Below are 72089 nucleotides of genomic sequence, written 5' to 3' on the forward strand. Positions count from 1 at the left end.
AAAAAAAAAAAGGAAAATTACGAAAATAAAGTCATAATAATATGAGAATAAAGTCGTAGAATTACCAGAATAAGGTCATAATGTTGTGAGAATAAAGTCGTAATATTACGAGAATAAAGTTGTAATATTACGATAATAAAGTCGTAATATATAATATATAAATATAACTTTACAAGATGCTCAATATTCCTCATTTTAACACAGGGAGAAGATGCTCTTCCTGTTAGAGTTCTCATAAATTACCACTTTGTTCTCGTAATATTACGACTTTATTCTCGTAATATTACGACTTTATTCTCATAAATTACCACTTTATTCTTGTAATAGGCTATTACGACTTTGTTCTCGTAATGTTACGACTTTATTCTCGTAATATTACGACTTTATTCTATTACGACTTTATTCTCACAACATTATGACTTTATTCACGTAACTTTACGACTTTATTCTCATTATATTATGACTTTACTCTCGTAATTTCAATTTTTTTTGTCTTAATTTGGCCCTAATACTCCGTCGTAGATCAGACTTTAAAATAAGAGACAGAAAAACATCTTTTAGATGGTTTTGGCAAAATTTGTTGCCAAAATTCCCAATTTTCAAGCTAAAATGGACAAATTTGACTTTTAACAGTTTGCTATTGATGAAAATGGCTGTTATGCAACAGATAAGTTATTTTTAAGGGAGTTTTCTCAAAATAAGCGGCTTCAGAGTTTCACCAGAGATGTTTCTCACACACAACTCCCTCTACAATCTTACATTTGTATACGTTTCGTGTATAAATTTATCAGACAAGGAACACTGTGGAGATGTTTGCAGACGAGCTGAACGTTGCCATGGAAACCGAGGCCTAAATGGGTTTTGTTAGTCTGCTTCTTGATTTTTTTTTATTGATGTATCGTTTTTTTAATAACTAACTAATAAACATCCCACAAAATTAGAAACCTTAATGGCAACATTATTTATTTATCAAACAAACTATGATTAGTTATTACGGTTCAAGATAATACACTGGACTCATGTGACAGGTTACAAAAAAACTCCAGATATTCAGATATCGGCACCATATTTGAGGCTAAATGTCTGACTATTCCTTTAACGTGAACCGTAACGTGAACGGGCCGACTCTTCCCAGAAACAAATCCCAAAATCGGACTCATTCCCTGTTCCGAGTTAAAACCGTATAAGGAGAGAAACATTAGAAATCCCGCGAGGGTTCACGACGCCGGCTGGCCTCTGGGTTTATGCACTACTCAACGCTTTTATCTGTTACTTGAGATCACAGCCTGAACAGAGGCACTGATTGTATTAAAAGCACCACACAGATGGCAGCTTTTTAGTTTATATTAAAACATTCAGAAAAAAAGAAAAAAAAAGAAAAAGAGAAGCTGCCGCTGACATCATTAGTGGATATGATGATGTGTCTGTCTGTGCTTGGACGAGCAGGGTAACCTGATATTTTGTTCTGACATCGTCTACATTTGAAGCTGCATTTGAGTCTGTTTTGTAGTCTGTGACCCCACGATGGCTGTGTCTTCTCTGTGCTTCTGTTTTTGATTGTTCTCTTTCTCTGGAAGTGAGATAATGTTTTATTTATATAGTTGGACACTGTGTCATTATTTAATGCCATTTTCTATTTACATCTTTTGTGTTAAGATTGTAGAGGTCAGCATTGGTGGTTTATTTTTCTTTTCTTTTTTTTTTAAATAAATGCCATTTTTGAACATCCTCTCCTTTTGAAGGACGTGATGTGTTTTCGTCTTTGCTGTGACTCTGTGTTTGACTGGTATTGATCATGGAAGAGTTGAAAGGAATATTTGTGAGATATCTACTGTGAAGGAGGCGTCTTATGAGACTCTGGAGAAAACAAACATCTGCAGGAAGAAAACAAACATCTGCAGGAAGAAAACTGTCTGAGAATTTAAAATGTTTTATTATTTTCTCATCTGTTTTGGCTTAAAAGTGACAGAACAAGAAAAAGTCTTTAAACACTTCAAAGCCTAAATATGCTCACTTTACTGTCAAAACTGTCCATTTAAATAGAGATATATGTATATATACATGACTGTCTACAATTAGAATATTGTGATAAAGTTCTTTATTTTCTGTAATGCAATTAAAAAAACAAAAATGTCATACATTCTGGATTCATTACAAATCAACTGAAATATTGCAAGCCTTTTATTATTTTAACATTGCTGATTATGGCTTACAGTTTAAGATTAAGATTCCCAGAACATTCTAATTTTTTGAGATAGGATATTTGAGTTTTCTTAAGCTGTAAGCCATGATCAGCAATATTAAAATAATAAAAGGCTTGCAATATTTCAGTTGATTTGTAATGAATCCAGAATGTATGACATTTTGTATTACAGAAAATAAAGGACTTTATACAATATTCAAATTTTCTGAGACAGTCCTGTATATATTATAGCTAGCAGATTTATTTGTTTATCTAATTGTTGACTAATTGCTATATTCTACAAGAATACCCCGTCTCAGATCTACAGGAACTATCACATGTAAAACTGGCTGTCCACGTTAAATAACACAAAAGATATCTACATTTAAACAAGCTACTCATTCATTTTGTAAGTAAATGTGTGCTTAAGTTTTTGATAATGTTGAAGGACAATTGTTTATGACCATTTATATAGTAATTTTTATTGTATTTATCTATTTTGCCTTAAAAAAATCCAATAATTTGACCCCAAACTAATCAATGTAGCAGAATAACCGGCATTAAAGAGGTTTGCCTCCCCCTTGTGGCAGAAAGTAGTAACTGCATCGGCAACTGCATCCAGTCAACATCCGCTTTTGCTTAACACATTTAAGTTGTACAAACAAGTTTGAGAAGCTTTTATACAGGGCTGTCTCAGAAAATTAGAATATTGTGATAAAGTCCTTTATTTTCTGTAATGCAAAAATGTCATACATTCTGGATTCATTACAAATCAACTGAAATATTACAAGCCTTTTATTATTTTAATATTGCTGATCATGGTTTACAGTTTAAGAAAACTCAAATATCCTATCTCAAAAAATTAGAATATTCTGGGAATCTTAATCTTAAACTGTAAACCATAATCAGCAATATTAAAATAATAAAAGGCTTGCAATATTTCAGTTGATTTGTAATGAATCAAGAATGTATGACATTTTTGTTTTTTTAATTGCATTACAGAAAATAAAGAACTTCATCACAATATTCTAATTTTCTGAGACAGTCCTGTGCATGATTTTTGTAAATATATTTAGCAAAAATGAGTTGCGTTTGGGATATTTAAACACATCAGTTGTGCCTCAGACCCAACCTGATCTCACAAAAATCCGTGAAATGCCCACGACCTCTCACCACTATTTTCCGTGGTACCAACACGGAAACTGGTAAAATTACGTGTGGGCACCACGGATATTGTACCATGCAAAGTCAATGGGATCCGTGGTCGTGATATATACACGGATTATGACATTATTATTATTTATATATTATTCTTTGTTATAGTGGCTAAATTATGCGTTTTTGTCGCGCAAGGTACGGTTTTTTACTGTCAGTTTGTAAAAACATGTTTTTAACGCTGTTTTAGCAGTGTTTTAATGAGGTTTTAATCTGAGCACCACGGATATAGTACTATGCAAAGTCAATGGGGGCGTGGTCGTGATATATACACGAATTATGACATTATTATTATTTATATATTATTCTTTGTTATAGTGGCTAAATTATGCGTTTTTGGCGCGCAACGTACTGTTTTTTAATGTCAGTTTGTAAAAGCCCGTTTTTAACGCTGTTTTAGCAGTGTTTTAATGAGGTTTTAATCTGAGCACCACGGATATAGTACTATGCAAAGTCAATGGGGGCGTGGTCGTGATATATACACGAATTATGACATTATTATTATTTATATATTATTCTTTGTTATAGTGGCTAAATTATGCGTTTTTGTCGCGCAACGTACTGTTTTTTAATGTCAGTTTGTAAAAGCCCGTTTTTAACGCTGTTTTAGCAGTGTTTTAATGAGGTTTTAATCTGAGCACCACGGATATAGTACTATGCAAAGTCAATGGGGGCGTGGTCGTGATATATACACGAATTATGACATTATTATTATTTATATATTATTCTTTGTTATAGTGGCTAAATTATGCGTTTTTGTCGCGCAACGTACTGTTTTTTAATGTCAGTTTGTAAAAGCCCGTTTTTAACGCTGTTTTAGCAGTGTTTTAATGAGGTTTTAATCTGACCAGCACGGATATAGTAGCCTACTATGCAAAGCAACCTGATCTCACAAAAGTCTGGGAAATGCCCACGACCTATTTCCGTGGTACCAACACGGAAAGTGGTATAATTCCGTGTGACCACCACGATATAGTACTATGCAAAGTCAATGGGATCCATGGTCGTGATATACACACGGATAATGCCCACGACCTATTTTCCGTGGTACCAACACGGAAAGTGCTATAATTCCGTGTGACCAACACGGATATAGTACTGTGCAAAGTCAATGGGATCCGTGGTCTTGATATATACACGTATTTTGACATTATTATTATTTATATATTATTCTTTGTTAAAGTGGCTAAATTATGCGTTTTTGTTGCGCAAGGTACGGTTTTTTACTGTCAGTTTGTAAAAACATGTTTTTAACGCTGTTTTAGCAGTGTTTTAATGAGGTTTTAATCTGACCACCACGGATATAGTACTATGCAAAGTCAATGGGAGGCGTGGTCGTGATATATACACGTTTTATGACATTATTATTATTTATATATTATTCTTTGTTATAGTGGCTAAATTATGCGTTTTTGGCGCGCAAGGTACGGTTTTTACTGCCAGTTTGTAAAAACATGTTTTTAACGCTGTTTTAAGAAGAGACAGGCGATATTTAAAGTTTCTCCCATTTCGGCAACCACAGGGGATTATCTGGGCGTCCCCTCTACGTCATAGAGTGACGAGGGGGGATCCTGATCACGTGACGGATCCCCCCGAATAATAATGATAATGCTAATGATAATAGTAATATTAATAATAATAATAATAAGAAGAAGAAGAAGAAGAAGAAGAAGAAGAAGAAGAAGAAGAAGAAGAAGAAGAAGAAGAAGAAGAAGAAGAAGAAGAAGAAGAAGAAGAAGAAGAAGAAGAAGAAGAAGAAGAAGAAGAAGAATGATAATAATAATAATAATAAGAATGATGATAATAATAATGATAATGATACTAATAATAATAATAACAATGATGATAATAATAATAATAATAATAATAATAATAATAATAATAATAATAATAATAATGCAGAAATTAATTAATTATTTATATTAATCATAATATTAATATTTAGTATAATAATAAATACACCTGTAGCACAAACCAGTGTTTATAGCAAACATTCAGAGACATTATCAGACAATGATTAATGACGCAACACAGTCTCACTCCGGAGGCATGTGCTTGTGCTCTTACAACGCCATATTAAAACAAATTATAAACCACATTAACACTTCATAAAAACAAAGATCGAGGGATGAGGTCTGAAAGATCTGTTTTAAAACGTGGCTTAATACGTTACGCCACTGAACGCAACCCTTCCTGTCGCCGAGATAGGCAGCAGGACAAAACGTTAAAATAGCACTAATAAATGCATATATTGATCTTGTCCATCACATACATCTACTCACGATATAAATATACATTTTATGGTCACACTTTGTCTGTTGAAAAATGAGCGGATATATTATTTCGGAACCCTAATGTCAACATCTGTTATGAGATTCTGTTATAGTGGGAGGCCCCGCCCCCTCCGGTGTTGTCATGGTAACGTTTTGCCCCGACTGTTAAACAGGAAGTGCTGTACAGCTGATGTCTCGAACGTTAACCGTTGAACGTTAATTAAAGCAGAGACGTTCAATAAACTGTATAGCGTATCTTTGATTAAAGTACTGCTGAAGTGATAGAAACGCTCCATGTCTCCTCTCCATTTATTGAACACAAACAACATCTTAACCCTAAACCGGAAGGAGGTTACCAGAACTTTTGAACTTTTTTTAAAAACATTTTTTAAGATGTGTTTGCATAACTAAAACACACAGAAATGTATTAGCACTATGATATATTATACATTTGATCATCCTTGATCATCCAGGATCATCCTGTCAGACTGGGGAAGCGGTTAAAGGGTCTCTAAATAGCCATGTTAAGTTAATGGGAAAATTTCAAAAGGTGAAACAATCAGTATTTAAAGGGGAAAATAAACTCAGAACTGGTCCAAATTGAATAGTATGACTGTGTATAATACTATCATCGATATCTTAAAGAAATCTGGCCACAAAATACTCGTTAAAAGATTTTGACTGATTGTTTCCAGCTCAGCCCCTTAAATAGGTCTCTGAATATACAAGTCAAACATCCATGATCTGTACCAACAAGAAAATCAAACTTTGTCGTAGGACAACAGTGAAGACATCGTTGGAAAGGTCTTAACCTCAGGAGCAACATATGTCAATATGAGATTTGTGGGCAATTCCTGCTCCCCAGGTGTGCCCTTTGAACCTTGTACCTGTGACACTTTTGAAGGCCTATAATTCAACAACAAAATATGCTAGAGACATGGGGTCAACAGTTTTGGAAAGCTCTGCACCTCTACTATCATGCCCGACAGTAGTCCAATAGGGGGCGCCACTGAATAGGGTCAAAACCTATAAAAAACATGATTTCACCCTCTTACCAATACAAAAGTCAAAATCAGACCGAAAAGGTGGCAGAATAATATATAAATAATAATAATGTCATAATTCGTGTATATATCACGACCACGCCCCCATTGACTTTGCATAGTACTATATCCGTGGTGCTCAGATTAAAACCTCATTAAAACACTGCTAAAACAGCATTAAAAACATGTTTTTACAAACTGACAGTAAAAAACCGTACCTTGCGCGACAAAAACGCATAATTTAGCCACTATAACAAAGAATAATATATAAATAATAATAATGTCATAATCCGTGTATATATCACGACCACGGATCCCATTGACTTTGCATGGTACAATATCCGTGGTGCCCACACGTAATTTTACCAGTTTCCGTGTTGGTACCACGGAAAATAGTGGTGAGAGGTCGTGGGCATTTCACGGATTTTTGTGAGATCAGGTTGCTCAGACCCCTGTGACTCTGCAAAAGGATAAAGCGCTACATTTTTTTCCCTTTTTTCTGACAGCTTGACAAAGAACTACACAAAGACACCTGATAAATGTACATATTTGCAGTCAGCTCACTCTTTAACAGAAGTATTCAGCTGGTCTGTGGCAGATTTTAGTTCCAGGAAGTGACTGATCAAAACAAAAAGCCCATTGTTGCTTTTTCAATTTATCCAGACGAGTCAAGTTAACTTCTAAACTTTCTAAACTGCTGGAAGGTTGACTTTTACCATGCATGTATTTGGTAAAGCTAAGTGGTAGATTAAAAAAAAACCAGATTATTTTATCAATTCATTTCAGTTCACCTTTATTTGTACTGTGCCAGTTCACGACAAAAGTTATCTTAAGGAATCTTGCACAGAAGACGAGTCCAATACTGTCCAGTTCAGTCCAATTAATATCAGTAGAGTCAGTACTCGAGTTGTAAAAATAAATCAGGGGGGGTGGTGGATTTTACCATATGGGGACAGATAATTTGTGCTGATTACAAATAATATAATATATTACAAATAATAGCAGTGACCAAAACACCTGCAGAAATCCTGCAGGAATGACATAGCAGTTAAATGCAGCCTTCTGTAAGCTTTAAATATCCACTGGGCTTACATCAAATACATCAAAACACAACAATAAAAAACACTTTTCTGAACTTATCAATATGATTCTGTCCTTCACAGGATAAGTAACATGGATCACTGCAAAAACTCAAAATCTTAACAAGAATATTTGTCTTATTTCTAGTTAAAATGTCTCATTTTAGTAAAAAAAATCTCATTACACTTAAAACAAGACTCATCACTGGAAAAAACAACAATTTTCACCTGTTTCAAGTAGATTTTCACTTGAAATAAGTAGAAAAATCTGCCAGTGGAACAAGATTTCTTTGCTTGTAATAAGAAGATAAATCTTGTCCCACTGGCAGATTTTCCTACTTATTTCAAGTGAAAATTTACTTGAAACAGGTGAAAATTGTCAAATAAGTTATTTTTCTGGTGTTATTTTTCTGGTGATGACTCTAAATGTTGAAATATCAGTAAATCCACATTCATTGATGAAATGACATAAGGGATGGAAAGGAGGGATGGCAGTTTTACAGGGGGGATGATTTTGGACTGTTTTTATTTCAGGGGAGATGCCATCCTCCCTCATCCCCCCTCAACTCTAGTACTGAGTAGAGTCCAGATTCAAAGTTCATGTGATACCCATTAATACAAAAAACAACTAAGTCTCAATTCAATTCAATTTTAATTATATAGCATTTATTACAATATAAATTGTCTCCAGGTGATTTCCAGAGCTTGACCCAGAGGATTGAATCAAATCCTCACCCCGGTGCAATCCTCCCTCCTGGGCAAGCACAATTAAAACAAACAGGGCTTAAAAAAAACCCAACAACAAAGAAAGAAAGAAAGAAAAACCTCCAGAAGAAAAAGACAGGAGTGGACAAGATATACAAGAACAAACAGAGACAGGTTAGTCCAGGGATATTCCTTATGGGACCCAAATGAGAACCATGTTCATTGAAGTAATAATGACATTTAATTAAAAACTGTATAACGAGAACAGAGTAAAGAAAAAGCCCAGAGAACCGTGGAAGGTCTAGAGCAGGGGTCGGCAACTCAAAATGTTTTAGAGCCATATTGGACCAAAAACACAAAAAACAAATATGTCTGGAGCCGCAAAAAATGAAAAATCTTGTATAAACCTTAGAATGAAGGCAACACATGCTGCATGTTTCTATATTAGTTATAACTGGGTCCTCGGCTGCAAATGTAGCTGATAATGTCTTTCTACATGACTCTTTTTGTTACGCAAATCTATGGAAGAGTGTTAGGGCCAGGCAGGAGAAAAATAAAAATAATATTTTAGAGGAGGACGTTTTTTTTTTTCATTATGCACTTTGAGAAAAAAGTCGAAATGTCGAGAAAAAAGTCAAAATTTCGAGAAAAAAGTTGAAATGTCAAGATTATTGTTGAAATACAATCTTGAGAAAAAAGTCAAAATTTCGAGAAAAAAGTGGAAATGTTGAGAAAAAAGTCAAAATTTCGAGAAAAAAGTGGAAATGTTGAGAAAAAAGTCAAAATTTCGAGAAAAAAGTCGAAATGTTGAGAAAAAAGTCAAAATTTCGAGAAAAAAGTCAAAATGTCGAGAAAAAAGTAAAAATTTCGAGAAAAAAGTCGAAATGTTGAGATTAAAAAGGAAAGGAAAAGGGAAGAAAAAAAGAGAAAAAAGAAGAAAATAAAGGAAAAAAAGAAGAAAAAATAAGAAAAAGGAAATGTTGAGAAAAAAGTCAAAATTTCGAGAAAAAAGTCAAAATTTCGAGAAAAAAAGTAAAAATGTCGAGATTAATGTTGAAGTAGAATCTGGAGAAAAAAGTCGAAATGTCGAGAAAAAAGTCAAAATGTTGAGATTAAAAAGGAAAGGAAAAAGGGAAGAAAAGAAAGGAAAAAAGAAGAAAAAAGAAAAAAAAAGGAAAAAAAAAGAGAAAAAAAGCCACGGGTTGCCGACCCCTGGTCTAGAAACCTACAGCAGCTTAAAATAATGGTTGAGTGCACCTGAGCCGGCTCTAACTACACGCTTTATTGTTTAAGAGGAAAGTTTTGAGTTTAATCATAAAAGGTGGAGACGTCTGTGTCCTGAGCTCTAACTGGGAACTGGTTGCACAAGAGAGGAGGCCGATAAATGAATCCCCTGCCTCCCATTTCACGTTTGGAAATATGATCTCTCTGGCTAATCCGGGTCGATACTCTGGCTGCAGCATTATTGATCAGCTCATGGCTGTGCAGAAGAGTTCTAGGCCTTCCTGTTATAAGGAACTGCATTAGTTTTGGTTTTACCTTTTATTTTTAATGTTACAAAAGTGGAAGAAGTAATTTAAAAGGTCTATGCCAAGCTGATAGTACCATATGGATTTATTTCATCACTCAAAAAGGAAAACTGAAAAACAGCTAATGCTGACTTTATCTCTGTTACCTGGTGCTACACAACAAAAAGGGAGGAAAAAAACACTGTTATTACTTTAATTAAGGTGGAAAATATCACACTTCTATCACTTTTTCTTGCAGAAAGACAGGATAGATAGATAGATAGATTTATTCCTTGGGTAAATTTGGTTTACAGTGAGTGCTTCCTCATACAATCTAAAACCATACACTCAACACAGGATAAGATAAAGTGACAACAGTGCTTTGGCTAAAAGAACAAAGAACAAGAAGGACGGGCCCAAGATAAGAAGCAAGATAAGTTAAAAACATCAGTAGATAAAAACAGTAAAATATTCAAACCAAGCCAAAGGATAAAAAAAGGGTCTATTCATAAAAACAAGATAAAGGAAACAATACAAAACATAAATACAAGGTTATGTTGCAGTTCTCTCACTTATTAATAGCACTGATGGCTGCTGGTACAAAGATGTTTTTGTAACGTTTGGTTTTACAAGCAGGAACCATGAACCTCCGACCTGATGGAGCAGCTGAAACTCACCTTTAAAGGAGCTTGAGGCAGGATTGAGGCAGGATTTATGAAAAAAATCTGTATACATTTTAAGTTTTCTAGTAATAATGTCAGATGAAGCGTTCCAAACCAAAAAGAATGATTCCTCTAGTGTATCTCTCCGTTGCCTTGAACAGGCTGTGTGCTGCAAAATGTGCTGCAATTCGGTCCCGAATTTCCCGCGCTGTCCTGCGGATGTGACGTCAAATGACGCTGCATGTGCATTCTCCCCGTTCTCCCGTGCCGGCTTCACTGTTGGCTGCAGTACCCCCAACGGCCGTTGTGGTGAAGGGTGGCGCTAGAGAGTCTCATTTCTTAAATGGAGCCTCATGCTCCTTTAAGAGAGTGGGAGTTGTCTTTTAAAATAGAGCCAGCTATAACTGTAACTGATTAGTATACAGCAGGGGTTGGCAACCCAAAATGTTGAAAGAGCCATATTGGACCAAAAACACAAAAAACAATTATGTCTGGAGCCGCAAAAAATGAAAAGTCTTGTATCAGCCTTTGAATGAAGACAACACATGCTGCATGTTTCTATATTAGTTATAACTGGGGGAAGATCTTTTTTTCATTATGCACTTCCAGAAAAAAGTCGTAATGTCGAGAAAAAAGTTGAAAATTCGAGAAAAAAGTCGAAATGTCAAGATTAATGTTGATGTACAATCTTGAGCAAAAAGTCGAAATGTCGAGAAAAAAGTTGAAATGTTGAGAAAAAAGTCAAAATTTTGAGAAAAAAGTAGAAATATCTAGATTAAAAAAGGAAAAAGGAAGAAAAAAAAGAAAAAAGAAGAAAAAAAGAAGGAAAAAAAGAAGGAAAAAAAGAAAAAAAGAAGAAAAAGGTTCAAACATTTTTGAAAAAGCTCCAGGAGCCACTAGGGCGGCGCTAAACAGCCGCATGCGGCTCTAGAGCCGCGGGTTGCCGACCCCTGGGGATTCTGGCTGAAGCTGAGACTCACCAATCAGTTTGCTCGACCATTTCACGATTTGGTTTAAAAAAAATTTGTTTTTAAGGGACTTTGGTTAATTTCCAAACCATGAAGCAAGACAGAAAGATAAAACTGATTCTATAAAAGCACGATAAAACCAGATCATGGTCCTGGAAATGTTAAAACTAGACAGTTTTCTCAGACAAAACAGCTTGACAGTTTGCCTCAAAGTTCAGTTTGTTGTCGATGACAGTTCCCAGATATTTATATGTGCTGATGCACTCCACTGTCTGACCCTTTAAAACTGTAACCTCTTGGTTGGGGGCACTGTTTTTGCGAAAGTCAATGATCATGTCTTTTGTTTTAGAAATATTCATTTCAAGAAAAGACTTATAGCTGGGAGGGAATTCATGAAAATTGTGCACTTGGTGACAAGTTTTTGATATTTGGCATGGTGTTCGTTATGGACATAAGGCTTTCAAAAACCACTGCAAACTAATTGGGACGCCCCCTAGTGGCCGGTTTGCAGAAAACTCAAAATGAATCAATAAGTGAGGCGATAGTGGAGGTATTGTCGGTGTTAAGTGAGTTTAAATATGCACAGCTGATGTTTTTTGTGTGTTATTTTAACAAAATCCTTTCACTGTGACTTAGTTCTGAGGTTCTGTTCATCTTAAGCCTGAACGATGGCCATAATGCTCACCCAATGAGATTATTGACACTACAGTGATAGTGATCTGTCCAATAAACAGAAAGTTGCATTCCTTGGGGGTGAAAATATGGGTCTAGAGCCCTCTATATTTTTTCTATGTGACTTCTTCTAGAGATATGGAGGCACAAAATGACTGTGGCCGGGTGGAGAGGTTGACGGGACACGCACCTGTGTCCCATCCACCTGAGTGGCTGCCACGCCTCCACCCGGCCTGCCTTTATAACGCAGAGCTGGAGAGCAGAAGGGGGTCGGAGGAGCTGCTGTCATGCTGGGTGTTTTGTGCACTGTGTGTGGGGTGCTTAATTGAATAAATAAAGGGTCTGCACAAGCTTCGTGTCTCTCCATCCTTCGGGCGGGCCCCCGTGGCACGCACCCTGCCACAATGACCTTGAAAATTAAATTTGACCTTCAACATGACCTTGAAATAGGCAATTTATCCCAGAATTGAATTCCTAGCAACAAAAAAGCAGAGAAAGTGACAATATACAACAATCTAGGTCTAAGAGAAGCTGAGATATGAACTTTGGTCTTTTCGGCGGGAGCCGTTTTGAATGTTCTGCAAACCGGCCACTAGGAGGCGTCACCATTTGTTTGCGGTGGTTTTTGAAAACCTTATGTCCACACCTAACACCATGCCAAATATGAAAAAACCTGTCACCTAGTGCACAATCTTTATGATTTTTGACATATTCCCTCCCAGCTATTACTGCACCAGTCAAGGAAATCATTAACAACTGGGAGTCTTTGAAGATTTTCCAAAATGACATCCCTCCTTCCACTTTCTATAACTGCCGTCCTGTGCAGGGTCCCAGGGCTCTGCTGGAGCTACGACAGACTTCACAGGGCGAGAGGTGGTGGACGCCCTGGACAACAACACTCACACCTAACGGGTCTCTTCACAACCGGTTCTGAGTTTTTTTCCCAGCCGGAGGACGAGGGCGCCCGTCAAGGTCGACCCATCTGCTTCCAGACTTTGGTTTTCATTTTTCTTTTCTCGCGCTCTTTTTTTCCCCTCCCTTTCTAACTCTAAAGTTACAGAAAATACTTGAAATGTCTGAACTGGGTCTGAACTCGAAGAGTTACCAATGGCCCCATCCTGAACTTCTCAGTAGGAATGATGAAAAATGTAAAAAGGTCTAAGTTTTAAACTAGACTCTGCACACAAAATGTAAAAACACATTGTTAAATCTAAACCATGGTAGTAGTAGTAGTTTATTTGATTGATCAGTTTCAATTGATACCATACATTGCATTTCATTTCCTTTTGTAAGAAAGAAATAATAAAAAAAGGAGTAGGGAATAAACCGACCAAAAGGTCTAGGCCAGGGGTGAGCAACCCAAAACGTTGAAAGAGCCATATTGGACCAAAAACACAAAAAACAAATATGTCTGGAGCCGCAAAAAATGAAGTCTTGTATAAGCCTTAGAATGAAAGCAAATGGCGAAAGGCGAAATGTCGAGAAAAAAGTCGAAATGTTGAGAAAAAAGTCGAAATGTCGAGAAAAAAGTCAAAATTTCGAGAAAAAAGTCAAAATTTCGAGAAAAAAGTCGAAATGTCGAGAAAAAAATCGAAATTTTGAGATTAATGTTGAAGTACAATCTCGAGAAAAAAGTCAAAATGTCGAGAAAAAAGTCAAAATATCGAGAAAAAAGTCGAAATGTCCAGATTAAAAAGAAAAGGAAAAAAAGAAAAAAAGAGAAAAAAAGAAAAAAAAGAAGAAAAAAAGAGAAAAATTCCACAAGGACAAACAATCAACAACAACAAAAAAAACAGCAAACTAAACACACATGCAAAACAAGAAGGAAGACAAACGTAAATATGACAGAAAAATCAAGTAAAAAACAAACAGAAGACGGATCTCAGAAAAACAACTACCAGAGAAAGTAAATAATCAATTCTTAGAGGAAACAGAAACAATCTCTAGAAGAGTGAAAACAAAAGGAACCATAGATAAAATAAAGAGTTTGTAGTATTTTCTTTCCCCTCTTTCCATAAGTCTTCTGCAGTACAATCAAGCTCTGACCTGAGGCTGCGGCTGTAAAACTGTAAAACTTCCTGCTAGATGCAACTTGCCCGACTCCTTCAGCTCCCTCTTCGCCTCCGGGAACAGTTTTACCGCAGATTTGCATACTACGTCAAATCGAGCTTATAGTTTGGGCATGAAACGTGTTCATTGAAGAAAGTAGGCCAAATGGCAACAGGAGAGAGAGAAACCCTCGCGCATGTCCAGTCACAGCAGCAGCCTCGCCTCACTGTTGTGATAACAGGAGCCTGGATTAATGCTTAAACCTGCCGGTGTAGGTGTGCTCCTGTCTGCATGTGTGGTGGGGTGGAAAGATCTGCAGGAAAAGTGCACATTGTGTCCTCTCTGACCACGAGGAACACATGGGACGGAGGTTTTTCTACCTGAGTGAGGAGATCAGACTCACATCAGCATGAAGAGGTTTTTCAAAGCGCAGCGGGACGAGGACAACAGTCAGATCCAGTACCTGACGGCCAAGTGCACCCGCCTGGCCCACGACAAAGGTAAGAGGTCGAGGAGGTCGAGCAGGGGCGTCAATTCAGTCACAGCTAAAGTATGGCAAGGTTAGGGGTCACAGAAGTCTGCTATGTAGCTTATCTGTGTTGTCAGGAAAATTTTAACTTTTTGGAATGCAGTCTGGCTCACATCCTGCTAACTATGAACACTACACTTTAACGTGTTGATCAATTCAGCCAATGCGCCTTTACACAATACGCATCCGTTTTCTGCACCATGGACAGCAAGTGGCAGAGTTAGAGAGCAGAAATAACTAGGGCTGGGGATCGATTCAAATGTCAAGAATCGATTCGATTCCGATTCTTAAGATTCAGAATCGATTATCAAGATTTGATTTGATCCGATTCGATTCGATTCCGATATTGATTTGGGTTAGTGTTATTAAAACTGTTTTTTGAGCTGTTGCATGAATTATATGACTGTAGTTATGCAAAATATTACTACTAGTATTATATTGAGATTAAACAGCAAGTATTGGCAGCTAATGATGCTGTAAGGACCAATCAGCTCCCAGAATGCTGATAGAACTGCTTTCAGAAACATCGTGGGTTCAGAATTACCAAACAGATCCAGGGAGGAAACAGAGACGGATGAAATCAGTTTTATTTTTTCCCACATTCGGTTTTTATTTGTTCCATTTTCAGTCTATTTTGGTTTTTAATTTTTGAGCATTTGGTTTTTAGCATTTTTTGCAAATGTAACCTCAAGACAGTATATAAAGTAATGAAATATAGACAATTTATGCAATTATAACCTAACACTTTAATGTTTTCATACCTTTAAACATATTTAAAGGCAAAAACATGGCACCAGTTATTCTCATGTCCAACAAAACATTCCTTTTTTGGGAATAAACAAAAAAATAACCAAAAGTTGTAATATTAAGATGAAAAAAAAATACATAAATAAAAAAAAGAAAGAAAAAAAAACAAAAAAAAAACCCAAAAAATAATTAAAAACTCGATCTTTAGACATATGAATCGATTTTTAGGAATTAATATGAGAATCGATTTAGAATTGGGAAATTGATTTTTTCAACACAGTCCTAGAAATAACACAATTTAACTCATTCTATCACTTCATTCACTATGTCAGTGCAACAATATCACGTGGACATCCCAGTTTAACTCAAAACAGTTAAAGTACAAATGCAAAAAGGAGAGGGAGGGAGCAGAAACGAGAAAGAGAGTAAAAAAAGTCAAATATTTCCCTTAAACAGATTTATATGAGGGTAGAGTGATTTGATATCTTAGCTTAAGATGAACTTGCATCATTAATCAGTGACTAATAGGCTTGTTAATAGCCGCTTTTCCTACCTGGTCCTTCTCCCTCCGCTGCCGGGGCAACATTGGACCATCACTTGCCTTCTTTTATTGAAAAAAAAATTGCGGGGTTGCCTGCTTCCTTTTCATTTTTGTAATTTAGTAACGCTGCAAAGCACGCTAAAAACGAGATTGCCATACCCAATTGACGCCCCTGAGGTCAAGGCTCTACACGGCAGCAGCGGTCCAAGTTTCTCTTTCACCTGCTGCTTTTTGCCTTTAAAAAGAGTCCCTTCATTTAAGTTTCCATGATTCAGAATGTGTCAAACATTTTAACTGAAGGAAAAAAAGATCAGGAGCAGCAACAGGGGAAAAAGGCAGTTATTTTAATTCAGTAAAAAAGTAAATTTGACCTTGTAATGTGACCTAGCAGCAGATTAAACTATTGTTTAATGAGTATTAAGAAAGGATGCAACAAGTCACTCTACCTGGGAGGCTGGACTCGAGACGCTGAGATTTTAAACACTAAACCTCAATCTCAATCCTGTTTGTCTCAAACTTTTAATCCACATAAAAAGTTCACTTCATATACGGCAACTGTCAGATAAATGTAGAAGTTTGAATCAAGTAGAAAAATGCAGTGCACTCAGTTACGCTCCATCGGTCTCCCTGACGACGGTTTTATTTTCTTGTTAAATGCTTTTAAAGTGGCACCTTTATTAAACTGACCATGGCATTTTTATTACATTTATTATCCATAAAAACTGCACAAAGCATCAACTTTGTTCTGTTTGATGTGTGTTTTAATATATATATATATATTTATATATATATATATATATATATATATATATATATATATATATATATATATATATATATATATATATATATATATATATATATATAAATAATATACATAAATTTAAATGTTCCTTAAGCAGAACTGATCATAATAATATTTGGCATTATGTTATTTGTCTTCATTTTCCTTTCAGTAGCCATTATATTATATATTATATTATATTGATATCATTTTTGATCATTTAGGAATTTTAGTTTTGGATGTTGCACAGTAACATTTGTCAGAGTTCTTTCTTCATTTATCTTATTTTTCTGCAACAGAAATAAGAATTGGCCCATAATGAAAATAAATCCAGACATTAAAGGAGCATGAGGCTCCTTTTAAGAAATGAGACTCTCTAGCGCCACCCTTCACCACGACGGCCGTCGGGGGTACTGCAGCCAACAGTGAAGCCGGCACGGGAGAACGGGGAGAACGCACATGCAGCGTCATGTGACGTCACATCCGCAGGACAGCGCGGGAAATTCGGAGTCCGAATTGCAGCACATTTTGCAGCACACAGCCTGTTCAAGGCAAAGGAGAGATACACTAGAGGATCATTCTTTTTGGTTTGGAACGCTTCATCTGACATTATTACTAGAAAACTTAAAATGTATACGAATTTCTTTTCATAAATCCTGCCTCAATCCTGCCTCAAGCTCCTTTAATCTGTAGATTTTGTTAACAAACTTTAAACACGTTTCCCTTGATGACAGTAAGTGGTTCAGAGCCTGAAGCAGCAAAAGCGAACCTAAATCCCAATGTTCCCTCCACCATAATTCATCTGCACACATATCTCTCGGTAAACAACGCAACTTTTCCTGTTTTAAGGTACTGCCGCGCTCTTCTGCAAACTTCAGGCATTTTCTGAGGTGTCCTGAGGTGTCGTACCGCAGCACTAAGGCCCAGTCCCAATCCCCCCCTAGTCCTACTTTTCAGCACTACTCCTAAATGTTGCGCGTTCCCGTGAGGGTAGTGGTGTCCCAATTCCTCTTTGCATGTAGGGCTAGTGGACATAACGAGGGCTAGTGGACATAACGAGGGCTAGTGGACATAACGAGGGCTAGTGTGTATGAATCTAGCCCTTCACAGCGAGGGATTTCAGATACTGACTCGCCGACCGAGGGCAAGAGAAATTTCCCAGAATGCTTTACGTCATCATTTTCAGACTGAATCAAACAAAAAACATGGCGGACATTTCTAATTTTTAGTAAATAAAATCAATATTTTGAGTTAGTTTCTGCATAAAAATGCGTTTTGATTACATTTCTAGCGAGAAATATATATTTTACTTTCATAATATTCACTCAGTGAATGTACATAATCACTCGCTTGCTCGTTCTTTCAGATCTCACCAGAATAAAGGCTGATTTATGGTTCCGCGTTACACTAACGCAGAGCCTACGGCGTAGGCTACACAGTAGGCTCTTCGTTGATTTAACGCGGAACCATAAATCGCCGGCGGCTGTTCTCATCTCCAAAAACATCGGAGCGAATTTCTTAACAGGCGTTATTTGGATAAACTGAGCCCAGGTTGGGGATCTTAACGGTTACTTTTACGCCTGAAAAAATATTAAAACTTAATAAAGTGGCATATTAACAGCGCTACAGCGGAAATTAAAACAGCTTTTATCTCTGGGCTTCCTGATATGGTGTGACGTATGTGCAAACGTAACTACGCAGTCACTTACGTACCCGAACGTAAACCACGCAGTGACGTAGCAAGTGGTGTCCCAATCCCTAGGGAACATTACAAGGGCCCTACGCCTGTGGCTTCATTTTTAGGGCTAGTGGTAGAAAGTAGGGGGGGGTTGGGATTGGCCCTAAACCGTCTCTGTTCAGGGACAGCAAGAGTCCTCGTGGATCTTTAAAGACCTAATTTTTGAGGAGGAAGTTTCACATCAGTTTCTAATGAACCACAAAGTTATAATGTTTGAGTGTGTTTTATTACTTAAACTAGCTGTAAACCACACCTTCAAATTATTTCACTAAATGGACTCCAGGTGTACAAACTACTGACTCCAGTTAGCTTTAGTTGTCGTGCTCAGGCTGTGGGTTCATTTACTTTTCCCTCGAGCAACGCGGATGACTGACGCAGACGTGTGCAGGTGTTGGCTCAACATCTGCTCAATTATCATAGTTTTCATGTTATCTGCTGAACTGTGTCGGTTTCTGGGACGCTGATGAGGATCAGTTGATTTATTGTGACAAATGAATGCAGAAAAAAATGGGGAAATATCTTATTACTCATATTAATCATATCATCATTTATCACTTTAACAGTATTTTTTCCATATTAGTTTAAGCACTTAAAGGTAGGGTAAGCAGGTCTGTGCTGTCTATAACCAGAACACTTTTTGCTGCATTCAGTACCGGTAATTATATCTCCTTACTATCCACCAACTCCTCTCAGAAAACGGGAGTTATGTGACGTATATTTTTATTTGGGGCAGAAATAAAAAGCTGGTTCCTGCAGTGTGAGGAGTTAAACGTGTAAAAGGTGGAGGTTTTGACGGCGGCGTGGTCTTGTGTGGCTGCAGTAGCGCTGGACAGAGAGTTCCTGGTGTCCAGGGAGAAGGAGAGGAGGCTGCAGAACGACCTGGAGGCCGTGACCTCCCGGCTCGTCCAGGAGGAGCAGATGAACGTGGCGCTGCGGATGAACCAGCAGCATCTGATCTGCAGGATCCGCGAGCAGCAGGTGAGCTGGATCTGCCAGAGCGGCTTTCAATTCTGCTTAAGTAGCTTCAGCTGACAAATTATTTAATATTAATATTTTCTCATTGAATTTACAAAAAAACAAGGCACATTGTACATTCCAGAAAAACATTTTCATCAAAGAGCACTGAGCGACCAATGAGTAAAACAAAACAAAGAAGATACACAGCGAAAAGAAAAAAAGGAATAAAAAACAAACCAAAAGAAAGAAAAAACGCAAGTGATCAGTCAGGAATTAGGGAACAAAGATACTTCTGAAGATGCTGGGCTTTTTGAATCGTGCAAGATTTTAAATATTTTTTGTACTGAATTATTTCGTTTAAATATTCAATAAAGATTGGATTAATTTTCAAAAAGCGACATTTATGAATAAAAAATGTAGCCAATATAATTAAATTATTAATCCCAAAGTTTATTTTTTTGTCCTCCACTTGTAAACCAACTTTAATAATTTCAAATGTAAGAATGGGAATGGTTTGATCATTATAAGTTATCCAGTATTAAAGCTTCCCAAAAGGTCCTGGTTAAGCTACAAGAGAAAAAAAGATGCTCTAAGGTTTCGATGTCTGTGTTACAAAAAGTACAATTATTCAAATCTAAATTAAACCTTTTATGTAAAAAATCAGTACATGGATAAACGTCATTCATTATTTTTCAGCTGACAAAAGGTATAAAGACATGATGATGGATAAGTACAGACTTGTTCCCGGGTAATGGAATGATGTCATAAAGAAAGGAAACAAAAGGATGGGAACATTGAGTATTATTTTGACAAACACTTAAGTAATCCTTTTTTCTAACATATGTGTGTGCAGATACATGCATGTATGTAAGTGTAAGCATGTGTAGTGTACATATGTATGTGGATATGTAATGTGCTTGTATATATGTATGTACATGTATGGATATATGTGTAGTTACATCATAAGTAGATAGGTATGCATGTATATGCTTTTTGTTGTCGTTATTAGGGCCCGAGCACTTACAGTGCGAAGGCCCTATTTCTTTCTTTCTTTCTTTCTTTCTTTCTTTCTTTCTTTCTTTCTTTCTTTCTTTCTTTCTTTCTTTCTTTCTTTCTTTCTTTCTTTCTTTCTTTCTTTCTTTCTTTCTTTCTTTCTTTCTTTCTTTATCCTTCTGATGAAATGAGGGCCTTTTTGCCCCCCTAAATGTGCCCCAAAAGTCACCAAATTTTGCATGCAAGTCAGGCCTGGCGAAAAATTTGATATTTAATGGTTTGCATTAATGGGCGTGGCAAAATGGCTCAACAGCGCCCCCTGGAAAACTTTGTGCCTCAAGCCCCACAATACGGTTAGACGTACATGCACGAAAATCGCTACACACCTGTATCATGGCACAACTTAAAGAAAAGTCTCTTGGAGCCATGGCCGAAACCGAACAGGAAGTCGGCCATTTTGAATTCATCGTGTAATGTTTGCGCAATTTATGCCATTCCTTCGGCAGTTAATACGGCCCGAACCGTAATGTGCACCCAGGTGTGTTATACATCAAAATGTGCGTCTCCATCCTCCGACTACGCGCATTACTTTTTCTCTTTCAAAAGCGTAGAAAACTTATCTCTGCCATAACTTTTGAATGGTTTGACATAAAGACTCGTGGGTGGCGTCATCGGACATTGAGTCCTTGACCATAATTGGTGCAAATTATCCCCGCCCCTTCTTCTGATTGGTTGTCCATTTTTTCTGCTATAACTTTTGAATGGTTTGACATAGGAAGTCGTGGGTGGTGTCATTTCTGATATGCTTATGGGGGCGGTGGCCGTGAGTGCGAGGGCCTGTTCATCGCTGCTTGCAGCTTTAATTCATTTGTGTTTATTTCATACAAGGAAAATGTCTCAAACATGTCAGACAAAAGACATTTTGAAATATAAGAAGGGGGGCATTCACAAGCCGAGGCTTCAGCCCTGACCCTTTGGTCGTGACCTAAGTGTTCATGCTTGGTGGTGACCAATACATTTTTTCATTCATTCATTCATTGTATATGAACAGTAAATAAGGAGCAATACAATTTCCATGTCAGGTATTCTGGAAATGACTAAATCAACCACTACACCAAAGCTTTTTATTTAAGGACGTGACATGTAAACTACTACTGAACAATTTTAGCAGCTCACAAACAAAAATAGCTTCTTTTTACCTGTTTCTTTTCTCGTTGAGAAGCATGTCACGGTGATGCTTCTTCGTGCGTTTACTTTCACCCGCAGCACACACTGTACTTTAACATGCAGATTCTTACCTGGAAGCTGCAGAGATACAGATGTTCTTTTGACTATCAAAGGTATTTGTTAGAGATGTGTGACTAAACCCTAACCTCACAATGATCTAAGTCTGTGTCAGGTTTGGGCTTGTCCTAAAAGGTTTGACCTTTAAGGAGTGTTTTTTATGTCACGTTTGCAATGTGTAAAAACAATTCTCTTACCATGGCATCTTCTAAGTGTTGAATGACAGTTGTAATTATGTGCATTTACGTAGGATTACCCTGTTGGGTACTACTCATGCTGCAGGCATGCGTGCTAATCACGTCTCGCATCTTCTCTGAAGGAGCTAGTGGACTTGTTGCAGCAGCGTGTGGGCCTCCTGGTGGAGGAGAGCTCCCGGGACACGGAGCTGCTGCAGCAGGTCAGCTCTGAGCTGCTCTGTCTGCAGAGCTCCGAGGTGAAGCTGGAGGGCCTGGTGGAGGAGCTGCACGCTGAGGCCCAGCGTCGGGCCGGAATGGCAGAGGGCCTGGAGAGAGAGCTGCGTGCTGAGGCCCATCGCAGAGCTGCGCTGACAGAGGGCCTGCACACGGAGCTGCGCAGGTAGGCCCAGTGTTTGTTTTTTTTGTTTTGTTAGTTTATTTTGGTCCAAAAAACAATGTTGTTACATCGGTGCAACCGTCATCATCCAGCACACATGGGGAAAACAGCAAAACCAGAGAGGAACTACAGAGATGGCTCAAAAAAAAGGTGTAGGTTGAAGCATGAGCTTGTGATGCCTTTAACCCTATTATCATACAATCAATATACACACACAGAGTTTATATATATAGAGTTAATGGGCTTGTTCTAGTTCTGCCTGCGGAGCCTGGTTAAAAAAGAAAAGTAAAAGTAAAGTAAAGTAAAAGCTTGAAATTTTGTGCTTAATTTATTTATTTTATTTATTTTTATGTTATTTTATTATTTATTAAAGTACTTGAATGTACTTTAAGATTATTTTAATTTAAGCAATTTTTTTTTTAAATTAATTTTGATGTATTTTATTGATTTAATTTGCCTGAAGATGATTATTTTGTACTTTTTTTCTGTTTGAATGGTTGTGTTAAAAACATAAATCAGGCGTTACTCAACAGTTACTCAGTACTTGAGTAGTTTTTTCACCAAGTACTTTTTTACTTTTACTCAAGTCATTATTTGGATGACTACTTTTTACTTCTACTTGAGTCATATTATTCCGAAGTAACAGTACTTTTACTTGAGTACAATTTTTGGCTCCTCTACCACCTCTTTTGGTTTTTGAACGAACCAGCATTTCTCAGTTCATATTTGTTTTCAGTGTGACCTGGATTTAGGCTTTACTGTATCTTTTCAGTATGATTTCTGTATATTATAGGCGTGTCACACTTTTGAATGCATTATATATGATCGTTTTAATCAAGATTATTCTGAGAGATCTTCGACTTAATTTAAACTTCCTGTCATAAGTTGGCCTGCATTATTGTACATTTTGTGTTTAAATCCATTAACTCCTAAATATTTCAGGGACTATCCATGGATGTTTGGATTAGACGTCTATTTTTTGCAACTTCTTTGCAGTTGTTTGGTTTTTTGAGGCTTAAGTCTAGAAGTTTTACGTCTCTTTGTGGCTATAATTTTCCTTTTTTTTTTTTTTTTAGGCTCGTTTTGTCACTCTTATTTTCTTAGTATCATACCTGAGTCAGTTTTGCATCTTTTCCCATTTTTTCCCTCTTTACTGCTGTAATGTGGTTTTTTTTTAGACGTCACTTTCACATTTCCTTGTGGTTGGTAAAGCAGCACAAAGTAGTTTTGTTCACGTAGAAAAAAAATCTGATTCAAATTCATTTGAGTGAACATTTGGTAACTTTCACTGCTTCAAAACTTTCTTCATACTCGTTTTATATTGTTAATGGCTGTTTGACAGCACTTTTATTTCAACGGTGGGTGTTTAACTTCTTTTTAATGTTAATTCTGCAGACTGTTTTCCTTGTAGCTGCTTTGCACAAGTGATTATTCTGCAGGTCTTTATGATTTAATCTATTTTTTTTTTTTTTTTTTTACATCGCTGCGTGTCTCTTTGGGGTCTTAAACAAAATAATCAACTCATCCAGGTGTGCTTTTCAGCTTTTCATGGGAACGTATCCCCAGCTGATATTCTAAATCAGGGTTTGTCAACCGGCGGTCCCCGGCCCTCTGGTGGTCCGTGTCGGTATTGCAGGTGGTCCGTGAAATTATAAATGGAAAACAATAATTTAGAAAATACATATTTATTTAGACTCAATTTATTTTCCATTTACATTCATTTTTGTGAATAATTTACCCATCCAAATGATGTCAAATGAGTGAGAGTGAACTTTGTAATATTATAAGCCCTCTTGGCTTCCTATTGTTCATTTTTCATTGACTGTTTTTTTTTTTTTTTATAGCAAAAGGTGCAAATAAAAATATAAACTGATGCTAATAAATAGCCTATATAGGCCCATACTTTTATTTAAAATCAAGGTGCAAAATAAAACAAACATCCCCAAAAGTAGTTGGTCCCCAAGTTACTTCTTGGTTATAATGGTGGGACTGGGACAAAACCAGTGGAAAACCTCTGTTCTAAATAGTTATTTTTTAATTAATAATATAGCTCAGGGGTCGGGAACCCAAAATGTTGAAAGAGCCATATTGGACCAAAAACACAAAAAAGAAATATGTCTGGAGCTGCAAAAAATGAAAAGTTTTGTATCAGCCTTAGAATGAAGACAACACATGCTGCATGTTTCTATATTAGTTAGAACTGGGGGGAGATTTTTTTTCATTATGCACTTCGAGAAAAAAGTCGAAATGTTGGGAAAAAAGTCAAAATGTGGAGAAAAAAGTAGGAATGTCGAGAAAAAAGTCGAAATGTCAAGAAAAAAGTCGAAATGTTGAGAAAAAAGTAAAAATCTCGAGAAAAAAAGTAAAAATCTTGAGAAAAAAGTAAAAATCTTGAGAAAAAGTCGAAATATCGAGAAAAAAGTCGAAATGTCGAGATTAAAAAGGAAAGGAAAAAGGAAGAAAAAAAGAGAAAAAAGAAGAAAAAAAAGAAAAAAAGAAGAAAGAAAAAAGAAAAAGAGAAGAAAAAAATGAAAAACATTTTTTTTTTGAAAAAGCTCCAGAAGCCACTAGGGCGGCGCTAAAGAGCCGCATGCAGCTCTAGAGCCGCGGGTTGCCCTGATATAGCTGAATGTGCTGTGGAGGTCAGTGTCGGAATCCATTAATGTGCGTATCTCTGGTAATGTTAATGCAGCGATTGTTCGCAGCTTTTCAGCCTCCAGTGGTCGGAGACGGAGAGCTGCCAGAGCTGCCCGGGTGCTGGTTTGTGGAGGAAATACCTCAGAATCAGCAGCAGAAACTCATCGACTCTCTTGCTGTTCTTGGGATGTTGATCCGTCGATGGTTTGGTTCAAAAACATTCCCACATTGTTCCTCCCAGCTGTTAAAACTGAACAAAAACCAGCATTGTGCCAGAAAAGGGCTGCAGACAGAAAAATAAATAAAACAACATTCACATGACAAACTTTTGACCGCCGCTGCCAGCGAGTGACGCTGAGAGAATCTGTCACCAGCTGCTTTTCAAACCCAGAGAGAAGTAAATAGTCATCAACTTGAGACTGAATTAAAAACACAAAGAAGCCGTTGTCTCTCCATCGTCTGGTCTTAATTCCCTGCAGAGACTTGGCTTCATGTCTGAATTTCTCATCATATCGTACCTGCAGGAATACCGAGAGCTCAAGTGTTCACATTTTTGAATTTGCATTTAGATTTAAAAGCTTAAACTTTCATCACCAGTTAAATATTACAAGCAGTGTAAATGTGCTACTACATCTGTTGCATAATGTTATTAGCCTGTTTTATTTTTATTGTTTATAAATGTAAGTGGACAGATGCAAATGGTTAACTGTACAGTTTATAAAGATGCTCAAATGTTAGCTCGGAAGCAGTAAAAGTTAATGAAAGATCCGTCCGATAGGCTCCATTTGTGTTATTCTGCTTGTGTGAAAACCGGTCTTTTTTTTCTGTTTGTCTTCAACAGCAAGACGATGGAGCTGGAGGAATTACAGAACACCAACCAGGACCTGACGAAGGAGCTGAGAGATCTGCACAGAGCTCATAAGAAGGAGGTGAGGGATCAGTTTCAGACAAAAGTTCAGTTTTTGTGTATAGTAAAAAGAAAAAAGTCCAAGATATTCTGTGTAAAACCTACGGAAGAGTATTAGGGTCATGCAGGAGAAAAAATATTTGAGAGGGGAAGATTTTGTTTTATTGTGCACTTCGAGAAAAAATTTAAAATTTCGAGAAAAAAGTCAAAATGTCGAGATTAATGTTGAAATACAATTTCAAGAATAAAGTAGAAATTTCGTGAATAAAGTCGACATTTCGAGAATAAAGTTGAAATACATTTCGACTTTATTCTCGAAATTGTACTTCAACATTAATCTCGACATTTTGACTTTTTTCTCGACATTTCGACTTTTTTCTCGACATTTCGACTTTTTACTCGAAATTGTACTTCAACATTAATCTCGACATTTTGACTTTTTTCCCGACATTTCGACGTTTTTCTCGACATTTAAACTTTATTCTCGAAATTGTACTTCAACATTAATCTCGACATTTCGACTTTTTTCTCGACATTTCGACTTTATTCTCGGCATTTCGACTTTTTTCTCGAAATTGTACTTCAACATTAATTTCGACATTTCGACTTTTTTCTCGACATTTCGACTTTTTTCTCGAAGTGCATGATGAAAAAAAAATCTTCCTCCTCTAAATTCTTATTTTTATTTTTCTCCTGCGTGGCCCTAATACTCTTAAAAACCTGACCCTGGACCATGTCCTACTGTCTGAAGTTTAAAAACATCCATAAACGCACATTAACCTCTTTGGTCAATCCATATATTCACGTAAGCTCTTTTAATGAGGGTTGGACATAAACAAATGTTTCTGCTCTCTGAGTTTTATGTACAGGATTTATTAGACTGGACAAAGTAAGGAGTGGATGTAAATCATAAACTGCCAACAGGAGTGTCGAGTTCTGCAGAAGAAGTTTCAAAGCAGCGCCGATCTTAAAAAAAAAATCCCAAGCAGCTCATTCAACTAAAACCGAAGCTGTCGAGCAAGAGCAGCAGAGATTAGTGGAGAGCTGCAGATGACAAGAATAAAAGAAATCCTGGAGAAATGATGCTGGTAAGGCTCATCTGTGGCCTCTTGCACTCTGTCAACATACGGGTGGGTTAAAAAGCTCTGCTCTGATCTGACATGGGTTTCTATGAGGCAGCTGAGCAAACTTCTTTTAATAGAAAAAACTAAAACTACAAGGCAACAAACTACAAAAAAGTGTGTTGCCTTCGAGAGGTAAATCACGAAGAATTTTCATCTACTTTGAAGCAATTTTAGAGAAAGAAACCCAAATATTTTTTAAATAAATAGGTGTGTTTCTTGTTATAACACATTAGCTATACAGGACTGTCTCAGAAAATTAGAATATTGTGATAAAGTCCTTTATTTTCTCTAATGCAAAAATGTCATACATTCTGGATTCATTACAAATCAACTGAAATATTGCAAGTCTTTTATTATTTTAATATTGCTGATCATGGCTTACAGTTTAAGAAAACTCAAATATCCTATCTCAAAAAATTAGAATATTCTGGGAATCTTAATCTTAAACTGTAAGCCATAATCAGCAATATTAAAATAATAAAAGGCTTGCAATATTTCAGTTGATTTGTAATGAATCCAGAATGTATGACTGGAATACTTGTTCAGGTGGACACAGTTAAAATACACTGAATGATATTGTTTTTATGATAGTTTGTTCTGATGTCACGCGAACCTTTAATGCTGCCGAATAGCAATACCAAGGAAAACCCTTTGGACTTTGAACGGCGCCTTTCGTTCTGACCTGGGCGTCTATAAACTGATATTATTCCAGAGAATGACGGCATGTGACCGACTTCACAGCTGATAACAGCTCAGGGCTTATCTGAAAAAGAAAAACAGGTGAAAACGTGGCTGGTGACATCGTCACTGAAATTCATCAATGAAAACAAAAAACAAAGACACGGTGATGATTCTTTTGGTTATCCAGATAGACATATAAACATTTATTCAGTCAATTTTCATTTTTCAAAAAAGAGCCATAAGAATAATCAGTAGAAAACGATATAGAGATCCAACAAATCCATTATTCCTTCAGTTACAATTGTTGAAATTTCATGAATTAGTAGACTATAGTATTCTGCAAATTATGTTTAAAGCTCATAAAAAAACTTTACCAATCAACATTCAGAAAAGATTTGAAAAAAAGAGAAAGCAAGTATAACTTAAAAGGAACAGAGATAAAAAAAAAAAAACAAGATTCAGGACTAAATTGATGGAATGTTGTGTTTCTGTGAAAGGAATCAGTTTATGGAACAATCTGAATAAAGAAAACAAAGAATCCAAATCAAACATTACATTCAAAAGAACAATTAAAGCCTGTATGTTAAGTAAATATAATGAAATATGTTAAACAGACCCATAGACGGCAGTCATTTTATTTTATTTTAGTTTTTTATTCACTTAGTTGTTGTTTTTTTTTTATTTTTATTTATGTTATTTGTGAATTTATTTCTTAGAAAAAGGGGCAGACTAGATAAGATTCTTCTTCTTTCTGCTCCCTTTTCATTCACAATTTATGAACATTTGTGTTTGTATTTGTATTGAATTGTTTGTTTTATTTTTTGAATGAAATAAAGAATAAAATGAAAAATGAAAAGAGATTTACACAACTGGAGAACCACTTCTTCCACTCGCTCCGTCCTTCACAACAAGCATCACAGTCGGTAAATCGTGGCACAACAGTGAGCTTCGTTAATCGTCCTGCAGTGATTCATTCAAATAATCTCTTCCCACTCATTTTAGTTCACTAAAAGGGAATTCCTATGAAGAGATGTGTCGCAGATCCAGAGATCACCGCGTCCACACCTTTCCCACCACTTGCCGTTCACTGTTGTTCCTTTGGTTTCAATAATGTAATAAGGTATTACATTATTGGTAAAAATGTTATTACAATATCTGTCAGGATATTTTATTACATTATTGGTGAAGTTATTACATTATTGGATTTACATTTTCGATTGAGTTAAGTGCAAATTTTATTACATTTTCATGAATTTATTACATTATAGGGAAATTATTACATTATAGGGTGCTACAAGGAGGTCTCCACATCTGCTGATGATCAGTTCATCAGCAGATTCAACACGTGGCTGCAAAACACCCTTTTATTTCCTTAAGAGGCTGTAAGGGGGTATTTAAATATTGCCCAAATGATATTTTCTGTATTTCTTGGTCTGGTGATGTATTTGCCTGCTGTTAAAGCCGAGTACAATCAGTGATTTATTTATTATTTATTTATTTATTTATTTTTATTATGGCTTACAAAAAAATAAGGATTAAGAGAGGCTACTACCTTGTGCACATTATTATCAAAGTCCTTGGGTGAAAGAAGAGCTTCTTCTTCTTCTTCTTTCGTCCACCAGATGTCGGGATTGGACGCTTTTCCAGCTCTCTCTGCAGCCAGTAAACAGATCTTTACTGGTTGTACAGTAAACATGGTTCCAGGCCTGCAGCTAAACCCCCCCCAGTCAGGAGTAACAGATTGTTATGTCCTTGTTGTTGTTGTTGCAGTAGTTTGTCTGTCTCAGGCAGGTTTAGGTCAAAGCTTTCAAACGAGTGAATAACAATCACGTGATAAATTTCATTAAACATGAAAGCATAAATTTACACATGGGCTAAACTAAACAAGTTTAAGCTCCCGAGAGAGCGCAGCAGTTGAGATTTTACTGGCTTTAGCTTTGTACTAGTGTGTAACAGATCTGGACTTCAGTGAGTCATTCGTCTGCGTTGTCAGGACTTTTTGTTTTTAACACATTTGGCTTCAAACTGCTGCCTCCCTCACTGGCCTGAGCTTCGACCAGTCTATCAAACGGCAAACAATCCAGTTCTACCATTATTTCCCCCCAGAGACGTCTGCAGAAAAGCCAAAGAGAGAAGATCAACAGACCGCAGCGTCAGTGAAAACTTAATGAGAGCTTTTATTTACAGCAGCATCAGGGTAGCAGACGATGGAGCTGAACTCCACTGCACTTGCTCATCTTTCCAGATGACAGCCCGTCCTCTTCTTCTTGTTTTCATAATCTATATTTGCACACACCGCCACCACAACTGTCTGATATCTGGCTGTCTTGATCACATCCTGGATTTCAGGGGGAAACAAAGTCGTGTCATCCTGCCTGTTGTTTTGTTCTGTTTGAGGTGAAGCAACTGCAGCAGGAGAACCAGGGGAGTCTGAGGAAACTGCAGGAGACGGCCGAGCAGTTCGAGTGGCTTTGTCAGCAGCAGCGCTACTGGATGTGCTGCGTCAAGAGGTGTGTGTGTGTTTTCCTATAAGACATGATCCACACACAAGATGTTTATACAAACAATTGCAGCAAATCAGAATCAAAAGTGAGAACAAGTAAATGCTCGTAAAGTAATATTACAACCCAGTCTCACATAAAAACTGCCTACGTTGGTCCAAAGTGCAAAAACGTAGAGGGGTTACAATAATAGCCCTTACATTGTGACATTGTTACATTTTTTCTGTCTATTCGTTTTGCGTCCAAGTCACGTGACTTTCAAGATTCTGGCCGTGACACCAAAAAACATGGCGGACATTTCTCATGTTTTAGTGAAAAAAATCTATATTTTGAGCTAGTTTCTGCATAAAAATGCGTTTTGATTACAAAAGATTACACTCTATGACGTAGAGGGGACGCCCAGGGAATTCCCCAACCTGATCGATCAGGTTGAAAACGTTGCAGTTTCACATTATTCTGGGGAGATCTGAAAAAGCTTTGCAATAACGAGCAAGCGAGGGATTATGTACATTCACTGAGTGAATATTATGAAAGTAAAATATATATTTCTCGCTAGAAATGTAATCAAAACGCAGGGGGCATATTTATCGTCCAGATGAGTGAAGTCCTCCTGCGTTAAAGCTTTCTTTATCAGTAAAATCGAGGGCAGAACTTTGACATGAGGAAACTTAAACAGTGTTGATTGACTGATGAACCAATTTTGCAGACTTTATATTTAAAGATGCTTTAATTGCAATGTTCCTGCTCGACACCAATCCGTGATCATCTGAAAGGTCTAAAGCAGCTCGTGTTTTCTTTTTTCGTAGTTTTCTTTTAAACTTGTGCGTACAATAACTCGATCAACATGCATGTGTCATCACAACGCAATTACTGACCAGAATTTATAAAAAAAAGATCCCTAAAATATCCAGTCTCTTCATGAATAAATAAATACATAAAACAAAATAGGATACCACGTGGATGTGTTGGTGTTTTGTCCTAGTCCAACCAGGAGGAGGTCTCGGCAGACCCAGGACACGCTGCACAGATTATATTTCTATTTATTCTTATCTTCTTGGCTTTGGGAAAGCTCGGTTTTCCTGCAGAAGAACGTGATGAGGTGACGAGGGAAAGAGAGGCGTCTGGGCTGCCGTGGTGTTAACTCAGTTAACCCTTGTGCTGTCTTAAGGTCAAGGAAGGAAGGAAGGGAGAAAAAAAGGAAGGAAGGAAGGAAGGAAGGAAGGAAGGAAGGAAGGAAGGAAGGAAGGAAGGAAGGAAGGAAGGAAGGAAGGAAGGAAGGAAGGAAGGAAGGAAGGAAGGAAGGAAGGAAGGAAGGAAGGAAGGGAGAAAAGAAAGAAGGAAGGAAGGAAAGAAGGAAGGAAGGAAGAAGGAAGGAAGGAAGAAAGAAAAGAAGGAAGGAAGGGAGAAAAGAAGGAAGGAAGGAAAGAAGGAAGGAAAGAAGGACGGAAGGAAGGGAGAAAAGAAGGGAGGAAGGAAGGAAGGAAGGAAGGAAGGAAGGAAGGAAGGAAGGAAGGAAGGAAGGAAGGAAGGAAGGAAGGAAGAAAGAAAAGAAAGAAGGAAGGAAAGTAGGGAGGAAAGAAGGAAGGAAGGAAGGGAGGAAGGAAGGAAGGAAAGAAGGGAGGAAATAAGGAAGGAAGGAAGGAAGGAAGGAAGGAAGGGAGAAAAGAAGGGAGGAAAGAAGGAAGGAAGGAAGGAAGGAAGGAAGGAAGGAAGGGAGAAAAGAAGGAATGAAGGAAAGAAGGGAGGAAAGAAGGAAGGAAGGGAGAAAAGAAGGAAGGGATGGAGGAAAGAAGGAAGGAAGGGAGGAAAGAAGGAAGGAAGAAAGGGAAAAAAGAAGGAAGGAAGGAAGGAAAGAAGGGAAAAAAGAAGGAAGGAAGGAAAGAATGAAGGAAGGAAGGAAAGAATGAAGGAAGGAAAGGATAAAACAAGAAAAGAATGTACGAGGGGAGAAAAGAAGGAAGGAAGGAAGGAAGGAAGGAAGGAAGGAAGGAAGGAAGGAAGGAAGGAAGGAAGGAAGGAAGGAAGGAAGGGAAAAAAAGGAAGGGAGGAAAGAGGAAGGGAGAAAAGAAGGAACAGGAGAATTAGGTCATTTTGACCCAAAAACAGTACAAGGGTTAAGCAGAAATGAATCAGGTGAATATAGGGATGGATCGAGCTGTTTACTTTAATCATTTATTTATTTATTTGTATCCTTATAGACACTTTCAGTTTTCACCAACGTCTGCAGGAAAAGTGTGGATGTTCATTAAAGATGCTGTAAATACAAAAGAGAGTCCTGAAGGAAGAAGAATAAACCTCCTGACCCTTGGACAGACATCATTTATGTCAGCAGTTGTTTAGTGGAGTTGTGTGTTTTGAATATATGCATTTCCCATGCAACGTGGTTCCCTTTTCTGCTCCAGAGAATTTCCTCAGGAGACGACGGCGGCCAGGCCTCGTGTCGGCCAGATCAGCCGTTCTCTGGATCCCGTTACTGTGCACGAACAAAACGCTGAGCTTTTGCTTTCCACAGGTTCAAAGACTCTCTGATGGAGGAGAGACAGACTCTGATGCAGCAGATCAGCGTGTTGGAGGAGAAGCTTGGGAAACAGAAGGATTCTCGTGACGGCAGGCCAACGCAGATCTGCCCCCTGCAGGACGCCGAGAGCTGCGACAGGTGGGGGAACCAGGTTCACAGGGGCGGCAATTGGGTATGGCAAGGTTTTAAATACATTTATGGAATTACTCTATCTATTTGTATTGATTATTCTATTATTTAATACATGTAAAATAACTACAAATGCAAATCAGAACAACATGATTGATTTCACAAGTTATTACACTGCAAAAACTCAAAATCTTAACAAGAATATTTATCTTATTTCTAGTAAAATGTCTAATTTTTAGTAAAAAAAATCTCATTACATTTAAGACAAGACTCAAAAACTCAAAAAACAACAATTTTCACCTGTTTCAAGTAGATTTTCACTTAAAATAAGTGGAACATTTTTTTTGCTTGTAATGAGAAGATAAATCTTGTCCCACTGGCAGATTTTTCTACTTATTTCAATTGAAAATTTACTTGAAACAGGTGAAAATGGTCAAATAAGTTATTTTTCTAGTGATGACTCTTGTTTTAAGTGTAATGAGACTAAAAATGACTAAAAATGAGACATTTTAACTAGAAATAAGACAAATATTCCTGGTAAGATTTTGAGTTTTCGCAGTGTGAGCGAGACTGCATTTGAAAAAGTTCCAGTTTTCTTGACCACACAGATAAGCTACATAAACTTCTGTGATGAGTATTTGCTGGACGTGTTGATTGATACTCTAGTTAAGTTCTGTGACTCGTAACCTTGCCATACCTTAGCTTCCACTGAATTGACGCCACTGGAGGTTCATCTGTAAAAACTGCTGCTTCCTCTCTGTAAGGTTGCAGATTTAACCTGCTTTTATTTTGAAACAGCATAACACTGTGGGGCGGTGACGCGGGGGCAGACCTGGAAGCGCAGCAGAACTCAAACCTGTACGAAGAGATTTTTAACCAGGTATCAGTTTTCACGTCTTCTGGTTAAATCTTTTTACATTTTTTTCTTTCTTTTCCTGCTTTTAAGACAAGAACCAACCTAGAGATTCTCACTTTACTTCACAACCAAACATTTTAGACCAGGGGTCGGCAACCCAAAATGTTGAAAGAGCCATATTAGACCAAAAACACAAAAAAACAAATATGTCTGGAACCGCAAAAAATGAAAAGTCTTTTATAAGCCTTAGAATGAAGGCAAATGGCGAAATGCAAAATGTCAAGAAAAAAGTCGAAATGTCGAGAAAAATGTCGAAATGTTGAGAAAAAAGTTGAAATGTCGAAAAAAAGTCAAAATTTCAAGAAAAACATTCGAAATGTTGAGATTAATGTTGAAGTACAATCTCGAGAAAAAAGTCAAAATGTCGAGAAAAAAGTCGAAATGTTGAGAAAAAAGTCAAAATGTCAGGATTAATGTTGAATTACGATCTTGAGAAAAAAGTCGAAATCTCGAGAAAAAAGTCAAAATATTGAGGAAAAAGTCAAAATGTTGAGAAAAAAGTCGAAATGTCAAGGAAATATTCAAAATTTCATGAAAAAAGTCAAAATTTCGAGATTAAAAAGGAAAGGAAAAAGGAAGAAGAAAAGAGAAAAAAGGAAAAAAAGAGGAAAAAAAGAAAAAAAGGAAAAAAGAAGAAAAAAAAGAGAAAAATACGAAAAAAAGGAAAAAAAAGGTCAAACATTTTTGAAAAAGCTCCAGGAGCCACTAGGGCGGCGCTAAAGAGCCGCATGCGGCTCTAGAGCCGCGGGTTCCCGACCCCTGTTTTAGACCAAAAAATTGCAGGCTTTTTGTTTGGAAGCAGATATTAATTTCATATTTTTTATTATTATCGTTATTATTGAAACTCTTCTCGGGTCTGTTTCCACGATGCTGGAATCCTCATATGACATTTTATTATAAGTGTATTTAAAAATAATCTTGTGCTGATCTCAGGGCTGAAATAAGAGACTCTTCTAAACAGAACTAATATCCATCCGGCTGCGACTGCCAGTCCCCGAGGGAGCTGTCGTCCGGCCAGACGTTTCAAAGACCCCTGATACTTTGCGGGTACCACTGGTCCCGGGTATTACTGATGATTTAAAGTCTCCGTGCAATCAATATTTAACCGCAGAATAAGGGCTATCTAAAAACTGCCCACTCTGCATAGTTTCTCTCTTCGGCTTGGCCAAGACAATACGACAAACCTGGATCAGACTGAAGCCCGACATCTGTGTGTGTGTGGACTGAACACAATGCGAGCCGACTGGCGGCGCACGAGCCAGGAAAACAAAACAGTTTCAGGACATAACTCCGGTAATTAGTTTAAGGAGAGGCTGTGCGAGGAAAGCCCCAGTTATCCCATCATTGTCTGATTTATATCATCGTGCACATGTGATGTCTTGCAGACTGACATGGACTCTGACTGGGGATCTGAATTTGCTAATCTGTCTCTGCACACGTCAGGCCAGAGCAGGCCGGGGGACGACCTTTGTCCTCCCTGTTAAACCCCATTCTGGCACTAGCTGGAACCAGAGGATGACCCTCTCAGAGAGGATTACCCTGCTAAATTAACTATCAGAATATGGATGTATTCACTTTGCATCGCTTGTAAGAATATAAGAAACGCACAACTCGCTGGCCGGCTTATCTCCACGTCCAGTACTGGAGTTGAGGGGGGATGAGGGAGAATGGCATCCCCCCCTGAAATAAAAACGGTTAAAATCATCATCTCCTGAAATAAAAACGGTCAAAATCATCCCCCCGTAAAACTTCCATCCCTCCTTTCCATCCCTTATGTCATTTCATCAATGAATGTGGTTTTACTGCTATTTCAACATTTAGAGTCATCACCAGAAAAATAACACCAGAAAAATAACTTATTTGACAATTCTCACCTGTTTCAAGTAAATTTTCACTTGAAATAAGTAGAAAAAAAAAATTTCAATCAAAGAAAAAAAGTGTTTGAATGCAAAAAAAATATTTGAGACTCAAAAAAATGCATTTGAAACCTTTTTTTTCTTTGATTGGAAATGTTTTCTTTGATAGAAATGAAGTTTTTTTTTGTTTGAAGCAACTTTTTTGGGATTGAATAATAAAGACACAAATGTCTTACCCAAATTTTCACTTGAAATAAGTAGGGAAATCTGCCAGTGGGACAAGATTTATCTTCTTATTACAAGCAAAAAAATCTTGTTCCACTGGCAGATTTTTCTACTTATTTCAAGTGAAAATCTACTTGAAACAGGTGAAAATTGTTGTTTTTTCCAGTGATGAGTCTTTTTTTAAGTGTAATGAGATTTTTTTTTAACTAAAATTAGACATTTTAACTAGAAATAAGACAAATATTCTTGTTTTTGCAGTGATCCATGTTACTTATCCTGTGAAGGACAGAGTCATATTGATAAGTTCAGAAAAGTGTTTTTTATTGTTGTCTTTTGATGTATTTGATGTAAGCCCAGTGGATATTTAAAGCTTACAGAAGGCTGCATTTAACTGCTGCTATGTCATTCCTGCAGTATTTCTGCAGGTGTTTTGGTCACTGCTATTATTTGTAATATATTATATTATTTGTAATCAGTACAAATTATCTGTCCCCATATGATAAAATCCACCATCCCCCCTGATTTTCTTTTACAACTTGAGTACTGTCCACTTCCCTCTTAAACAATGTGAATAAAGGCCACTAGAAAAGTACGAAGAATGAGGAGCCAAACAACACAGAACCACATCCCTTCTGATGCTTCTGACGAGACACTGGTGGGAAATTAACTGAATCAATTTCTGTTACAGTTTAACATCTTTGCGTGAGTTTTAAAAGCTCAGAGAATTTAATTCTGACTTCTCACGGCCATAAACCGAACATGTCAATCAGAAACACACGAAGCTCCACCAAGTCTGTGTTAACTTCTTGCATCCGTTCGCTTCTCATTTCATCACTTCCCCTCAGTCCGTACAAATCATCCTTCAAACCCCATCCAGCCTTGGCTCTTCCAGTAGTGCACTAGTTCATACTGTCATTTCACAACAAAACTGATCTTAGTGCTTTAGACAGAAAGAAAAACAAGTTCGGCACAGTACGATTAAATACAGTCCAAGTCCTGTGATCCATTAATAATCCAGTTCACTGCATTTAAATCCAAACTCTAAATTATTATATTAAATTAAGCCATTTATTTAAAGAAGAAAGAAAGGATTTTTTTTTTTTAATCTAGCAAAGGAGTCCAACAGATTGCAATGAATCTTCCACCTCAGTACAATCCTCCATGCCGATCAAATACGGGGCAACAGTGGAGACAAACAACTCCCTGTTAAAGGGGACCTATTATGAAAAACATGTTTTCTCTTGCTTTAACATATATAAAGTGTTTTTTTCTTGCTTTAACATATATAAAGTGGTCTCCCCTCAGCCTGCCAACTCAGAGAAGGAGGAAAGCAACCAAATTCTGCAGTGTCTGTACAGCCGCCCGGATGAGCCGTCCAGTGTGATGTGGATCTACGAGCCGTTCAGATTCTGCTCCCGTCGTTACGTAACCAAAATACAAACCACGCCCACAACTATAAAACCGTGTAACTGCATGAGCGTCCGACTATCGTAGCACTGCGTGACATCAGACGCTCTCTGTCCATCTCCCTCCAGCAGCTGAACTTTATTGAGGTTTTTGTAGTGAAATGAGGAGGAATCATAGAGATAACTTCTCATTTCAACTACCGTATTTTCTGGACTATAAGCCGCTACTTTTTTCATAGGTTTTGAACCATGCGGCTTATACAAAGGATTCGGTGGATTTTTCTTCCACCGCTCAGGGCGCTCTAACCGGAATTAGAATCAAAACTAAGACAAAATAAATGCAAAGAAGAATACGCTACTTCTTCTTTAGCAGATAGAAGTAGGTAGATGCAGATTTCAAACAGATAAATAGATAAATAAATACTGGTTATTTTCTCTTGGTTCTGTCCCGTTTTAATCAGCAAAGTTGCTGCTGTGTTAAAAGACACTGTTAGGAAAGGATCTATTTAGGTACAAACATGTATATCATTTACAGTTCAAAATCCTTCTGTTCATGTAGTAAATATCTAATCTAACAACAGAAATATCTGCGGCTTGCTTTTTTTTCTTTTTTTTTTTTAAATAGAGCGGTTGCGGCTTGTATGCAGGTGCGGCTTCCATGACCGTTTCCTACAGCGCTTTCAACCGGCTTTCAACCGGCTTTCAACGCGAGCGACAGGAAGAAAATAGAATCAGGGCGTCCGACAAATGTTCAGCTCAAAACGGCGCTGCGTCCAGTTAGGACAGTCCAATAGAAAATAAAGCAACGGAATAGATTTTGCTGCTGATGCTCGCTTGCATCACATGCAGTTATGACACGGTGTAACTCCGCCGGCCGGAGCTTCCGCCATTTTTTCGTAGCGGTGTCAAAGATACTCTATACAGGAGATAGCGCAATACCGTTACTGCCAATGGTATGAAATGGTATCCACTTCCTGTCTCCTAAGTGGGCGTGGCCGCCCCTCTCCCCACATCGTTTTGGAACATACAACACTAGTTACAGTACAACTTTCTTCCAAAAAGACTTAAATAATAAAAATAACAGTATTGTTAAGCAAAGAAGCAAGTTTTATTTTAGTTTTAAACTTCATTTTATCCGATGGGAAAACGATGAGAGACAAATCTCGCGAGAGTGTGTTGCTCAGACAGAGACAGATCTCAAACAAAGTTCATTTTCTCCTAATTTGTCGGTCTGAAAATTGCCATTTTGGTGTCAGAATGTTCAGAAGGTTTGTGGCTTTTGAAAAATGGGTCCCATATTTACTTAGGTTACTATGGGGCGAAGGAATTGTTAATAATCTGTGCTCACGTTCACTTTTCCCACAGGACTCAATAGACTCAGGACCTACTTCCTGTCTCCTAAAGGGGCGTGGCAGTCACGTGACACAGATACAGGAAACCGAACCGTAGTGGGCTGTCTCCTTTATTGAACGTCTCTGGCGGTGTATCACATCATTCAGGCAGCCAATCAGCACAGAGTCTCATTATCATAGCCCAGCCCACTCAGAATCCCGCATAGATAATGAGGTTAGAGAATGGGAAGATAAAGACATGGTTCAGAGGCTGAATTTCTAATTAATTTAGCAAAAACAATCAAAAGCTTGTTTTTAAGACATTCAAGGCCTGTTTAAAATAGGTATTAGATGACATAACAGGTCCCCTTTAACAGGACGAAACCCCCATCAGAACCAGCTCCTGGTGCTAGGGTGGCGTCTGGGGGACGGAAATGAGACCCCAACAAACTGGAACAGATCAGTCCAGGCAAACCCGCCAATAAGACACACAAAAATGGCAATAAAATAATGACATACTAGTAGATATGATCAATCTGCGCCTGCTTTCCCGAGACTGCAGCGGTTTGTTGTTCCTCCTTCAGTTTGTGACACGTTGGAGACAGAAAGTGGGACTGTGCAGACATACTTTTGAACGCTATTAACCTGCCGCTCACAGCTCAAAAGTCACGCAGTTATCAAAATACGTCCAGCTCGCAATTATGGTTTCTGCTTTGTTTTTTTTTCCTTAAAGTGATTTTAAAATTATTAACAGTTGCAGTTTGTAAGTGTCTCTTGTTTCAACAGTTTTATTGCGTATGACTGCATTCGGTTCGGTGCCACCAAACTGCCAAGAGACTCGGTCCCCAGAGCGGTCAGCGGTTCCTCCACTTTGTCGTTGTTCCAGCTTCCTATCATCTTTTCATCTTATTTTTTTCCAAAAACGTTTAAAAAATTGGGCGCTCTGACGGATCGTGGCGCTCTGATGTGACAGTGATGCATCACACAGCAGTTAGGCGATTATTTACATCACGCTGTTGACCCACAGAGCTGGGTAGAGGAGCCAAACATTGTACTCAAGTAAAAGTACTGTTACTTCAGAATAATAGGACTCAAGTAGAAGTAAAAAGTAGTCATCCAAATAATTACCTGAGTAAAAGTAAAAAAGTACTTGGTGAAAAAACTACTCAAGTACTGAGTAACTGTTGAGTAACGTCTGATTATTTTTTTTAACACAACCATTCAAACAGACAAAAGTACAAATTAAATCAATAAAATAAATTAAAATTAACAAAAAATAGCTTAAATTAAAATAATCTTAAAGTAAATTCAAGTACTTTAATACATAATAAAATAAATAAAATAATGACAGAATAAAAAATTAATAAATTATAAAATAATAAAATAACATAAAAATAAATTAAGCACAAGTAGCACAAAATGTCAAGCCTTTGTACTTTTCTTTTTTAACCAGAACTAGAACAAACATGAACTCATAGAAACTCTGTGTGTGTTTGAGTCTGTGTAAATGTGACAAAACCTGCAAAAACAAACATTTTTCCCAAAGAATCACTCAGTGATGTCATGAGATTGACGCGTACGTGGATAAAAGGGATAAAAGAAAAGTAACAGCTCAACGTAGCCTAATGTAGCGGAGTAAGAGGAACAGTTTCTTCTTCACAAATCTACTCAAGTAAAAGTAAAAAGTATAGTGATTCAAAACTACTCCTAAAAGTACAACATTTCCCAAAACGTACTCAAGTAAATGTAACGGAGTAAATGTAACTCGTTAGGGTGGGCAAAAATATCGATATGGCAATATATCGCGATACTTTTCCAGCTAATTCAATATTGATATTCAAAATTTGAATATCGATTTTTTTTATTTTTTTAAAAATATTTTTTATCCCCTATTTTTTTCCCATTTTATCACCCAGTGCTCCTACCTAAGTGACAGTCCTGGGCATTGCCACTCTCTACCAACCCCGGGAGGGCCCTGCACTGAGCTCAGGTTTTATTTCACGTTTTATTTAATTTTATAATTTATTTTTTATATAACACAATTGCCTGTCCTTAAAAAATTTTAAATAATGGACAGAGGTTTATTTATTTATGGATTTATATCTATACTGACTGATCACTGTGCCTGTCCTTGGTTTTAGTTCCATCTTTCTTGTGTTTATTATCATTTGCCACATAATTAAAGCAACCTCATACTAAATTTAATGTTAATTTCCTATGATGTAAATAATATGAAAAACATATACAAATATGTTGTAACTTTAGCTGGTATAGTTATAATAAAACATTGTTTTGAGTTTTCAGCAAACTTTATATATCGCAATATCGCAATATATCGCAAAATTTGGATATCGCAATATCGTATCGTATCGTGACTCAGGTATCGTGATGTGTATTGTATCGTGAGGTCCTTGGCAATACCCACCCCTCGTTACTACCCAACTCTGCTGACGAACTCGACTGTGGATGTTTAGCGACGGCCTGCCGGGTCAGGACTCGTGCAGACTCTGCTGCCAGTCTGCCCTGGACTCGCAGAGCTGCCAGAACCCTCATAAAAGTGATACACGCTGGGCACAAGGGTGTAATCAGCGCTTTATGTTTTTTCCTCCGTCTGCTGTTACAGAGCTTTGAGGAAGTTTCTGTTTTAAAAGCCATTTTGTAATAAAACCAGAACCCCACAAGAAATAACCTTTCCAGGAAGAGTTCCCAAAACCCTGACGGGACATCAAACACCTCGTCACTGTGAAAAACGCTCGCTGGCCACTAAAGGGATTTCTAAAAAGCCTTTTCACGTCTTCCCAACGCCGAGCTGGGTGTTTTTATAAAGCGGGGATGGGAAGAGGCGTGGCAGACGGAACGTGAGCGCAGATGGCTGCCAGTTCTCGGTCCAACGAGACGTCAGAGATGGCCCATCTACTCCGGGCATCAAAGTTTCTGTCCGTCCGTCCGCTGGCTGCACGTGGCCTCCTCCCAAACCGGCCGCTGCTCTTCCAAAGGCAGCAAAAAAAGATGACTAATAATGACTGGAGGAGGTGATTGCCAATAGCCTCTGTGCTTCATTCCCCTCACCTCTCTCAAACTCTGCGTTGCATTTCTCGGGGTAATTATTCTGATTGAGTGCAGATGATGCCCCCTCCCACCCCCCTTTTTTTTTTTTTTTGGGTCCCTGCAGAGTTGAGAGAGGGAGGAAATTTCTCTGGAGGAGCAGGGACTGCCGGAGACATGAAGGAAACAGGCCTGATAAAACACATTACCAGCTCTGACATGATTTACACAAACCACAAACTCTCATTGTCTCAACACAAGTATCGTTTTTATACGACGGAGGAAGGGAAGTGAACCGTTGCCTGGACAGACTGCACTATTACCTATAACGGAATTAAATAAATTAACTGTGTTCATCCATCAAGTAAACGGCCAATGTCATTTATTACCAATTCTTTGGGTCGGCAGATTTTGGGCCGGTCCCAATCCCCCCCTAGTCCTACTTTTCAGTCCTACCCCTAAATTTTGCGGGGGGTAGTGGTGTCCCACTTCCTCTTTGCATGTAGGGCTAGTGTGTATGAATCTAGCCGAGGGCCTGAGAAAATTCCCAGAATGCTTTACGTCATCATTTGCAGACTGAATCAAACAAAAAAAACAAGGCGGACATTTCTTATTTTTTAGTGAATAAAATCAATATTTTGAGTTAGTTTCTGCATAAAAATGCATTTTGATTAAATTTTTTTTTTTTTTTTTTTTCCCTTGTCTGCACACATATTAATGATTGATACCATGACGGTAGAAACCAAAAGTATATATATGTGCATTATTACTATATTTAATATATATACATATATATACGCATTTTGATTAAATTTCTAGCGAGAAATATATATTTTACTTTCATAAATTTCACTCAGTGAATGTACATAATCACTCGTTTGCCCGTTGTTGCAAAGTCTTTTCAGATCTCGCCAGAATAAAGGCTGATTTATGGTTCCGCGTTACACCAACGCAGAGCCTACGGCGTAGGTTACGCGGCGCCGTACGCCGTACGCCGTACCCTACGCCATACCCTACGCCAGGGGTAGGCAATTCCGGTCCTCGAGGGCCGGTGTCCTGCATGTCTTAGATGTTTCCCTGCTTCAGCACACCGTGATAAAAGTACCTGTGTCATTAACAGAATTGTGCAGCCCTGGATGACAAGCTGATGACGATGATTAATTAGAATCAGGTGTGTTAAAGCAGGGAAACATCTAAAACATGCAGGACACCGGCCCTCGAGGACCGGAATTGCCTACCCCTGCCGTACGCCATACCCTACGCCGTAGGCTCTGTGTTGATTTAACGCGGAACCATAAATCAGCTCCCGACCCGGCGGCTCTAAACATTAGAGCAAATTTCTTAACAGGCGTTATTTGGATAAACTGAGCCCAGGTTGGGGATCTTAACGGTTACTTTTACGCCTGAAAAAATATTAAAACGTAATAAAGTGGCATATTAACAGCGCTACAGCGGAAATTAAAACAGCTTTTATCTCTGGGCTTCCTGATATGGTGTGACGTATGTGCAAACGTAACTACGCAGTCGCTTACGTACCCGAACGTAAACCACGCAGTGACGTAGCAAGTGGTGTCCCAATCCCTAGGGAACATTACAAGGACCCTACTCATTTTTAGGGCTAGTGGTAGAAAGTAGGGGGTGTATTGGGATTGGCCCTTTAGACTGGTGAACTCTGAGGTTTCACGTCAAAACCTCTGGATTGTTCCTCCTGACGTGGTTGCTGGATGATCCAGGTCTCCGGTCCCTGTTTCCAAAATGAACCGAGCTCGTTTCGTTGTCCCGTAGCAAACTTGTGAAGCTTTGAGGTGTTTTGGCAGCAAAGGTTTTTGAACAGGGATCCTGCTCAAAACTTCTTCTACAAATCCTGGGCTGTGGTCCAAATGGCATACTTTTATGTACACACTATCACAGTGCACTGTAGTTACATAAGCTGTGCGTGCGTGCGTGCGTGCGTGCGTGCGTGCGTGCGTGCGTGCGTGCGTGCGTGCGTGCGTGCGTGTGTGTGTGTGTGAGCGCTGTGCCAAAGTAAAACTGTCTCTTACCTGAAATGATGACAACAAACCTTCTTCTGGCTGCTTCACCCAAGCCACCAGAATGTTACAGTCAAAACATGAATATGAGGGCTATGGCTGTACCCAGCGTCAGTAAAAGACCATGCCCCTATTTGCTGCTTTATCAATTTTACCAAATGCATTTAAAGATCTGGAGGCTGATGCACACCTAAAAAAACTTGAAAAACAGGTGCGTTGGAGTAGGTAGGAGTGAACAAAGGAAAAAAGGGGTCTCCCGCACACTGTCAAGTCACTTGCAAAAGACTTTAATAAAGCAAACAAACAACGTTTCGGTCCACGTGGACCGAAACGAACACACTAGAGTTTTCACTACCTAGAGATTTACCAACACCAGCTAGAGGTTTACTAAACACTAACTATAGGCTTTACTAAACAGAAAGGTTTTAAGTTTAGTTTTAAAGGTAGAGGTGGTGTCAGCCTCCTTAACCCAGATTGGAAGTTGGTTCCATAGTAATGGTGCCTGATAGCAGAACGCCCGCCCTCCAAATCTACATTTAGATACTCTAGGAACTACGAGTAAACCTGCACTCTGAGGGCCCGATTTACTAAAGGTTTGCGTGTGTTAAAACCTGTGCAAACTTGACAGCACCCGCAAACCAAAGTGCCAGCTGATCTACTAACAGCGTGCAAAGACGACTGCGTCTCTGAAATGCGCAAAATTGCACACGCAATTCAGTTAGTACTTTTGCCCTGATGAATAATCAATATGGGGCGTACCCGCCAGAAATCCTAAATACTGGGAGGGGAAGATGCAAATTGCTCCATTTACCACGCGCAATGAGATTTACCAAGCCTGAAAGTAATTGCGCGTATTGTGATTGCGTCTGTATTTAATACGTTCGAAAGGAAGGTGCTAATCTGCTGCTGCTGTTATTGTGGCAAGGAGGGGACATCCAAAATCAAAGAATACGCAGAGAGAGAGTCTTTATTCTGCTGCATGCTATTTTAAAAATGGTTGCACAAGTTTTATTAAAGGCCACTTTTTCTTTAGTTCTTCGCCTTATATCTTGCCACCTTCTTTTAATGTGCCCCCCTCCACTCGCCCACAAGCAGGCCAAGCCTTTGTGCCAAAACTTTGTATTTTATTGATTATTTATCTTATTGAACGGGAAATCATCCTTCGTAAATTACATTTAATTAAAACCCGTGCTTATTAATCACAAAACACAGGTTAAACATCATGACCAAATCCGCTCCGCCCCGCTGTGTCAGGATCAGCGCAGAGACTGCAGCTTCGCCTGAATTATGCTTCTGCGTTAAATCGACGGCGTAGGTTCGCGGTGGGGTGTGCGTCGCCGCGTAGCCTACGCTGTCGGTTCTGCGTTGGTGTGACGCGGAACCATAAATCAGCCTTTAATGTGCGCTCTGTGCTGTTCTGAACACTTCTCTTCTCTTCTCTTCTTGCCTTATGATGGTCCCGTCTGTCACACATTTACTGTCAGTGTTTGCTATATAATATATAATATTTGCAATATACTGTGGACATCTGAATAAAAACTTAACTCATAAATAGATGAATCAAAGCGCTCTCCAGCTCTGTGTCTGATTGTCTTTTTCTCCTCAGATCATGCCGAGCACCGCCGGGTCACGCAAACCTGACCAATTCAATATTAAAATCAAATTCAGTCCTGTGGCCCGTTTTTCGATTTCGTATTTTTGATCTGTGCCTAAAATTGAAATATGAAAAACCAGACGTTTTTCCGTTTTTTGTGTTACCAACTGCATTTATTCTATCGCAGGTTTTCTCCGATATTGCGTTTCTTTTGGTAATGTTTAAATTTCTTTGCTGTAGTTCATGAATGTGTTTATTTGCCTCTTCCACTAATATCTCTAACTCCAACTCATCAAATTTCATTTTGCGCTTGTGACTTGTGACTGTGCTTTCCATCCAGACTCTCCATGGCGTTTGCGCTCGCAAACCTTAAGACGCGCAACACCTCATTTAAATACTGCGGTTTGCACCTGTTATCAATTGCGCACGCAATCTTAGTTGATCACCCGCAAACCACACGCAAACAGCACGCGCAAACTTTTTCAGTGCACACGCAATTTAGTACTCTTTATTTAGGATCTTAGTAAATCGGGCCCTGAGAGCGGAGAGCTCTGCCAGGAACATAAGGCACTATCAGGTCTTGCCTAAGCTAAGCCGTTTTGGGCTTTATATGCAAGTAATACAATTTTAAATTGGATTCAGAATTTTACAGGTAGCCAATGGAGCGACGCTAACACTGGAGAGACGTGGTCTCTCCTGCTGATTCCTGTCAGTACTCGTGCTGCTGCATTCTGGATCAGCTGGAGCCTATTCAGCAAATTACTTGGACATCCTGCGAACAACACATTACAGTAATCCAGTCTAGAAGATACAAACGCCTAAACTAGTTTTTCTGCATCACTCTGCGAGAGAATTTTCCTGATTTTTGCAACATTACGGAGATGGAAAAATGCTATTTTACAAACCTGATACCAAATTAAGATAGTTGCTTTCAAAATAAGACAAAATGTGTTAAATGTGAAGCAATTCAGGTTTATAGAAATACTGAAATGTTTGGTTGTGTTTTATCTAACTATCAACTTCTTTAAACTGTCATTTTATGTGGAAAAATACTAACGTTTAATCTTAAATGTGTTATTTAGCAGCAGGTTAATCCGTTACTTCAGTTTTATCACTTTTGTTTGTACAAAGAAAACAATGACGAAGTGTTCTTGAGTAGAGATTATTTGTTATTGTCCTATCTGGTTGATTCAATAATTGAGAAAGTAATCAGGAAATTATCTAAATGTTGGGCTCCTCTTCCATCAGATATATTAAAAACATTAAAATCTTTACACATATGATGTAATGACATTAATGAAAAGGTCAGGGGAATCATTTTGCTCATTTTAATGTTTTCTGGCTGCAGGGACATCGTTGAAATCGGCCATTTATCATCGTAATCTTTTGTTTGAACACAAATGATAACAAAATTGTTATTGATCACCTTTTCACGCCAGATTTAAACAAACTGATTTATCCTCTAAGCCGGGTTTAAATATTGATATCTTGGCATCTTTTGAGCATCTGTTACAAACTGTGACACTAAAGACCTCACTCTTGCTCACACTTCTGTTTATTATCTTTGTTTCATCCTTACTTAGTTTATTTTTCCATTCTCAGGCGGGGAGCCATGTCAACAGATACCAAAAACCTCCATGAGGCCGGACGCCTGCACTCGCCCCTCGCGCCGGTGCTCGCTTCGTCTTCCCACGTTCGGCTGAACCACGAGATGCATGTGTGGTCAGCTCTGAGGAATATTTCCCAGTCATTGTTTTCAAACCCGAGCCGTCTCGGAGGAATCCCACCTGCGAAACCACACGTTCACGGCTCCTCCGCCACCATTGTTCACGCCCATACCGCACACGGCTGAATTAAAAACACATCCAGCACGCTCCCGTTCTCCTGTTTTTTCATGTCACACGTGCACAGGTGTGAAAAGTATTCACATTCATTACTCAGGTAGAAGTATAGATACTAGAGTTTAAAAATACTCCTGTAGAAGTTGAAGTATCAACTCAAGTTTTTTACTCAAGTAAAAGTATAAAAGTACTGGTTTCAAACTACTTAAAGTATAAAAGTAAAAGTAATATAAGGGGGAAAAAAGCCATTAAGTACAAAAGCCATTGAAAATGAATGCATCTTAGTATAATGCAAATATATTAAAGAAGCATATATGTGTACTATTGAGCATTAACATGTGTTTCAGAGAGCAGGAGATAGGATGACTAGTTGCCTATAAGTATTGTAATGGTGCAAAAAGTCAAACTTCAGAGGCATGTTATCATTTATCCTAACCTTTATTGGAATGTACATCCAAGTTTAGTTGCAGGAATCTGAGGGAACGGATGTAAGAACAAAACTGGACAAGAACATCTGAAACAACCACAACCAAATTCACTCTATCCGGATGGAGCAATTTAACTGGATAGTTTTTTTTTAAAGGCCGAAATGAAATAGAGTAACAAGGCTGTTTTTAAAATGTAAGGTGTAAAAAGTACAGATAATTGCGTGAAAATGTAAGGAGTAAAAGTAAAAAGTCGTCTAAAAAATAATAACTCAATTGAAGTATAGATAACCAAAATTTCTACTTAAGTAAGGTAACGAAGTATTTGTACTTCGTTACTTGACACCTCTGCACACGTGCACATCACATGTGGCTGAAGTTTGTCTGCTCACGTTTTTCCGTAATTGTCTTTTTTTCAGAGCTTGTAATCATCACGGCTAATAAGAGTACAAGCACCTGAGAATGCTCGCTTTTGTTGCTCTGCCAATAAAGCAACAGCTGCTGCACAGAGGGACAAACAGCCACGCTGCTTGACGGGCTTGAAGCTGCAAAAATTGTTTCCCCCACTGTTTTAGATGCATGCATAGATAGTTAGATGGACTTTATTGATCCCAAACGGGGAAATTCTGGTTTGGGGCTTCTTGTCTTTTGATCATCACATTACTTTACTTATCCCCTGGGTTTCCCTTGTCAGTTGTCAAAGTGATTTGGTTTTGATTAATAACATCAGCTCATGCAAACCACATGATGCACGCCAAGAGCTATACGGGTGCAACTAAAATAAATCAAACTGGTTTCCATTTAACTTACAGCGATAGTTTGTTTTTCATGCCGGAAAGTTTGCCCCCTCTCTAAATTCGGAAATTTTACAATTGAGGGAGAGAAAGTTCCTGCTCCTTGCCAAGCCTTAAAAGTTGTCTGACATGAACAAAAACACAAAAGCTTTTGGATCTGATAGGAAATCCGAAGGTTAGGTAGCAGCCAGTTGCTGTGTGATGATGCGGTGGAAGGGGAAACTGGAAGAAAAAAGAAAGGAAACTACACATCATCACTTGACAGAATGGTGTAGGTGTGGGAAGCTGCACATGAACAAACCACACAAAGAGCCATAAGAATAATCAGTAGAAAACGATATAGAGATCCAACAAATCCATTATTCCTTCAGTTAAAATTGTTGAAATTTCATGAATTAGTAGACTGTAGTATTCTATGACGGAGTATTAGGACCAAACTAAGACAAAAAATAAAAAATAAAGTCGTAATATTACGAGAATAAAGTCGTAATATTTTGAGAATAAAGTCGTAATATTACGAGAATAAAGTCGTAATATTAAATATATTATAAATATATAAATAGAACTCCACAAGATGCTCAATATTCCTCATTTTAACACAGGGAGAAGATGCTCTTCCTGTTAGAGTTCTCATAAATTATATTCTCATAATATTACAACTTTATTCTCATAATATTACGATTTTATTCTCATAATATTACGACTTTATTCTCATAAATTACGACTTTATTCTCATAAATTACGACTTTATTCTCGTAATATTACGACTTTATTCTCGTAATATTACGACTTTATTCTCATAATATTACGATTTTATTCTCATAATATTACGACTTTATTCTCATAAATTACGACTTTATTCTCATAAATTACGACTTTATTCTCGTAATATTACGACTTTATTCTCGTAATATTACGACTTTATTCTCGTAATATTACGACTTTATTCTCGTAATATTACGACTTTATTCTCATAATATTACAACTTTATTCTCATAATATTACGATTTTATTCTCATAATATTACGACTTTATTCTCATAAATTACGACTTTATTCTCGTAATATTACGACTTTATTCTCATAATATTACGACTTTATTCTCATAATATTACGACTTTATTCTCGTAATATTACGACTTTATTCTCATAAATTACGACTTTATTCTCGTAATGTTACGACTTTATTCTTGTAATATTACGACTTTATTCTCGTAATATTACGATTTTATTCTCATAATATTATGACTTTATTCTCGTAATGTTACGACTTTATTCTCATAAATTACGACTTTATTCTCATAAATTACGACTTTATTCTCGTAATGATACAACTTTATTCTCGTAATGTTACAACTATATTCTCATAATATTATGACTTTATTCTCGTAATTTCCCTTTTTTTTTTGTCTTATTTTGGCCCTAATACTCCGTCGTAGTATTCTGCAAATTATGTTTAAAGCTCAGAAAAAATTTGAAAAAAGAGAAAGCAAGTATAACTTAAAAGGAACAGAGATCTTTAAAAAAACCAAGATTCAGGACTAAATTGATGGAACGTTGTGTTTCTGTGAAAGGAATCAGTTTATGGAACAATCTGAATAAAGAAAACAAAGAATCCAAATCAAACATTACATTCAAAAGAACAATTAAAGCCTGTATATTAAGTAAATATAATGAAATATGTTAAACATACCCATAGACGGCAGTAATTTTATTTTATTTTAGTTTTTTATTTACTTAGTTGTTGTTTTTTATATTTTTAATTTATGTTATTTGTGAATTTATTTCTTGGAAAAAGGGGCAGATTAGATAAGATTCTTCTTCTTTCTGCTCCCTTTTCATTCACAATTTATGAACATTTGTATTTGTATTTGTATTGAATTGTTTGTTTTATTTTTTGAATGAAATAAAGAATAAAATTAAAATAAAATAAAATGAAATGAACAAACCACAAGCCGTAAGAAAAAATGTGTCTTGGACAGATGTGACCAGAGAGATGTTTGACCATAATGCACAATGTTTAAACCCAAAACGGCACATCAGCGCAGACACGTCACAGCAACTGTCAAGCACGGCGGTGGAGGGGGGGTCATTCTGGCTTCCTGCAGACGACGGGCCGCTTCACGTCCAGACCTCAACCCGACTGAAATGCTGTGGCGGGACTCAGAAAGAGCTGTGCATCAACGAACCGAGGCAACCTCCACAGAAGAATGAAAAAAGCTCCTCTGTCACAGTGGGAGACGACGAATGTTGTACATTTGAGGTTAACCGCTTGAATAAAAAAGATTTTATAACATCCAGATTTATGAAACCTGGAAAAAAAATGCTCTTTTCTGGCACAATTATAATACCGATATTTGAATAATAAGCAACGATTAAATGCTTCGACTTAACCCTTTAATGCCTGACACATGAAATAATACACAGAAAATCCTTGTTTTGTGTTTATTATATATTGAAATTAAAAAAAGTTTTGTCTTTTCTAAATCTCTTTTTGTATTCCCATGAATACATTTGGTGAAATTTAGTAAAATCAATTGAATAAAAATATATGTAATATTAAAATAACAGAATTTCCCTTCAGGGATTAATAAAGTATTTGAATCTGATGTCATACGGTGTGTGAATATTTATAAATACAGGTTAAATGATCAGTGAATGGGGGTAGGACTAAATAAGTTTGCACTCCTACTCCTTTTTTGGCACATGTAAATCATGAATCATGAATAAAAAAGATTTTATAACATCCAGATTTATAAAACCTGGAAAAAAATGCTCTTTTTTCGCACAATTATAATACCGATATTGGAATAATAAGCAACGATTAAATGCTAAGGCTTAACCCTTTAATGCCTTACACATGAAATAATACACAGAAAATCCTTGTTTTGTGTTTATTATATATTGAAATAAAAAAATGTTTGTCATTTCTAAATCTCTTTTTGTATCCCCATGAATACATTCGGTTAAATTTAGTAAAATCAAATGAATAAAAATATATGTAATATTAAAATAACAGAATTTCCCTTCAGGAATTAATAAAGTAGTTGAATCTGATGTCATACAGTGTGTGAATATTTATAAATACAGGTTAAATGATAAGTGAATGGGGGTAGGACTAAATAAGTTTACACTTCTTTCTACTCCTTTTTTGGCACATGTAAATCAAGATAGCAAGTTTTAAAGGATGAAATTCTTTGTTTTGTTGTTTTGTTTTGTTAAACTTCTCATGGAGTGTTTTTTTTTTTTTTTACATGTACAAAAATAAAATAAAATAAATCAAATCAAATCAAATACATCAGGCATTAACAGGGTAGTCTAGAGTTTGATGAAGGAGGTGGTGGGATGTTTTTCTAACTTAAGTCTGTCTTCATCTTGTGATCAGACCCGCTGACTCAGGGGTTTAATCTGAGAAAATGAAACCAAAGAAAGGTTGTTTTACTTCAGCTCAAACTCTTGTCTGGTTGTATCACAGGGCCACACAGAGACAAACAATCACCCACTCATTCCTTTTGGACAATTCAGAATCACCAATATCCACAAAATCCATGTTTTTAGGACTGTGGGAGGAAACCCGAGTATCCGGAGAAAACCCACGCGTGCAGTTACAAAACATGCAAACTCTGCACTGAAAGGCCCCTGCTGGGATTCAAACTGCAAAATACCACTAATACCATTGTGGTGAGTAGATGATGCATAATGCAGACGAGAGCATCACCAGACAGACAAAAGAAACATAAAATTAAACATAAAACTTTAGTTTCTGCTGTAAAAACACACATATTGAAAGCAACTTTTGCCTCTCTGCAGCGTTTCACCGTTAAACAGTTTCTTGTGAAAACTAACTGTAGTGGCTATTTGTCCTCCAGGTGAATTATTAAAAAACTATAAGTATCCAACTATAATAAACTGAATCAAATCAAACGGCCACTGAGACACCTAGGGAGTGAATTTACAGAGGATAAACAGGATAAACAGAGTCCATCGTCCAGGCAAAAAATAAAGTTTCTTGAGGTTTATTCCATTGGCAAACAAACAAACAAAGAACAATGGCCCTTAGCTGCGTCTCTTGCCCTGGTAAAAAACCATCTGCCCTCCCAGGTGCCTCACCTGTGTCTGCCCAACTGCAGCTACCCAGTACCTTCAAAATAAAAGCATGGTTAAGTACCAAAATAAACTTAATCAATACTTTTTTTTTACCTTGTCTATATCCATATTAATGGTTAATACCATGCTGGTAAAAGCCTAAGGCATATATATGTGCATTGTTACTATATTTAATATATATACATATTACACATACATGCGCATACACATATACACATACAAACCCAGTGTTTTTTATAGTTTTTTTTTTTGGGGGGGGGACATCTGCTGCTAAATCAGGAAGCAAGAACACACGGAGGCCTCACGTCGAGCACTGGAAATCTGCAACAAAAACCACAAACGAAACACAAAACCGACACGGGGCCGACCAAAACACAAGCAATAATCGACCCAAATCTCGAGATCCGAACACAGTCTGAGCTAAGCTACCGCTAACTAACCCCAAAAACTACAGAGCAAGCGTGCAGGTGAACAAGCCAATGTGTATGTCTATGTGTGTGTGCGTGTATGTATATGTCTGTGTGGTTATGTGTGTGTATGTGTGTGTGTATGTGTATGTGTGTGTATGTGTGTGTATGCATATGTCTGTGTGGCTGTGTGTGTGTGTATGTGGCTATGTGTGTGTATGTATGCATGTATGTATGTATGTATGTATGTATGTATGTATGTATGTATGTATGTATGTATGTATGTATGTATGTATGTATGTATGTATGTATGTATGTACATGTGTGTCTTAATCAATACTAAATATCATAAACAAATGTGTATGTGTGGCTATGTGTTTGTATGTTCCGTGTGTATATGTATATGTCTGAGTAGCTGTATCTGTGTGTGTGTGTGTGTGTGTGTGTGTGTGTGTGTGTGTGTGTGTGTGTGTGTGTGTGTGTGTGTGTGTGTGTGTGTGTGTGTATATATCTGTGTGGCTATGTGTGTGTATGTATGCATGTATGTATGTATATGTGTGTCTTAATACTAATTAATACTAAATATCATAAACAAACTTAAGGTGTGTTCCCAAAACTAAACCACAAAAACTAACTAAATAATAAATGATTAAATAATGCAAAAGTGACGAATAGCTCCAACACTAACAGTTTGTGTGTTTCTGATTCAGCATTTGGCGTCACCTGCTGAATATCCATCAGTCACAAACCCGGGTGGTCCATGTGCATCTCCAAGTGCCTCTGTTGATTTCTGGAGGCGCTCAAGTCCCTGAAAAGCAACACGTGAGCGCTAAAGGGGTTGTGCAACAGTGATTTTGGGGACACAGAGGTGGACTGATGCCGTCCTCGCTTAGCAGACATGGCTTTTACGTCTGGTCAGAAAGGTGTGGCCCCCGGATGAGCGGTGGCGGCGGCGCCCCACGACCACGAGGGACACCGGCTGCAGCGGCGGCAGTGGCGGCGGCGGCAGCGGCAGCGGCTGCAGCCGCGTGCCCTCTGACTGCCAAAGTGCTAAAAAGCAGCCTGACCTAAATGGGCTGTGAAGGGTTGTGGTGCAGCCGGAGATTAACAACGTGCAAGCAGCCAGAAACAGGTCCAGGTCGCTCACAACCCCTCCACGCAGAGCGAGACTCAGACGTTATAGGTGTCGTTAATAGAACAATTAAAGGTACAGTAAGAATAGCATGTTTATGTCCGAGCGTCGTCGCGGCCAGGGAAAACACATTACAGACATTTAACACCAGGATATAGCCCTTAAAAAGTGAGACTTGTTAAAAAATGTGAGCGGCAGGCTCTCGTGTGTGTACTTGCTAGTATAAACACACATTACGTGGCACAAGTATGTGCTGTCCGATTGTATGCGGATTATAAAGAGCACCATATGGGTTTGGAAAGAGCTCAATTATTGTGGATAAAAAAAAAGTGTTTATGAATCATTTATGAGAGCTGGCAAAGATTTGGAGAAAGACCCTCCGTCTCTGCTCACAAAACACTAAATTGTTTGCGGTTTCGGAGCTTAAACCGAAAGACGAAATGCCATGTCTTATTCACTCCTCAGGATTTGAGCCGTCAGTACGGCCGGGTTGAAAGTTGTTTACTTGCGTGTCCTCTCTGTGTACTGCTGGTTTCATCAGATTGATTACTATGGATGGCTGGAGAATTTTTATAGCTCTCGGAGTGGAAGAGGCAAACTGTTCGGTCGCATGCTAATGTGAAACAGAGGGAGAGGACTCTGTCTTCCCTCCGACACAGTTTGGATGAGTATGTAAATGTTTAACGGTGGCGTGAGTAAACACATACAAGTGTTAGGTGTCGAGGTTTTGGAGACGGCCTTGTATGGAAGCGGGGGAGCATAATCACGCCGAGTGCTCAGCAACCTCACGACACCAACCCCTCCACATAAAACCGCTGCTCTGGCACGGCACCCCGAGGAATCCTCTTCCGTTTTACTAAACATGCACATTTCAGCTCAACAGCCGGAGCGACTGTACTGCGCCGATGTTTGGACAGAGGTCCTTCAAATCCTTGTAGGCATGAAGACGAAAGGAGAACGTTTGGAGAAGAGCTGCAGAACTCATTTCACACCTGTAAGCACAGCTAAAAAGTTTGGAAATCAACCTTCCAATGGGGTTAAAGCTGCAGCTGCAGCCCCTCCCCCCCCAAAAAAAAACGTTTTATTAACTTTTTTATTAACTTTTTAATTAAGGAAATCCCACTTCCTGCATACTGGTGCATTTTAATGAGTTGTTGAGAACTTGTTTTACGTGGCAGATTTGGCCTCGTTCTCGTCCTTACAAGTAAACTAATCTGTGATAGTTTCATGTCATTGCTGGATTTGGTGGAAATAGCTGAATCAAATTCCTCATTCGTTTGCTCAAACCTGGCAAATAAACTTAAAAAAAAAACAAAAAAAAAAACTCCCAATCTATATTACCGTATTTTCTTGACTATAAACTGCACTTGCATATAAGCCGCATCTGCTCTATTTAAAAAAATAATAATAAAAAAAGATATACAAGCCGCACCTGAATACAAGCCGCATACGCGCTATTTAAAAAAAAAGATATGCAAGCTGCAGATATTTCTGTTGTTAGATTAGATATTTCCTACATGTACAGAAGGATTTTGAACTGTAAATCATGTACATGTTTGTACCTAAATAGATCCTTTCCTAACAGTGTTTTTTAACACAGCAGCAACTTTGCTGATTAAAACGGGACAGAACCAATAGAAAATAACCAGTATTTATTTATCTATTTATCTGTTTGAAATCTGCTTCTACTTCTATCTGCTAAAGAAGAAGTAGCGTATTCTTCTTTGCATTTATTTTGTCTTAGTTTTTATTCTAATTCCGGTTAGAGCGCCCCGAGCGGTGGAAGAAAAATCCACAGAATAGCTGCACCTTTGTATAAGCTGCACGGTTGAAAACCTATGGAAAAAGTAGCGGCTTATGGTCCGGAAAGTACGGTATTTCAATCCCAAACTGGGAAATCTACAATTTACCAGCTTGGGATAAATAAAGTATATCTATTGTTATTGTTTAGTTTAATGTAACATCCTTTTAACGTGACATGGGTCTAACGTTGAGAACATGAAACAAATGAATATGGGTAAGGCTTAAGTATACGGCTGTAGTACACAACCGTGAGTAGGTTACGTTACCACGGAAACCCGAGGCTTCAGAGAACAGACGCCTGAGGGTAAATCAATAATGTAACAAGTGGAAGTTGATGAGTTTTATAAAGAGTAAACCTCGTACCTCAAGCCCTGCCATGCCGATGTAAACTTGAGCTGGGGGGGGGGGTTGTGATTGACATCTTTAAACACGCCCCCTGGCTCTGATTGGAGGAGGCGCTGTGGAAACTTGCACGAAGTGGGATTTATGTCCCACATTATCTAGTTAATGTAATATTATTTTTAAACCTTATATTTCATGTTTATTTTAATATTAATGTGCTTTTATTGTCTGAGTGGAAGTGTGGTTGTTTTTTTATGTTTTAATGAGCTGCTGGACAGTTGAATTTCCCTTCAATCTATCTATTATGTGTAAAAAAAAAAATTGATTTCAGCAAATATGACAAGAATACACTTACCAACTGCAACTTCAAGTATTTAAAAATGATTTTTTTTTCTTTTTAATTTTTTTTAATCATCTTTTTTATTTTTTATTTTAATTTTTTTTATTTATTTATTTTTTATTTTATTTTTTTTTATTTTTTTTTATTTAAAGGCTACATAAGGAGCATTTAATTAGGTGTCTGAAGTGTCAGGCATCAAGTGAAGTTAAAAACGTAATACAACTCTGCCACTTCGGGGCAGTTAAGTCTAAAAATATACTTCAGTAAGTGTGTCAGATTTTTAGGATATTGAGTCATCACAGACCCAGCTCAGAATATAATCATCCCCCCTCTGGATCTACGTTTTCTACCCAGTGTGCACCGAGGATGAGGGGGCACCGGTGTTGGATCAAGGGGCCACGTTTGTGATGGAGGTGCCAAACATTTGTCCAGCATCTTTGCACACAATCTCTTTTTTGGAATAACACATAAACACACCAGTCTTACCCCGTTTAAACACAATACAAATTAGTTTCAAACATAAACTGCATGGGAGAAACTCCTGACAGTGAAATGTTAATTTTCTTAGGTAAACACAAGTAAGTGAGTATAAATAGCTCGAGCTGCTTCTTAATTCAATGTTGTTCCGGCTTCAGCTGAGCGACAGCCGTCTGTAAATGGCTGTTTACACAAGCAACACGGGGATTTGTAACTTACTAACAAACTTGTTTCCCATATAATGCTAATCAAATGTGGGATAGACCCCACTCCTCCTCCTGCTGCAGTATAATTCAAACCTTCTCCCTCTGGAAGCTTTCTTCTTCTTCTGGTACATTTTTCTGTGGTGGGATTAATGTCATTCTTCTTCCGAGCACCAACCATCTAATTTGCAGGTTGAGGACATGACATTTTGGTGCATTTGTGATCTCAAAAAAGAGGCGTACCATGTGAAGACATGGGTGGAGTCTTGTATCTAAAAACCAGCTGCCGTGAACAGAGCTGTGAAGTCATGGACTACGTTTACATGCAGTCAAAATTCGGGTTATTGCTAATATTCCGGTTACTGAAACATTCGGAATATTCCGTTTACATGGTAATTCATCATTTGGGATATCTGGATCAAACCAGCGACGCACGGAGAACATCATGACACAATTCCCGTCATTTCCACTTCTTCTTCCTGTATCCAAATTCAAAACAAATGCTGCTTCATGCAACTTTTCTCCCACCTTCTTGTAAATCTTCTATCCCGGTACTTTCTACCGTCTACAAATGCAGAAATGTTCATATCCTTCATTACATTTATGAAGTGATTAGTCTCCTCCTGGTCTTGTGTTTCTCCGTATTTATAAGAACTTCCTGGACTCAAAAGACCAGGATTCCTTGTGAACAGAGCATGCGCAGAACAAATTCATGTTCTGTTTGATGGGGATATTCCGTTTGGCGTTTACATGACCCAATATTCAGGTTTTAAAAGGAGTAACCCAGGGCTCATATTCGGGTTTTTAAAAACCTCAATATGAGCAAATTTGGGTTATTCTAAGGGGTTATTGGTGTTTACATGTCCGTGCAAATTCGGGTTATTGCCAATATTCGGGTTTTAATAGGGTTATTGATGCATGTAAACACAGTCATGGTTACACATGGAGCATTTTTACTGTATTATTTCTATCATGAAATAATAAATACTTCATTAATACTTCGGAATTAAAATCCAGAGGTCAAACTCAGATATGTTGCCGTCTATTTTGATCATATTTCACATTTAGTTGTGTGTGCCAGTAAGACAACACAAAATCTGTATAATCTGTGCAGCACAAGACCTGAGAGATCATCTTAGTACCAATTATGAAAACCAGGTTTTTTCTTGCTTTAACATATATAAAGTGGTCTCCCCTCAGCCTGCCAACTCAGAGAAGGAGGAAAGCAACCAGATTCTGCAGTGTCTGTACAGCCGCCCGGATGAGCCGTCCAGTGTGATGTGGATCTACGAGCCAATAAGATTCTGCTCCCGTCGTTACGTAACGAAAATGCGATTTACATAATTTGGCCTCCGATGCGTGAAACCACGCCCACAACTAACTCCACCGGCCGGAGCTTCCTCCATTTTTTCGTAGCGGTGTATCGCGTCATTCAGGCAGCCAATCAGCACAGAGCCTCATTATCATAGCCCCGCCCACTCAGAATCCTGCATTATAATGAGGTTAGAGAATGGGAAGATAAAGACATGGATCAGAGGCTGAATTTCTAATTTATTTAGCAAAAACAATCAAAAGCTTGTTTTTAAGACATTCAAGGCCTGTTTAAAATAGGTATTAGATGCCATACTAATACCTATTTTTTTTTCTTCTTCCGGTTCTCGACGAAGGCGGACGCTTTTTCTGCTCCTCTCCCTTATCTATCTGCCCTGCTACTGCTTTTGTTTGTCTCGTCTTCAGAGTCTCTCCTTTTCACTCCTCCGAAACTCTACAATCATGGAATTGATTAACTGGTCTCTCAGCGCAATTGACCAAATTTTTGCGACAAGAAGACAGGGGGTAAGGGAGCCCTCTTGCCCCGATGGGACATTTTTTGCTGGATACACAATGGATTCCTACAAATACTGGAAACCTTTGTGCTTGGCGATTCTGTCTGTCGAGGACGTTGAAGATGCCTTCATAATTGAATTTATGATAGCAGGATTTCTCTTGATAGGAGGAGGGGGATTCCTGGTGTACCGACAAACGCGTAAGTCGTCGACAGCTGTTTTGGCTTTTTCAGAGCTGCCGGACGTGGCTGAAGGGACAAGCAAAGCGATCAACGCTCAGACTTTAACGTTGGGGGAGAAAAGCCCTAAGCCGGATGCGATTCTCGAACAGAATCGCAGGCTGGCGGCGGTCTTTGAGCTCATTGGCAAGATGGATAAGACCTTGGAGAAGTTGGAAGCTCGGCTTGGCGGAAATTGATCACAAATTCGTCTGATTGGAGTCGCCATTGATGAACCAGAGACTAAAAGGCAGACGGAAAATTACGGACTCTGTCTGTTTTTGTAATATAATTGTTGATTCTATAATCTGGCCTTGACAGGGCGGTTTTGGCCGATCGCTCTGGTCACAATCTCCCTGGTGGAATGAAAACAAGGTGACTCTGCCCCCACTAATCCTCCCCTCTCCCACGAACACCTGCGGACCCTGTTTTCAGAACTGTACCGAGCCGCCTGATAACATCAAGGACATTGGCTGAGAGCAGCTCTGGGCGAAGTTCACGGACTTATCGCTACACACACACAATTGCTGATAACCACACCTCCCTCAACTCAACGCCTTCCTCGGCTCCCCCCTCTTATCAGCCCCCCCCAACAGTCTCCGGGTTTCGAGCGCCACGAAGTCGCGGCGATCACTTGGATGTACTGTGCCTCGACCCCCCCAACCCCCCCATTAAACACCCACATGCAAGTCTTGTGATGATGTCTGTTTGCTTTGTGTGCTGAGGTGTTTTTTGCACCTTGACACTGAGTATTATACTCAGTGTGAAGATGTCTCCCCCCCCCCCTTATCCCAGTGTTACCCTTGGAAAAACAGGCGCACAATTGTGTCGCCGCCGGTGTATCCGAAGTCAAAAACAGTTTTCTAAACTGACTTAATAAACCACTATTAGTGAACTCAGTTTGTTGCTTCATCCACAAATCCACATAGCTTATTTAAGCCACACTGAGGCAACATGTGGTTTTGAAGTTATACAAACAGAAGAAGAAGAATCCACGACTAAGAATCAGCCACACTTGCAGCCATCACATGATGCAATTTCCAGGAAAAGTATTGGTTATTTCAGAAAAGCAATGCCAAACATCATTCTGCAGTTCCCACAACAGCACCTGAGCTTCTTGAGAAGCCCTTCGTTGGCACGTGTGGTTGGCACATGAAAGTCCTCACCATTTCATCATTTTCTGTCTGTAAAAACGATGTCTGTCTGTCTGTAAGGATGAATTAGTTTGGAATAAACAAGCTTTCTATTGACATCTTGACTTACGTCAGGTAACATCTGAGCGGGTGTTTAGTTTAGACTTTCCTTCCCCAGTTGGGTCTCTGCTCTTGAGCTGTTAACTGTTAAGGGTTTCTATTTTAAACCTAATGCAAAACTTGCGGTTTAGTTCTCCCAGCTTGAAGGAAAGTGATTTCTGACGTGAGTCTGACGTTGCCCCTCCGCCGACCCCCGACTGGCATGTGGTGGCGGTTTATTTAACGGCGGGGATGAGACCCGGAGAGCTGGCGAAGCCACCCGGACCGTGCACCGTACAGGTGAAGCAGGACGATGAGGTCAGCCGGGAGAAACAGCGTTTTTACTGTTGTACCAAAGCCCAAAATCCACTGTCTGGAAGACAGATGTGTTTCATGCTGAGAAAATGTTCTCTCTGCTCTAAGTGTTTGAACTGGCAAGGCTTTTTGACTGACGTGTAGGTGGACGTTTCCTTGTTTTTACACAGTCGATATTGCCAGTGGTCTGGCTAAATTTTGATAAATTGTTGTAAAGGAGGTTTCCAAGATGACCTTGTGGATGGGGGTGAAAGCTGTAATTTGGGCTTCAGCTATTAAATGGACTTTTTTGGGATCCCGTTCATGGCCCGCCGATGCACACGCAGTATTTCTTCAGTTTATCATAAATTATGGAAACAAGGGTAAAAGTTCAACTGTTCGGTCCAGCTGATGATTTAATATTTCCCCACTCAAGTGTTTTTTCTCTTAAATGCAGACACGTTTAACATTTGACAGGACAAATCCTGAGAAACTGTGCTTATTATTAATTGTTAAATAGTCATTTGACTTCTTGCTCCTTGGAAAAAAAAGAGGAAAATGGCTCATTTTCTGATCAGATTCAGTTGTAAGAAAAAGTTAAGTTAAACTTAAAACACATTTATCCCCACCAGAACCTCTAGGAGCTGCTTTTATGATCTTATATATTTAACAAAGCAAGCACTTCTTGTTTCTGTAAGGGTGATAGATTTAGAGGAGGTCAGGGGGCCGCCCTCCCCCCGACGGCATCACCACCCTCTCCAGCCTTATTTTAGTAGCAGATCAACATTTCCTAATTTTAGCAAAGGCCCGCCCATCCTGACACGTTTGGTGAAAGAAATAAAGTTACACTTCAATGGTCTCGCTTCTTTTCTGCCTTCGACTTGTTTTTCACGACCAGCCGAAGCGTAGCAGCAGTTTTAATAAGGTCTATAAGTCAAACATTTTCTTTCTGTATCTTTCAACAATAAAACAAGGTTTTTCAAAATCAGTACACCACTTTTAACAGTGGATTGATTGATTGATTGATTGATTAACACTTTCTCGCAATACTTAGTTTTGTTTGTTAGTTTAGTTTTATTTTGGTCCATTATTCAATCAAAACATGCACCACAGTAAAGCTGGATATATAAATAAATGAACCAAAAAAGGTGTAGACTGAAGCCGTAGCTTATATAATGCCTACACTTTTTTACAATACATCACATCACAACAAACCAAAATAAAAAGTATTACAGGGATCAATTAGTTTTTTTTTTATTTTTTTATTTTTTTTTTTTATTATTATTAATTTATGTTATTTGTGAAAGGGGCAGATCAGATAAGATTCTTCTTCTTTCTGCTCCCTTTTCATTCATAAGTTAGGAACATTTGTATTTGTGTTTGTATTAAATTGTTTTGTTTTTTTGAATGAAATAAAGAATAAAATGAAATGAAAAATGAAATGAATTACAACAAAAGCATGTGATATAAAGGATTTACAGGAGAAGCTGCTCTTGGTCATAGTTTATATTTATCAATTGCCCTAAGTTTTTTTTTTACATTTTTTTGAATTTGCGGATAGAACTACAAATTTTTAGCTCATCACAGAGACTATTTCACAAGTTTACCCCTTTAACAGAAACACATCTACTTCTAAAGTTTGTCCTTACCTTTATTTTTTTAAACATACAAGTTCCCCTGAGTTCATACCGACTTTCTCTGGTGAAAACATTTCCTGAATGCAGTAAGGAAGTAGGTTGTTGTGTGCCTTATACATTATAAGAGAAGTCCTTAGCTCAACTAGATCTACACATTTTAAGGTATTTAGTTTAATGAAGAGTGGGTTCGTTGGGTCGCAGTATTTTGAATTATTTACAATTCGTATGGCTCTCTTTTGTAATTTAATTATTGGATCAATGTTTGTTATGTAAGTATTTCCCCATACCTCCACACAGTAAGTAATGTATGGAACAATGAATGAAAAGTAGCTTCCATTGCAAAGAGACATCAGACGTATGTGGGCCTTATCCGGGCCAACTTTGTCATTGAGGGCTTAATTCTGGCGGTGGTAACTGTTATATGTCCTAATGTGGACCAGTTCCACGTTAGAAGATGTTTAATGTTAAGATTTGTTTTGGTGAGACTCATAGATGCGTTTGGTGTTCATGCAGAATGATTAGTTTCTATGTTGAAGAAAGAAACGTTTTTTCTTCTTTTGTCTCTGAAACAGCACGATAAATCTCCATCAGGCAAGTTATCTAATGTGCTTTATTGTCAAAAATGTAAAAAGCTTTTAAAAACTGCTCACACCATCTGTTAGTCATTAACTGATCAAGATGTTCTCTATTCTTTTAAAGTAGCAAAAAAAAAAAGCTATGCAAACAGCATTTTCTATTAATTTAATTTGAGGGAATATTTTATTACTGTTTGGATGCATCATCTCTCACCGATGGTGGGGACGAGGAGACAGCACGATGTCCTGCTCGTCTCTGGTGAGAGCTGCATATTGTTTCACATCAGAAACAATAGAAACAGCTCACAGAGCTACGGCGACTCAAAGGCTCAAAGTAATGACGAAAAAAAGACAAGTGCAAGAGACCAAACAAGAGTAAATCTAAGTCATAAAAGCAGCTTGACCTGCATGCCTGAAGGGGGACCTGCTGAGCTACATTTTGCGCTGCCTCAACAATATAAACTACATTTTATAATCTCAGAAAAGTCACTTTTAGGCGTATTTAATGCTGTTTTCTCTCTGGCAGGTCGATTTTCAGGTCTTTTTGGAAGCAATTTTGGAAACACGGGTGATCACAGACCTAATTATGGTCTCAATTTTTGATATCAGAATCCCCCGAATGCTCATCCAGGATGATTTAACTGGACTACAAGAGCACACGGCCATCGCTTGTAGTGGTGACTCCACGGTGACTCCCATAGGACACGTTGTAGAGACACTAAGGGCCAATCCCAATCCCCCCCCTACTTTCTACCACTAGCCCTAAAAATGAAGCCACAAACTTTAGGGTCCTTGTAATGTTCCCTAGGGATTGGGACACCACTTGCTACGTCACTGCGTGGTTTACGTTCGGGTACGTAAGCGACTGCGTAGTTACGTTTGCACAAACGTCACACCATATCAGGAAGCCCAGAGATAAAAGCTGTTTTAATTTCCGCTGTAGCGCTGTTAATATGCCACTTTATTAAGTTTTAATATTTTTTCAGGCGAAAAAGTAACCGTTAAGATCCCCAACCTGGGCTCAGTTTATCCAAATAACGCCTGTTAAGAAATTTGCTACGATGTTTTCGGGATGAGAAGAGCAACCGGCTCGGGAGCTGATTTATGGATTTATGGTTCCGCGCAACGTACGGCGCGCCTCGCCGCGTACCCTACGCCGTAGGCTCTGCGTTGGTGTAATGCAGAACCATAAATCAGCCTTTATTCTGGCGAGATCTGACAAGACTTCGCAACAATGAGCAAGCGAGTGATTATGTACATTCACTGAGTGAATATTATGAAAGAAAAATATATATTTCTCGCTGGAAATGTAATCAAAACACATTTTTATGCAGAAACTAACTCAAAATAGTTACTCAAAATTGATTTTATTCACTAAAAATTAGAAATGTCCGCCATGTTTTTTTGTTCGATTCAGTCTGCAAATGATGACGTAAAGCATTCTGGGAAATTTCTCAGGCCCTCGGTCGGTGAGTCAGTATCTGAAATCCCTCGCTGTGAAGGGCTAGATTCATACACACTAGCCCTCATTATGTCCACCAGCCCTACATGCAAAGAGGAATTGGGAAACCACTTCCCTCACGGGAACGCGCAAAATTTAGGGGTAGGACTGAAAAGTAGGGGTAGTAGGTGTATTGGGACTGGGCCTTAGTGTGCTGCCTTGCAGGTTCAGTCATCAGTGATGTGCTTCAGAAAGACACTTGGTATTTTTCACGTCAAGTCTCACAAATTTAACTTCTGCCTGAATGCGACACCTTTGTACCTCTGAAGTATTAAGACAGAGGTCACATGTTCCAGGCATCGACAGCCTTGAAATCTCATTCCCTTCAGCAGAAAGGACATTAAACTTTGGCAAACTGAACTTTGGGTCAATATTTTCGACTTTTGCCACCCCATCAGATCGTGCCACCGATAGTCGCTCCATTCCCAGACGTCAGGGGTGCGTGGAGACGTGCTCCGTAACATAAATGCGTGCAGCACCGCCACTCAGCCGTGATGCGTGAGTTTGTCCAAGCTCGTCGTATGTGGAGTTGCAGTAAAAACTTCTCAGTGGGCCAGAGAGCATTCTGCAGCACATCTGTAAAACCGTTGACAGGACACCTCTGACTGCAAACAGGCTTGGTTTCTGAACCACGGAGACTGGATGTCTGTAAGTTAAATTATGGAGAGTGACAGCGTTGCATGTTGAACAGGTGTTTTATTATTCTTTCTTGCATGTCTCGAACACCGGGTTCTTAAGAAACATTATGTTCCAATCATATTCTACTTTTCCAAGCAATTTGTTGGAAGCAAAACTTGAAACATTAGAAATAAGGAGATTTGAGGTTTGGTAAGAACCTCGAGTTTCCATTCATTGTTCTGATCTTGCTTTCTGCTGACAGTTGGATAACATTTACCACAAATGTAAAAAAAAAGCGGCATTGATTCTCTCATATAACCCTCATAACTCATCCGGCCTTATTCCCAAAACGTGAAACTGCTCCTTTAAGAAAGGCAATGATTTCTTCTGATTTGATGTCATGACAAAATTGCGCCTCGTCTTCTTTCTTGATGGCCTTTGTCACGCTTGAAAAGTCTGAACTTTCTGGTCCTTTTGTTGGCAATGAAGGGATATACAAGGTGCGCCGGGTTGTAAACATTTCCTCTTGGGGTCTTGGCGGCAGCAGCAGCTGCAATCTATTTTCTCTTAGACCTGAAATGCCTTTTGTGTGCCAGGGCAGGACTTGTTCTTTGCTTTTTTTTTTCTCCTTACTCCATCTCCGTTTCATCTTCTCTTAACTTCCTATGTGAAATACATCCAGCTTTTCATTTGGCACCTTTAGAAAGAGAAAAGGCCACAAAGGGCGCCTTTTCTGACAGTTTTTTGTCAGACGTCATTAGTTGCAGGTCTGGAGTGATGCGTCTTGTTTTTCTCCGCTTTGTTTGGCCATTAAAGCAACAGCTGAGCTGCTGCTGCCTCGTCCCTGCTGGGCGTGCATCCCCGCTGGGTTTACGCAGCGTTTTTGTCAGGATGCTTTGAATCTCTTCACTCCTCCTCCCGCATGTGAAGCCTCACGTGGTAACGCTAAGCATTAAAATAAGAAAAAAACAACAACAAACCCCAAAAAAAACCTTCTCAGTGAGCTCACTCCCATCCTCACAGTTTAAACCTGATGTGAACCAGAAGAAAAAAGAGGTGGAACAGCAACAAACTAATAAGCAGGCGGTAGATTTACACAGCAGGTGACTTTTGATTGATGCTTTGGGGGATTTTACTCAAATTCCTTCAGGAAATACCAAACAGGCTGGTCGTGTTCTTTAATTTCTACAAGACAAAACCTCCAAAAACACCTCAGATTTCAAAACGAAGCTGCAGACGTGATGAAAATCCAGCACTTCTGTTTGTTTTTTTTTTTAAATGGGCGTGTAGAAATGTTTAATTCCTTACTTGGTAATACTTTTGTAGAACTTTTTGGTCACTTGTGTAAGTTGCTCCATCTCAGCAGAGCTGGGTAGAGGAGCCAAAAATTGTACTCAAGTAAAAGTACAGTTACTTCAGAATAATATGACTCAAGTAGAAGTAAAAAGTAGTCATCCAAATAATTACTTGAGTAAAAGTAAAAAAGTACTTGGTGAAAAAAGTATTGAGTAACTGTTGAGTAACGTCTGATTTATTTTTTTAACACAACCATTCAAACAGACAAAAGTACAAAATAATCATCTTCAGGGAAATTAAATCAATAAAATAATAAAATAGATTAAAAGTAATAAAAAATAAAAAATAGCTTAAATTAAAATAATCTTAAAGTAAATTCAAGTACTTTTAATAAATAATAAAATAAATAAAATAACAGAATTAAAAAAATAAATTAAGCACAAGTAGCACAAAATTTCAAGCCTTTGTACTTTTCTTTTTTAACCAGGCAGAACTAGAACAAACATGAACTCATAGAAACTCTGTGTGTGTTTGAGTCTGTGTAAATGTGACAAAACATGCAAAAACAAACATTTTTCCCAAAGAATCACCCAGTGATGTCATGAGATTGACGCGTACGCGGATAAAAGGGATAAAAGAAAAGTAACAGCTCAACGTAGCCTAATGTAGCGGAGTAAGAGGAACAGTTTCTTCTTCACAAATCTACTCAAGTAAAAGTAAAAAGTATAGGGATTCAAAACTACTCCTAAAAGTACAACATTTCCCAAAATTTACTCAAGTAAATGTAACAGAGTAAATGTAATTCGTTGCTACCACCTCTGCACCTCAGTCATGAGTTTCTGTATCTGGGAGGATTTTCTTGACGACTATCGGCCACTGGAGGTCCCTCTTGCACCAGGATTGGCGGGTCAGTGAAAGCACCACTTGGCGCGGTGATACATCTTTCCAATGTGCCTTCAATTAGTGGGCCGCAGTCAACACCATCCTCCGACTTGGAATGTCAGCTGAATTGGAGATAACCTCCTCTGGTTTTCTTTTATCTCTCTGTGTAAACCCCAGTAAGGGGTTATGGATGGCCTGCCTACATTTGCGGAGCAGATTCAGAGTCACAGATAACAAAAAAAGCCACTTCTGAGGGATATTTTTTCAGTTCTCGCATGTAGTTTTTATATGACTCATCGCGGCGTGATTGAGCAGTCTTCTCAGCGCTGCTCTAATGTGCTCCATAAGCCACCAGGGCTGCAGCCTGCTGGGGAGACGAGACGAGGAGTTGAAGACTCTTCAGCAGCAGGACGCATGGATAAAACACATGTTTGACCATCGTAGACTTTGAAGAGCACTCCAGATGTTATGTCCTGATATTTAATATCGATGCATTTGACAAGTATAGTGCACAAATTTAACAAAGATCAAGGTTTTTCCTGGGAATTTTCAGTGAAAACTGGTCTGGTACCCCTCGTGTTCACAGCCATTTCCTCCGGTAGAGAATGTACCGAACCAATAGCAAAGGAGCGGAGGTGGGATTTATACAACCAGAGACGTTTTATAAACTCTACCCCCCACTACGGTTGTGTTTCCTGTATCTGTGTCACGTGGGTTTCCCCACGCCCCTTTAGGAGACTAACTGCAGGTCCTGAGTCTATTGAGTCCTATGGGAAAAGTGAACGTGAGCACAGATTATTACCAATTCCTTCGCCCCATAGTAACCTAAGTAAATATGGGACCCATTTTTCAAAAGCCACAAACCTTCTGAACATTCTGACACCAACATGGCAATTTTCAGACCGGCAAATTAGGAGAAAATGAACTTTGTTTGAGACCTGTCTGTCTGAGCAACACACTCTCGTGAGATTTGGCTCTCATAGATAATAATATAATATAATATAATAATAATACATAGCTCTGCTCAGAGTCGTCATCACTGCAGAACTGCCAAAGTCGTTTTCTCATCAGATAAAGTTAGTTTAAAACTAAAATAAAACTTGCTTCTTTGCTTAATAATACTGTTTTTGTCCGATGATCTTGTACTGGGTTGATATCAGACATTAAGGTAGCAGATAAAAAAAAACGAGCGGCAAATAGGAATGGGTGATTTTTTACCGTTCACGATAAACCGTCAAAAAAATTCCCCACGGTTAGAATTTGTATCTCACGGTAAAAATAATAAATTGAGGAAATGAGCCTGAAAGAAAGAAAGAAAGAAAGAAAGAAAGAAAGAAAGAAAGAAGAAAGAAATGAGCCTGAAAGAAAGAAAGAAAGAAAGAAAGAAAGAAAGAAAGAAAGAAAGAAAGAAAGAAAGAAAGAAAGAAAGAAAGAAAGAAAGAAAGAAAGAAAGAAAGAAAGAAAGAAAGAAAGAAAGAAAGAAAGAAATATTCCTGTTGATGAATGTGATAAACTTTTTGTATTGGTATTTTTTTTATCGTTATTGGGATAAATGTCAGAAATTATCGTGATACATTTTTTGTCCATACCGCCCATCCCTATGCGGCAAAATAAGGCGCAAATATTAAAGTTGTACTGTAAAATATTCCCCACGGTAAGAATTTGTCATCTCACGGTAAAAACGATAAATTGAGGAAATGAGCCTTTAAGAAAGAAAGAAAGAAAGAAAGAAAGAAAGAAAGAAAGAAAGAAAGAAAGAAAGAAAGAAAGAAAGAAAGAAAGAAAGAAAGAAATATTCCCGTTGATGACACTTTTTGTATTGGTATTTTTTTTATCGTTATTGGGATAAATGCCAGAAATTATCGTGATACATTTTTTTGTCCATACCGCCCATCCCTAGCGGCAAAATAAGGCGCAAATATTAAAGTTGTACTGTATCTAGTGTTGTATGTTCCAAAATGATGTGGGGAGAGGGGCGGCCACGCCCACTTAGGAGACAGGAAGTGTAAACCATTTCATACCATTGGCAGTAACGGTAATGCGTTATCTTCTGTGTAGAGGATCTTTGATACGACTCATGCATTCACTTGGCACCTTGCCTGTATGCTCATACGGGAGCATCCGAGAAATACTTTTTAAAGGGTTTTGCAGACTGCACCAGTTTTTTTTGCAGTCTTATAATGAGCTTTTAGTGCAAAACGGACCACAGTCATTCTGCAGCACTTTAGCTGGTTTGTTTGCTGCACTGCCCACATCACAGGCTTTGTTTCCAAGATTGATTGTACACCGATACGACGGCGTCTAGAGGCCGTTTCTTCTGCATCCATCACCTCTGCCACCTGCAAATCAAAGCCAAATCTGAAGGAACCCGACTAATGTTTGTTGCAACAAAGAGGAAAAGAATCGTATTCACAAAAGTGAGAATTATTTTGATGGGTTTCAGACAAAGATTGAGCACATTTTTATACTAAATGATTCATGCATACAATACATCACGCTTACACAAAATCCCACTACTGTTTGTGTAAAGAAGGATTGCCTTGATTATCTGTAGATATAACTATATCACAGTATGTAAAGGCAGATAAGTGACTCAATCTTGTGGGTATTGGTCAAATTCTTCTTTTTACTCTAAATGTACTTGATACTTCAACAAACCCACAGAGACCAGATCAAAACTAATGGAGCAATGTGGGCCACTGAATACTGTAATGAAAGGACTTCCCAAACGGCTACATATCCACCGGACATCACCCCATTCTACATTTTCCGAGGGCCTTACGGGCCACAACCCGCTCTTACAACACTCACCATATTACATATCACAGATAGCTGATGAAATTTGGGCCCAATTTGGCTCATGTGACATAAAACGCAAGTTTGGCTCAGTTCTTGACCTTTGGGGACACATCTGGCCTGCATTTGCCAATGCCGTAACGAAGCTGGGAGGGACAAAAGTGGCCCAGATTAGACGCAACTATGTCTGCTATCTGGGCCGTGTTTGTGCCAGCACAGAAATCAACAACACACAGGAAGAGCTGGGGCTGCAGTCAGCAGAGTTAGACACATGTTTAACATTTCACAGTTTAAGTTGTACGTTTTTAGTGTGGGTATTAACTTAGGTAGGAGTGAAAACCTGATTCCTATAACGAAATACAGGTAAAAGACATTTTATTAATGTTATGTCAGCACTTAGGGATGGTAATGTAATAATGTATTCTAAATTTTAAAAATTATTCTGTATTTTAAAAAATAAAAATAATCTACCGGTACTCAATTGTACAGGTAAGTCCTAACTCTGCTATTTGATCTATTACTGCTTCTTTTTTTAAAAATCTATATCGTGTCTGTATTGTGCATTCTGCTTTTACCTTCAGTATCAAGCACGGCGCCTATAAATAACATATTTTTATTTGCATTAGCACAAGAGTTAGCATTGGTGTAACATAAAACTTGAACCAAAAAAAATCTTTTTACTTTTGTACAAAATTACATGATTCTTTTATGATTTAGATCTGTGTATTTTATATTCTATGTATTCTATGTTTAAATTGATTTTGTTACTTCAATCTAATAAGTTAAATGTTATTTAAAAATTAGGCGCCTTTTTGAAGAATGTCCTTCCTCTGTTTAAATGATTTTTATTTTATTTTTTTTCTTTGCCAAATTGAGTATTTTAGTTGAACATGTACAGCTGCCACTTGCTACAAATGTACAAATGTTTGTGTTTTTGTGCTCCATAACATGTGATCATGGTCGTGAGTTAAAATAAATGATTGATTGATTGAAATATGACCTTAACATCAGAGAAAAAAAAAATGATGAAAGAACTTATTTACTATACTTAGTGGTCAGCTGACCTCACTTTGAGACACAATAATACTGCCCCCGCAGGCTTGTGTGATTGGAACTGAACATGATGAACATGATGAACATGATGAACATGATGCTGCATCCCTTCCTTCATCCTCTGACCCCGATGAACCCATTAGCCTTGAACAAGTTGGACTCGTCAGACCACAAGACAGAACTTCATTTATCCTGAGTCCAATATGCCATTTTTGGCTCTTACTTTCACTAAAATACATTATGAGCTCGACTGTTGTTTTTCTTTGGCTAGATTTCACCAAAAAATGCTAAAAGCCTCTCCAATTTCCCATTTTTCAATTTCTTCCTTGAAGATGATGATTCACTACTATCCTGCGAGTTCTTCATGCAGTTTCTGTACTTTCAGTATTTTCTACAACTGTTTTGTTTGCTTGAATCAGAGTAATGTTTTGACCGTCTGAAACGGAGTAACAGATTTAACAGTGTCTTCCGACATGGTTGTTAAAGGAATGGAGACTGCTTACTGCATCGGCCGGGGTAAAAATGTGTTGCCAGCTGAAACATATTAATCACTGCAGTATTTTTCCAGTGGCGGGCTCTTACCTATTGGCTTAATTAAATCCAGGAGGGGATTTTTTACTTTATTTTATTTCCCCGCTGGCAGCGTAGAAGTATAAAATGATGTATTTGAGGATACAGTCTATTTGGATTTTGTCTGCTGTCTGTAAATATCAGCCTCTAAACATTGATTAGCTTACATCCTACGCTTTACACTCTTATATACTCTGAAGACAAGAAAGTGTTGAGGCTTTATTAGGGCCCAAGCACTTACAGTGTGAAGGCCCTAATGTATCTGTAGGAATCTTTTCTTCTGACGAAATGAGGGCCTTTTTTTCCCCCTAAACGTGCC

At 38.2% G+C, this 72089-nt stretch overlaps 1 protein-coding gene across 3 annotated transcripts; it reads left to right on the forward strand.

The window, feature by feature from the left end:
* The first annotated feature begins 14555 nt into the window (after window positions 1-14555).
* LOC133447440 (centrosomal protein of 83 kDa) lies at window positions 14556-47375 on the forward strand. Of its 3 annotated transcripts, none has more exons than XM_061726123.1 (8): window positions 14556-14856; window positions 19516-19673; window positions 22354-22505; window positions 25981-26068; window positions 30249-30361; window positions 32865-33008; window positions 33798-33879; window positions 47005-47375. In XM_061726123.1, exons 1-8 carry the CDS (start codon window positions 14766-14768, stop codon window positions 47041-47043), a joined length of 867 nt encoding a protein of 288 aa, XP_061582107.1. In that variant the 5' UTR covers window positions 14556-14765; the 3' UTR covers window positions 47044-47375. The 3 variants fall into 3 exon arrangements, with proteins under 3 accessions (XP_061582107.1, XP_061582106.1, XP_061582105.1); XM_061726122.1 differs by having other exon boundaries at window positions 19519-19673; window positions 22249-22505; XM_061726121.1 differs by having other exon boundaries at window positions 14557-14856; window positions 22249-22505.
* Window positions 47376-72089: the final 24714 nt, after the last annotated feature.

The sequence above is a fragment of the Cololabis saira genome, chromosome 7 (assembly GCF_033807715.1).
Source record: "Cololabis saira isolate AMF1-May2022 chromosome 7, fColSai1.1, whole genome shotgun sequence".
NCBI classification, from domain to species: Eukaryota; Metazoa; Chordata; class Actinopteri; order Beloniformes; family Belonidae; genus Cololabis; species Cololabis saira.

Coding starts and splice junctions, on each gene's coding strand:
- LOC133447440 (XM_061726121.1), top strand. CDS start 14,766: ATGAAGAGGTTTTTCAAAGCGCAGCGGGACGAGGACAACAGTCAGATC. Junction 14,857..19,515: donor CCGCCTGGCCCACGACAAAG/GTAAGAGGTCGA, acceptor GTGTGGCTGCAG/TAGCGCTGGACAGAGAGTTC. Junction 22,506..25,980: donor CTGCACACGGAGCTGCGCAG/GTAGGCCCAGTG, acceptor TGTCTTCAACAG/CAAGACGATGGAGCTGGAGG.